Source organism: Cupressus sempervirens, chromosome 2 (assembly GCF_028749045.1).
Source record: "Cupressus sempervirens isolate cs-2001-9-10 chromosome 2, ASM2874904v1, whole genome shotgun sequence".
NCBI classification, from domain to species: domain Eukaryota; kingdom Viridiplantae; phylum Streptophyta; class Pinopsida; order Cupressales; family Cupressaceae; genus Cupressus; species Cupressus sempervirens.
The window spans coordinates 232,139,505-232,211,593 of NC_143119.1; the positions used below are offsets into that span (position 1 = coordinate 232,139,505).

The following is a 72,089-nucleotide window of genomic DNA, read 5'->3' on the forward strand; positions in this document are numbered from 1 at the left end:
ACCTACATTCGAAATGGCACGGGGTCGATGACTTACTAGAGAAATGAGCTTGATCCTTCCTCTCGCGCTCGCGAGTGATTAGCTCGTAGTGAAAAGAAAACCTCTCACGCACTTTTCTCTTTCTTTTTTTATAATCCATTTTGGTCAAAATTTTGACCAAACAAACTCATGTTGGTCGAATTTTCAACCAACTCAAGATCTTAACAAAATACAAAAAAAATCAAATGGAAAATGGCATAAGGTTGAAAATTAAGGTCAAAAATTAACACCAAATCTACTAGTGTTAAGCGTTCTCAAGTTGAATTAGTACTGGGATGGGTAACCTCTTTGGGAAGTTCCACCTCTATGAGGATCACTTTGATCTAATGAGTGCTAATCATTCCATTCATTATCATTATATATGGGTTTGTGTGAATCGTTGCTCATGAAACATGGTTCAATGAGTCTAACTCATAAACTACATAGTTGAATCCTACTAGCAATTTTACAATTTGATATGTTATATAAAATAACTCCCTATATACCATGTAATAATTTACATTAAGATCTAATACCAAGAAAGAATTTCCTAAGGTGAAGAATGAAAATGCCAAAATCTTGAAGCTCAATTGATAGCACAAGAGAGATAGAAAAAAAAGGTTTGATCAATTGATTAAGTCAATACTAATAAAAAGTACAATGAATAAGATGCCTAATCAATATTCAGATAAAAATAATGTGCATGTATTTGAGTATATAGGCAATGCCTAACAACTAGGAGTCATATAAATTATCACCTATCAAGTAGACAAGGTGCAATCATATGTCCACCAAAGGTGAAACATCCTCAGTTGTACAACAAAGATGTACAACATATGCAATAATTAGAGGGTGATAAAGTGACAAGACAAATAGGTGGATCTCACATACACAAAAATATGAGATGACAACTTACTCCAAATCAAGTAGATTTCACCAACACCGTTGCTAAAATAAAATATAAACTCCTATGTGTCTACATGATAACTAATATGAAAATACATTATCCTAAGAAAACTTAAGTAAAGTGTAACTTGTGTTATTTAACTATACCAAGAAATAGGATAATTAGGAAGGATTAGTTCTTGGCCTATTTATCATTATTTATGTTTCGTGTTCTTTGTCTATTTTATTTTATTTCTTTTCTTCTTAATTTCAACTTTTACCATTTTGCTACTTTTAATTGATGTGTCTATTACAAGAAAATCTAGAAACTTTGACCTTTTTGTTGTTATGCTTCACTTTATTTCTCTCTTTATATTTAGCTTTAATTTTAAACACTTCCATTATTCATGTTTTGGGTATTTTTCCTTTTTATTGAACTTACAAAGTTTGTCATCCTAAAATTACTATAAATAAAAATTTAAGATTATTAGCTTTTTATAGACTCAATTTGTCAATACTTTGATGTGTTTGCCTCATTAAATTAAGACCTTGATACTAAGGATGAGACATCACGCCAACCTACATATTAGTTCTATTTTTATGGGGTTTTTCTCGTAACTAAATTTCTTCTTTTCTTCTCATTCATCTCGTTTGTTTCTTATGTTTCCTTTTGCAATTGTTCTTTTGTGGGCTCTAAAAGTTAGCTTTCTTAGTGGTCGATGTGCTTGATAGGAAAATTTGGAGTTTTTACCTCGATATTTTCATCACTTTCATCTTCATCATTAACTAAGGTATCTTCCCTAGTTCATTAATGATAAGTTTAGTTTGTTTAATTATTCTTAATTCTTTTATGTATTTATATATTAGGGTGCATAATTCTCTCTCTCTCTCTCTCTCTCTCTCTCTCTCTCTCTCTCTCTCTCTCTCTCTCTCTCTCTCTAGGTTCTTATTTTTATACAACATGTACGTGTTATGGAGATAATGTTAATGTTTGTTTTATGTTTCTATAATGCATACACGTTATGAGAAAATCTATATAATATACCCCCAATAGCCTAGAAACCAATAGAGAAAGATTTTTAAGGTCCCACTGATGTTTGGCATCAAATTTTGGGATCGTAATAGTCAGGTTTGTAATTTTTTGTCATTTTTTATTTGAATGGTTGATTTGTATTATTTTTAGTTTTTTACTTTATATTATAATAAAATTATGCTCATTTGTTATTTTATTTCTATTTGATTGTGGATTTTCATGATTATGTTAAATGTAGGATAACCAACATTACCAATGGGAAAGAAAAAGAGAGACAATAAAGATGAGTCAAAGGGAACATATGAATAGTTTACATGGAGGCAAGCCATCTAATGTACCTAATGAAAATGATGAACATGAGACAATCCAAATCAACATGATAAAGGTGCCTAATGCACCAAATCAAAATTATCATCACACGGCAATTCAAATGGACATGATGAATACACCTAATGAGTGCAATGAACAAACTCCATTTGAAATCAATGCGATGAATGCTTGTAATAAATTTGAAGAAAATAGACCACTTCAATTTTATGAGATTAATGCACCTAATGAAAACCAAGACCATGCACATATCTTGACACTTCCTAAAATTCATCATAGAAAACCAAAGTTTCTAATTGACATTGAAAAAATTAAAGACACTGGTTAAACAACATGGTGTGGATGGCTTTTTGTGTTGATCATCAAATGTCATAATTTGCAAGCAGAGAGGGTTTAACCATGGAGGATTTACTTTATAGTTAAGTGTTCTCGAGTTGGATTACTACTAGGATGGGTAACCTCTTGGGAAGTCTTGGCGCTTCACCTCTATTAGCATCACTTTGATCTAATGAGTGCTAATCATTCCATTCATTCTCATTATATATGGTTTTATGTGAATCGCTATTCATGAAACATGGTTCAATGATTCTAACTCAAAAACTACACAATTGAATCCTACCAACAATATTGCAATTTGACTTGTATAAAATAACTTCCTATATACTATGTAATAATTTTCCTTAAGATCTGATATGAAGTAAGAATTTTCCTACAGCAATGAATGAAAATGCCAAGATCTTGAAGCTCAATTGATAGCACAAGAGAGATAGTAAAAATGGTTTGATCAATTGATTAAGCCAATACTAATAAAAAGTACAATGAATAAGATACATAATCATTATTCAGATAAATATAGTATGGATGTGTTTGAATATATCTATGGCAATGCTTGATAACTAGGAGTCATGCAAATGATCACCTATCAAGTAGACAAGGTGTAATCATATGTCCACCAAACGTGGAACATCCTCGATTGTACAACAAAGTATGTACGATATATGCAACAATTAGAGGATGATAACAATTAGAGGATGATAAAGTGACAAGATAAATAGGTGGATCTCACATACATAGAGGTATGAGATGACAACTAATTCCAAATCAAGTGGATTTCACTAACACCATTGCTAAAATAAAATATGAACTCCTATGTGTCTACATGACAACTAATATGCAAATACATTATCCTAAGAAAACTTAAATAAAGTGTAACTGGTATTATTTAACTATACCAAGACATAGGATAACTAGGAAGGATTGGTTCTTAGCCTGTTTGTCATTATTTACGTTTCTTGTTCTTTATCTATTTTAGTTTCTTTCTTTTCTTCTTAATTTCAACTTTTACCATATTGTTTTTAGTTTCTTTCTTTTCTTCTTAATTTCTACTTTTACCATTTTGTTTCTTTTAAATGACGTGTCTATTAAAAGAGAATCTAGAAACTTTGAACTTTTTGTTGTTATACTTTATTTTATTTCTCTCTTTATATTTAGTTTCGATTTTAAACACTCTTGTTATTCCTATTTTGGGTATTTTTCCTTTAATTGAACTTACAAAGTTGGTCATCCTAACATTACTATAAATAAAACTTTAAGATTAATACCCTTTTAAATACTCAATTTGTCAATACTTTGATGTGTTTGCCTCATTAAATTGAGACCTTGATACTAAGGATGGGACATTTGTCATTTGTTTCTTATGTTTCCTTTTCCAATTAATCTTTTGTGGGCTCTAAAAGTTAGCTTCTTAGTGGTTGATGTGCTTGATAGAAAAATTTGGAATTTTTATCCCTCTCTAGAAAAGCTATTTGTCAAAATTTGATAATTTTTTTGTTTCTAATGAAATATTTTTTGCAAACCCTTTGGATTTGTGAAGGGACTAATTGCCTCTCATGGATTCTATAAGTTTTTTGGTTATATTGAGCATTGATAGGTTAAATTTTTGGTGCAACAAAAATTACACTTGTGCCAAGTAGTACCAAAGCTTGTTCATAGGTTCAAATCCCCTTGACTAACATTGAGGGGGATATTATTGGAAAAATAGTCAGGGCTCCCCTCGACGTTTGTGATAAGGGACTAGCTAACTCAAGTGGAATCTTTAAGTCTAGTGGTTGTATCAAGCATTAATAGGTTAATTTTTTGGTGCAAGGACAACCACACTTGTAGTGATAATGCCCTCATAAGCCCTGATATTAGGCATCATAATTTCAAGTTTGTTCTTAACCATCATATTTTTGAATAAGTTGTTCTAGAATGTAAAATCTTGATTTGAATATTTAGAATTTTAATTTTTTGGTGCAACGACAACCACACTTGCAGTGATAATGCCCTCATAAGCCCTGATATTAGGCATCATAATTTCAAGCTTGTTCTTAACCATCATATTTTTGGATAAGTTCTTCTAGAACGTAAAATCTTAATTTGATTATTTAGAATTTTATATTCTCAAAATCATGGTTTCAAATATCTTATTTAAGTACATGCCTCTAATGTTTACAACAAAATTTGACTCGTGCACTTAGTTGGACCAATGCTCTTTGAATTCATTATTTCAATTCTTGTTTGATGCAACAATTCTAGGTGTCTCTAAAGTTTGAATATGCTATATTTAGTTATTTTACCTTTTTTAATGTCGAGGCTTTCATCATCATCCTCTTAATGTTCTTATTTATTAGGTATCCCTTAAGTACAATCGCCAACTATTTTATATTATATTATTCATTGGGATTACGAATTTTAAAATGTTCATATTGAACTATTTATTATGAGTTGCTTCTAATCCCAAGAATTTGACTACTACACTTAAAATTATTGTATTTTTCAAAGTTGTAACTATGTGCTTCCTCTTATTTGAGTACTTGTCTATTGATTTCCTCGAAGTCTACTCCTTGATCATTTGCATAAATTTATTTATTGTAATCACTCTTTTAGGAATGAACGGTTTCCCTAAGGTGAGATTATGAATTTGAAAATGTTCATATTGAACTACTTGTTATAAGTTACTTCTAATCCCAAAAATTTGACTACTACACTAGAGATTATTGTATCTTTCAAAGTTGTAACTATGTGCTTCCTCTTATTTGAGTACTTGTTTATTGATTTCCTTGAAGTCTACTCCTTGATCATTTTACATAAATTTATTTATTGTAATCACTCTTTTGGGAATGAATAGTTTCCCTAAGCTCCAACTGTAGATTATTTTACACTGAGTTCTTTAACAACATTACACTTTCAAGAGTGGTATGATTTGAGCTTTCATTTCATAAAAATCTTAAATTTTAATAATCCTTAAATAATTACTTTTATATAATTGATAAAGATTTTAAGTCTAGGAAGACTCTTGTCAAGGTACCTTTGGTAGGAATTTTTCAATCTTTTCCAACTAGTTAATCTTAAACTTTTCTTCTCTTGAGAAATGAAGTTAATTGGTGAGATGGAATGCATTGACTATCACAATATATATATATATATATATATATATATATATATATATATATATATATTGTTTATGTTAAGTGCACCAAGATACTTTACAAGAAAGTGACCACCCACCAATGAAAACCCCAAAATATCAATAAGTTTTAATTCAAACTAGTTGATTAGATTATGGCTTGTAAACTACCAAGCCTAGAATTAAATAACCGGGTCATTTTTTAGTTATAACCAAAACACGATCATTTTTTTAGAAACTCGTAGGAATTTTACTCTTATAACACTTGTGCAAGTTATTCATCCCTATAACAAGTCCTAAAAAGAAAAGAATGGAAAGGAGATAGAAGGGAGAGAGGAGGAAGATGAGGTGGAGAGAAAAAGGTGTTGAAGGTAAAAGAGTATAACTGAGGGAGGAATAGGTTGAGAAAGAGCGAGATCTGTGGAAGGAAGAGATGTGTGTGTGTGTGTGTGTGTGTGTGTGTGTGTGTGTGTGTGCACGCGCGTGCGTGTGCGTGTGGGTGTGAGAGGGAGGCTGAGAGAGAGAGAGAGAGAGAGAGAGAGAGAGAGAGAGAGAGAGAGAGAGGGTAATTGGGGGATATATGTAGAGAGGAAAAGGAACAAGGGAGAATAGAGAGCAAGATTGTGTGTGTGTGTGTGTGTGTGTGTGTGTGTGTGTCTATATATATATATATATATATATATATATATATATATATATGGTGATGTTGAAGGAACAGGGTGTGTGTGTGAGTGAGTTTATGAAGTTTATGAGAGAGAGAGAGAGAGAGAGAGAGAGAGAGAGAGAGAGAGAGATGCAAGAAATATACAAAAACAAATCACTTGATAGTATGATTATGAGTCTATGATACTTCACCCTTTATCAAAATTCAAGATATTTCATAATTCATATGATATATCAATATGTGCTTGTCTAGCATTAGAGTTTAGTCAAGACAATAAATTCAAATAAGTCATGTTTAAGATTCCAACAAAATAGAAACTTAGTTAATGATTGAAGATTCAATCAACTAATATGATTTAGAGTCTAATCATAAGGATTCACAAGAAAATCCACATTCTCATCATCGTCTCCATCTGCTAAAAGATCATTTGAACCAAACATGATTCCAGTTATGCTAGATGCACCACATGTCACGCTATCATCATCACCATCTTCGAATGTAGTAAGATCATGATGTGTTGCATCCACATCCGCACACTCAAGGGCTACATCCCAAAGCTTTGTTGCCCCTTCCTTGTAATGATCATTCTTACGTGACAAAAGACGCAAGTTGGTGTGGACAAAAATCAAATCCTCAACTTTCTTGGAGCTCAACCAGTTGCGCTTCACTAAATGGATAAGAGAGTATGTACTCCAATTCCTTTCAGCAGGAAAAGAACTAGCAATCTAGATAATTGTCACAAAACATACAAATGCAAAGCAAATTAATATTAAAGAATGTGTGAAACCTTAAATTTTGGAATGCAAGTGTAAACATAAAAGTTTAAACGAAACAAAATTAAAAGCTAACTTGTGGTAGGACCTTGATTGCAAGAGGTTGAAGATGCTTGAAAAGTTGACCATACATGTACCACCATGTGATACCTCTCATTCTATTTTGGTCCTTTAGTGCAAATGGAGAATGCTTTAACCCCAAAGCAAACAGCCCAAATTCTTTGCTCGCTTTTTCATGCATTTCTTCCAGTGGGAAGAATCTTGTAAGAGCTTTGTGGCATGCCTAGGCAACCTCCTCATTCACAAATGGTGCAACTCTACCCGGCATACTAAGTACCTCCTCACTATAGTACCTAGGAGATAAGGCATATGCAAGGAGGTGCAATGGGGTAGTTATCTTATTTCAGCAATAGTGGATGATTGCTTCCACTTGATTGCATAAAGTTTTGCTTTGTGTAGGGTCACTCTCATGTGCTTGTATAGACTAGTTTACCTTCTTAACCATGGTGTCCACGCCATCATACACATCCCCCAAGCAAGGTGTATATGTATCAAAAAAGCGGAGAATAGTCATAATGGGCTCACTAAAATCCAATACATATGCCACACAAGCCCACCAACTCACTCAAGACCAGATCCCTGACCCTTTGACATTTTTTTAAATTTGAGGCCTTCTATTTGCCCCATTGAACCAATGACCATTTGGCTCAATACATATTTTACCTTGAGGAGTCGTCTCATAGCAATTGTATGAGATGCAAAATAGGTCTCAACAACCTATGCAAATTAACAATATGCAAACTGACAATAAAATTACAATTTTTAATTTTTAACTAAATTACAAATCCATGAAACTTGGTATTTTTTTCAAATTAATTTAGCTTCAGTAACTCCAATTTGGAGGATGTTCTAAAAATGGATTGTGACGTGGGTTTTCACAAACATTTGTTATCTCCTCCCCCTCTTGGTATATTTTCTTCACCCAATCTATTCCAATGTCAATCTTCTGCGTGATCAAGTTCAGGGAGTGAACAGTGCATGGGATCCAAAAAATAAAGTCATATTGATTCTCAATCAAAGCACCCGCACCCCCACAATTTGTGGCATTGTCTGCAACCACCTATACCAAATTCTAACTACTAGCCATCTCAATGGACTTGATGAGAATTCTAGAAACAAATTCAAAATCTTTCACTTGCCCCTCACAATCAATAGGATTCAAAAACATTGTTCCTTTGGAGAAAACTACAATCACATTAATCAGTGGTTGATTTGTTGTATCCTTCCAACCATCTAACACTGTAGTTAGACTTGAAGCTTTCCTAAGATTTTTTGATTGATTGAAGGTTTTTCTCTATATGTGTCTTCTCTTGTTGCAATAGAGTTGTACACACATTTTCATACCTTGAGCTTGTGGAGTCAACTGGTGATTCTTTGATAGCTGCCAACATTTCCTTCCAATGTGGCAATCTCACCAAGTTGAAAGGAAGCCCATTTGCATAGATGCAACATACAATAGCTTCATCTACATGATCTCTTGCCTCCATTTTAAATGTGGTGTGCAATAGGCTTCTTTTGTGAGTTGAAATTCTCACTTTTTCATCCTCTCCTAGGACAGGGACTTGCAAGAATGGGTGTTGGGAGGATACACTTGGTTCAATGGGTGCATGCATTTTCCTCTTTGAGGATGAACCTTGATAGTAGTTTTTTTTAATCTATTGACCAATGCATCAGCAACTTCTTATTCTCTTACAAATAAAAGTATTTCTACACTAGTCATCCCAATACCATTTTTGCCTTTGTACATTCCAAATCCTTTGCCAACATGGCCCATAAAATGAAGCTTCACTCGAGAATATGAGCTACTAAAAGGTTTTCCTCTGTTGCTTTGACAATAATTGCACTTCCAATAGTATAAGCCACCTCCAGCAACCCGTGATATTCGTGTTGTATGTCTGCACAAAGGAGATCATGTATCAATCTTGAAATCATCAAATCCCTTGCCCTTTTTGGTCCCCTACTTAACTTTGATTGGCACTACCACTGGCATTCATTCTTGCCTAGTTTTTTGCAACCTATTCTATAAGAAGAAAAAAAATTAATTAAATAGGTCCTAACAACTATGAACATCATGCATACAAGTGGAAAGAAGTGAAAAAAAGTGAAAAAAAACTACTAAAATAAATACCAAAACTTGCTTCGAAAAAAAAAAAAACTTTGAAAAATCATCTAAAACTCAAAAAATTTCATCATAATACTCAAGAATGGGATTGATCACTTAACTTGAATGATTTAAACTCCTTTGAGAAAGCTATCTCTCACCATTCGATCGATCCTCTTCGAAAATACTGAACATGGCTTCGCAATGGCAATGTAAACTAGAGACCATGAGAAGTGGTTGTAGGTGCAAACAAAGTTCCAAAATGAATTGTGAATGTTTCAAAATTCACCCTAAGGGTCATTTTAGGGTTTCATAGCATAAAATAACCTTTAAAAAATCAATTTAAGCACATGCATAATGGGGAATTTAAGTTTTTTTTATGTTTTTGGCCGTTGGGCTCGCGGGTGCTCCTGGATACGTGACGAAGCCATGTGGAAGCTGGTCAAAAGCCTGTGGCTGGCTTCTACACGCATCCAAAAGGCTGTGGCTTGCTTCCGGTCAGCTTCCACAAGGCTTCCTAACAAATCACACATCTATCCATTCTGATATGGAAACCAAGACAGAACAGGACAAATCGGTATCTTAGCATATTTGTATATTTGTATGAGTTCTATCATAATTTTAAAAATATAGTTGTTTGTGTTTTTAACATACTTCTTCGTCTCATGGGCTGTGAGTTCTCACGGGTTCACGTTCCATGTGGGGTCCTTAGTGGTCCTCCTGGGTCCGTGCGGATCTGTGGCAGGTCCATGCCATGGACTGTGGGTCCTCATGGATCCGTGAGTATGCCGACCCTGGCTGGCAGGGTCCGAACCCTGCTACCTGGGTAATACCCTCACTACAGAAGGGAGGAACCTTGTCCAGCAATCTGCTTGTGACATTTTAAATGCCTGATTATATAACAGAATTACATCAGCTCTCAGTTGCGCTCAAACTTCAAACTTCTGATGAAGAAAGGAACTGGGTGCTATTTAGAGAAAAAAAAGGGAACAGGGTGTTACTTAGAGCAGGAAAAAACTTCTGTAACTTGTTAAGATTGGCAGATAAAAGGCAAAGATCAAGTCAATCGAGAAATTGCTCATGAGAATATATAGAGTACCTCCATGCATTGACCAAGGCATTTAACTTTCCTGATAAACTCAATTGCGTGTGTTTGAAGATAGCATACACTCAATGTAATTTGCTCTTGCTGTGTAGATGATATCTGTAAACAAAACTGCCATATTACAGTAAACAGATATATGTACAAAGTTACAAACACCACTATAACCAGATAAAGCCCCATAGAACAAAGAAACAGATCCAGCATTGTACATTGACATTGGAAAGACGCCAGAATTCAGTGTGTAACATGACGATTCCAGTGATTTTCAACTAGAATAGCGTATCTGCTAATTATGGCATCCCCTTGAGTAGCAGAGATTTCCAAATGTATAAGGTGCAGAAATCTTGCTTTGCACTCCATAGAGCTTCAAGTGCATGTCAGGTACAGATTCATTGCAATATGTATTTATGTTACTGTTTTTCTCAATTCGCATGCAATTTGTAATAAGATCTCAAACGACTAAAGCCAATAGCATTTTAAATAATTGACTTCTGTAATTTTTTTGGTTAAAAATTTCACATGTTCACAATAATCGAACAAATGTTCGTGTTGATAAATAAATAATGCAAAATTTTGATTGGTTACAAACTAGAGAATAACAACCAGTTATCCATCATGACCGTTATCCTGCTAGTGCTGGTCAGGGAGATAAACAACATAAAGAAAAAGCTGTGTGGTTTCAACTGTCTACAAAACAAAAGTTCTTTACCCACTGTCATCAGCCACATTTCCTGGTTTTGAGCTCTTCACAGCCATACTCACTTTAACACTTTCCAATACTTCTTCCCATGTAAGAGAAGGCTCCTCCTCGTCATTGCCTTTCACATTTGATATATCCTCTTGACTTACCTGAACTAACTCAGCTTCTTGAGTTTTGTCATTTGAATTCACGAACTCAGAGATATTAGTAGCATCATTACTTTCCTCATATGCAAAATCTTTACCATCTCCATTTCTCTCATCTTCATGGCTAAAGAAGTTCTGTTGCACTGGAACCTTTTTAAGTTGCTGGTTAGCAACAATGTTTGCAATAGCCTTAACAGTAGCATCTTCATTTACCTCTTTAGACATAGGTATTTTTTCAGCGATACCACTGACAGGAGAAATTACACCTGAAAGCTCACTAGCTTGGTGATCTTTATTTTCTGGAGGAGGAACAAAGAAAGGAATCCTGCCCCTCTGCCAATCATGAAGAACCATCTTTGCAGCAGTCATCAAATCTGGTTCTCCACCCTGTGAGAAGGAAAAAATAAACGTCATTTTCCCCAGTTGATCAAACACTACATATCACTATTAGATCTAGTTTAAGGCATTAAAGTATTTAAAATTGGAAATATTCAAATCTCAATGACACAACAGAAATGTATTTTCAAGTCGAAAACCTTCAAAAGCTTGCCAGATACTTTGCACAACTGACTGAGGAAATCTTCTTCATCAGTCCTGCAGAACACATACAGAACAGAAACCCCCTTAGGCTGAACACAATGAATAACTCAGATTTGGCCTAAGAGCTACAATTGCATAACTTAAGTAGCCACTTGAAGCTGGACAGGCAGACTAGTATTTTTTGAAAATATTCAAAGTAACATGTAGACAGCCATTATTCTTCGGAACATGCAAGATCATATGCAGAACCATAAATTCAAGAGATTAAATACTCTGGTATCACATCTGCTCAGAATGAAGTTAAGAATATAAGAACACAAGCAGAAAGTTGTTACAGAAGCTCACTACAACAGTCCCTTGATCCATTCCAATCTCATCTCCTATATAAACCATGTTAACTTTTTTTACTTTAACTTTTAAGAATATTTTTCATAGTTACACCGCCCTAGGGAACAGGGGGACGAGGGAACTGGGGGACTAGTTTTCAGGACAGGGGGACAGAGGGGCCATAATTTGGGGATGGCAGGGGGCCGGCAGTGGGGGACCGGGGGGGCTGTATATACTATACATATGATAATTAAAATGCTAGTTATGAAAAGATGTATTACAATATAAGATATAAAGATGTAAAAGAGTAAATACTTGAACACTGCATTGAATTAGAAAATCAAACATTGAACTTAAATAGTCAAAACAGAAAATAGTTAACACCAGGACATCCCCCCATCCTCGGGGGAGGTGGTGGAATCTGGTGGTGCCACTGGGGACAGGGGAACGGAGTCCCCAAATCCCCGGTGCATCCCTGTCCCCTGTGCATGGGGCAAAGGGGGGGGGCGGGGGCGCCGTGTTACTATGCCATTTTTCCAAAATCATATGCAGAATCATTAGTTCAAGTGTTACAAATACTTTCAGAATACATTTGCTTAGGACCAGGCTAACAATATGAGAACAAAGCTGACACAAGCTCATTACATCAGTAATTTTATCCATTCCTTTCTCATCGCCTAAGTAAATCATGTATTGATTTTTCAACTTAAGAGTTAATAATTTAGAGTGACCATGGTACTCAGATTAAGGAATGGTGAGCTCCATACCCATAAACATATCTTGGAGTAATTATGTTCCAATGTAATATAGCAGCATCATTACTCATAGACTCCCATTAGCTATTTCAAAATAATGTCCCAATCCCTATATCCCACATTTTTGGTACCTACTCCTGCTAGTGACCAAGAGAAGCATAAAAATGATAAAACTTCGCATTAGAAATGGCATACACCATGAAAACCCAGATTTACAAGTTGAATGGAAAGGCTACATAAGAAAGCATTATAAAATTTGAAATGGCTTAATATTTTGATTGCAACTACAGCTGCCATCAATAGTTAAGCCTTGCATAAACCATATACAAGCTATGTAGTATTAGAATATTTTACTATTCCTTTAATGGTCATCTTAGTTTTTTGTTTATTAATTAGCTTCAATTTTCGGTCTTAGTTACCGATTGTATCATTTAGAAACATCGTCTTTGTAAATTTAATTAAGGAGATTTTGTCTCCACATAAAAGAAAATTCAAAAACTATGGATGGGACTAAGAACCTGGAAAAAAAACCAAGGAACACCTACCAAAAATAACTTTAAGATGCAGTATTGGACAAGGCTTTGAGCCTGGTAATATAGCAGCATCATTACTCATAGACTCCCATAAGCTAATTCTAAAAAAATGTCCCAATTCCTATACCCCACATTTTTGTTAACTGTTCCTTTTAGTGACCAAGACATACAAGCATAGAAATGATAAAACTTTCCACAGAAATACAAGCATACAAGCATACAAGCAAGCATACAAGCATAGAAATGATACAAGCATACCCAAGACATACAAGACATACAAGCATACAAGCATAGAAATGATACAACTGTTCCTCTTAGTGACCAAGACATACAAGCATACAAGCATAGAAATGATACAACTGATATACACCATGAAAAAACATATCTACAAGTTGAATAGAAAAGCTATATAAGAATTAGAAAGCATTATAAAATTTGAAATGGCATGATATTTTGATTGCAACTACAGCTGCCATCAATACTTAAGACTTGCATAGGCCATATACAGGCTAGGTAGTATTAGAATATTGTAATGTTTCTTTAATGGTCATCTTACTTCAAGTTTTTAGTTTATAAGTTAGCTTTTATTTTTGGTCGTAGTTACCAATTGTATCATTTAGAAACATCGTCTTTGTAAATTTAAATAAGAAGATTTTGTCTCCACATAAAAAAAAATTCAAAATCTATGGACAGGACTAAGAACCTGGAAATAAATAAAGGAACTGTAACAACCCCTTTTCCCGGGTCTTAGCTAACTACTAGCATAACATCGAAATTCAGATAATACTTCACATTCAGGAGAAGGCAATTAAAACAGTTATGTTCATACGAGAGAGATTAACGATTACAATCATATTAACCGAAATATCATAGCTAACAATTGAAGGCATCATCAATAAATCTAGATTGAGGATTTTAAGTTTTCCATACCCTAAATTTCAAAACTGAAATCCGCCTGGGTAGCATCTGCAAAATCTAGGTTAGTCCTCATATAACACTTAGGGCACAAAAGTTATACCATTGTTTCGTAATGACCAATACCATTTAGGGCATCAAATACCACTGTATCATAATGACCAATACCATTTAGGGCACCAAAATACCACTGTATCACTCTTTTTTCTCATTGCTAATTATGGCAATTAAATATGGTTGCAAGATACGTTCATATTTATTATCACATAAATGAAGGACAATTATAACAACCATCAAGTAAGCCTATCTCATGCATACAGATATATTTCATGTTCAATTGGAAAATTAACTGATTTAACTGTTGTCTGAATACATTGAAGAGGAAACTAACTTCTAAGCATGGAAGGGAATAACTGATTAAATGATATTAATCAATCTAACATATCTTCAACTTGTAATTTGAAATTCATGAAAGTAAAATACCTATTACTAGCATATATTTGAATGCATATGTTATCTCAATCCTTTGCATGTCTTGGCATATGGTGGAGAGGAGAAACATTTCCAAGTGTTTAACCTCCCAAATGTCGACCCTTGAATATCCCCAATGCAATCTCAATCGAGAAAAGCCTTACCTACCCTAGAATTAGACCTAGGACACCAATGACCTGTCACTAAGCATCCTAGTGTCAGAGTATCAACCCGCCGCTCGACTTGACAACAAGAATCCAAACAAAGGTTTCCATGAGCTAACTTAGTTACTATTTTATATTCTGTCATTGCAGGATTATTCCCACCCTCTCCCCTCGGATCTCAACCAAATTGGTCCTCTTTACTTGGGGGGTTCATAATATACTTTATGTTGCATAAATACTTATACATTTGGCATTCTCCTTGCTAGTTCCAGCCTATGGCATCATAAGTGGATTTCACTTCCATTCTGATCAATATTTAAAAACATATTGAACAATACCCCATCTCAAGGATATATAAACTATACCCCTATATGGGATCAGCACTCATGTCAAACATATGAAATTTGAATTCAGATTTATCAAAGATATAGCATATCAAAATCAGCATAATGCTTTGAAAATCATTACATCCAACTCTGGATTTTAAATCTACATGACCATATCTGGTAGAAGGTTTAGGGAGTTTCAAATTGCAAAAGGGTAATTGATCCTCAGTGATGTACCTCACACATCAATTTTTAAACAATGATTTTTTTTAACAATACAAACTATCACATGTTCTTCAAAAATAAATAAAAAACTAGAATTAAATTATTACTTTTGAAATTAATTAGTTTGCGCACTAAATTGGCCCCTGGTGAGGCCACAATCAAGGACCCGATCTTCATACTAGTGTTACCAGCCTCGAACTCAGCTCAAACTTGGTCAGGCCCGAATTGGGCCCAAGCTCGGACTCGAACTCGGACTCGGCAACCGATCTCGACAAATTAAAAAACCCATGAAATTTGAAGATTTTTAAAGATTTTAAATTTTTTTCATACATCATTTAGTCAATTAACATCAAATACACAATAATTGAGATAAATAGAAGCTACTTTGCACACATATACAACTTTTCATAGATAATGTATGTATAAATGCGATTTTTTAAAAGAAATTACATAAAGTTAAACTGAATAACATAATAGAAATCTGATATATAGTGTAACTGTCAAATGTCTACAATATCCATCGAACATGCAATCCATGGAATCAAAAGTTCAAAACATATATCAAATGTCTACCTCTTCAAATTTGCTCTAGAAATGGAAATGTAAACCAAGTTTAAAGAAGCCTCCTCCAAATGCTTATTTTAACTCCTATCAATGCTTATATGCAAGCTACAAAGTGGCACAAACAATCAGCAACTGATAGATGAGAGCCAACCGATTTACTAATTTATCTCCCAAAACCCAAATACTCTTCCCTCGACTCTTCTTTCTCTATTCTTTTTGTTTGCAAATGATAGAATGACCTCTTTAAGTATAACTTATGCTTTAGAATGTTTACATACCAAACAAACAAAAAAAAAAAAAATTGTGCTCTTCGCATGCTGACTGTCGGCCGAGTAACTCAGTTAGGACTCAACCGAGTCCGAGGCAAGAGGCCACTGGCGTCATTTTGCATGGCTCACCTCGGGATTTGCTAAGTCTTGTAACGTGGCTTTATACAACACATCACAATTTCCACAGAGTACCAACACAATCAACACAACAAATATCCATCATGGGATTTGACCACAGGATTACTTACGTGGCAACCTACAAGCTTAGTGACAAGTTTCACCAAACTTAATGTATGAAGTTTGAAATCTAGGGAACAGTGAACTATAAAAAATTTGAAAACTCGGCCAGATTTGTCTTGAAGGTTTTTACAAAACAAGGTTCAAGTAATTTTCCATCTTCAAGAATCACAAAATGTCCATTTTCAGTAATTTTGGAGCATTTGATGTTGCTCCAAAATGAGGCCATAACCTTCATTGAATCATAGGCAAAATTAATATGGAAATTACAACCTTCAAAGCTCATAAATGATACAATTCTCTTACTCTATTAGAAAACTCTATAAGCGTAAAATTGTGATCTAAAAATCCAATGCGGGAGGATTCAAGGTGTAACAGCAATATTGCAATCACCCAAACAATTTTCTTTCATACTTTTGCTTGCTATATAGGTTTCTATACAGTCCCAATCTTAATACTCTTATTGCAAATACACTATCCTCACCACAAACATGGTAGCTCCGAAACCAATTTAGAGCATATCAAAATTCATGACTAAGATGTCAATTAGCAACATCACATTTCTTTGCAATTCTTCCAAATTGATGTTAGAGTTTCTAGGATGGTTGGACTCTACATAGATTCAACATGTTTCCTAAAAAGTAGTCATTGACCAAATGCAATGACTAGTCAAATAGGTATAGAACCAAATTGAACTATGGACCACCATTCAAATACATATTCCAACAAGTGTGCATGTATGTGTGTGTTGTAATTTTTAGATTGTTTTTGTACTAACAAACCCAAAACTCCATTTCAAAAATTTGCCATGTAGGTGAATATTGTTCTCAAACTCGAATTGGAATCAAAATCTAAACAGGGAAATTAGGAGAAGAGAAGTGCAAAAGTAGAAGAATTTATAGATCACATGAAGTTGATGCATAAAGAAGGTGAATTCTAAGGAAAAGGTTCATGAGAAGAGAGGACATAAAGAGCTTGTGATGGGATATGAAGTGATCGTATTGTCGACATTTTTAGTCACCCTTTAGCCCATTACAGATAACCGATCAAAGACATATTTCATGGGCTATGTTATGTTATTTTTGGCTAGGGTATGGTGTGTATTTTCAGCATATCCTCTTGCGCTCGAAAACATAGTGTATTTTAGAACATCATAGGAGTTCAACGTTGAATGAGTTTGGCTTATCATAGGAAGAGTTTTTTGGCCCTTCAACATTCACGAGCTGAAATTGCAATGTATTTTTGACTTTTTGCATGGTCACAAGTCAATATGAGGAGATAGAATATCTTGCTGCAATGATGCGAAAGTCAAAACTATTGTGGGTTTTTCGATATTTTTACACGATCGCATGTCTTTTGGAAAGACAGAAATATTTGGTGCGATGGTGTGAAGGCCGAAAATGTTGTGTTTTCATGCTTGTGTTATTTTTTACCCCTTGATTGTGATACGACATTAGAGCTGAATATTTATTTGCCGAACTGCATTTTTTGGGTTTTACACGCAAAGTAGACACTTTTCCCTCCCATGTTGCCACTTGCAGAGGGTATGGACATGATTTTCTTGATTGCAGGGACATTTATTGGCCCATTTCATGTCATTTCATGGATCGGATACACATGGAAATCACATGTTTTTTTGATTTATTCTATTTGTTCCTTCATTTCTGGCTATTTCCTGTCCTCTCACAATCAAATGTACACATAGAATCAGATTTCTTCTGATATTTTCTTGACTGTAAGTATGTAACTTAACTCTAGTGTAGATAGAGTTTGAACATCACTGTTGTAACTGAGTTATGCCTAATCTCTTTAAAAGGCAGCCTTGTACATATTTTTATGGTTCTTCTCTGTTTGCATTTTGCAGCAGCATTATGTTCTGAACTATAATTCCTTTTGCCTTTCATCAATGAAATATGTATTTTACCTGTTCTTCCATTTAGCTACCTTGTGAACTTTTCTGCCTTGTGTTGGACATTCTTGTCTATGTTCTCAGTATGCATGTTGTGTTTAATATGCTGCTGAATGTTATCTTGTGAACTTGTTTCCCAGCAGTACTTCATTAGTTTTAACCTTCGTACAAGTTCTTTGGAGATAGATTGAAGTTTAGAGCCTATGTAGTTTGGTGTTCCATTGATGTTTAGTGCATCTATAAGCAGAGATAGTAACCGTATTTTCAATCTGGTGCATCACCTTTCCCTTTCAGCATTGAATTTTCATGCAATCCTTCTCCCTTTTCCCTCAAGTTATATTTTAGGTACATCCTAATTGTAAGAAAGCTGGCCTTTTCCAGATATTCAGACTCAAAGTGCAAGTCCCACACTTGAAGGTTGTGTCCATGTTACACAAGGTTGCTCGAGGGTCATACCTCAAGCATGTGTGAAAACTTTTGTGTCAAGAGGCATATTCAAGGGAAGTGAGATTTTTACCACAAACATGACAGGCTGTGTTGAAAAAAGTAAGAGTCCTGGAGAATTATCAGGAAATTTGATTTAGGATATGCATATAAAGTTAAATTATTGAAAAGTTGAAGTATACCAGAAGTATTTAACAATCCAGAATTTTTATGAACATCGTAAAGCAATATTGGGAGATGAGTGTGCATAGGTGGATTGGAGAAATCAAATATCAAAACCAGAAGCAGAGAAAATTGTAAATACATTTGACAATAGAGTTGGAATGAGCACCAAATATAAAAATTATGAAGAATATTTGGAAAAATGGAAGGGAATGTTGATCAAAATAATGGATATCTTGGTTTTTGTTTTCCTCTAGTCATCCCAAAATAAGGGACTCACTTTTCCAATTAATCAAGGTGTTTGATTCAAAGTTATCCAAGGTATAAGAACAATTTTGCATCACCAAAAAGATTTTCTCACATTTATATTTGTTTTGCAGGACACTGATAAGATTCTAGTCTTCATACTCACCACAAGGATTTTTCTCACTAGAAAGGCATATTCTAGTTCCAGTCACTCTTTCAACACATCAAAATTCAAACTAATATCCCATTTTGGGACACCACGTATCATCACATTTCATTGCGATCCTTCCAAATTGACATTAAAGCTCCAGGATGATTGATTCTGAAACAGATTCAACATGGGTCCTCAAAACTAGTCATCTGCCAAATGTTAGTGACATGTCAAATGCTTTGAAAAGACCCAGTTGACAATTGCAGTATACAAAAAGGCTTTGTGTCAACATTTCAATACATAAGAAATCTTAATGATCTCAAGGAGGTAAATGATAAGAGCCACATCAGATTTCATTTTGCAATTCTGCGCATAAAATCATTCCAAACAAGCTCTTGTACGTACAGAGCATTATGCCATTTTGATGGTCAGCAAAAACCACCCTATTTGCTTGAACTTTCTATATAGATCTCATCAAACCTCATTGAAGAATTAAATTTTGAGATCATAATTTGAGTTCAAGCTCATTGAGTTAATAGCAGAAAAAAAGCGGTTTATTACATATCAGCTCAAAAGGTTGTAATTCACACATCAATTGTGCTTGAGATTCTTTTAATGGCTGACTCATGAAAGCTCTGGTGGTCGGCACTGCTCCGCCTCGCCCCCGCGGAGGTCTGGTTCAGGGTGGTCCCCAATGGCTCCTCCTGCTCCTCCTACTACCAGTTGGCCCTCTGCACATTCAGACCCCAAGTGGCTGTTCCCTCGGCTGAATTTAGCCATTTCTCCTCCCAAGCCTGAGGGAGAAAAAGAAGATGATGCTGCTGCTGCTGATGGATGGGTTCCCCCTGAGCCATCTGCTCACCCCACCCCTAGGTGGGGATCTGATGATAAGGATCCTCCTCCCTCGGCTGCCACTGCGCTGGCAGCCTGAGGGTTTTTGTTTTCTGAAGTTTTTTTTTTAAGAATAGGTCATATCCGGCCTTAGGCAGTATGAACTCACGGGGTGATCCTGTTTCCCCCGGCCCCTTTTTTTATGAATATGTAACTTTATTGTATTTATTTTAATATAAGGAAGGGACTATTCATCAAAAAAAAAACAACAACATTTTTGTTTATCTATTATATCATTGAGTTTCATTGTGAGTGTTTGTGTTTGGCCACATGGTTGGATAATCCCTAACTTGACCTTCTAATCATGACTGCTTTAGAAATGTTGCGACTTGTCAAATACTTTCAAAAAACCCAGTTGACAATTGCAGTATACAAAAAGGCTTTGTGTCATCATTTCAATACATAAGAAATCTTATTGATCTCGGGGAGGTAGATGATAAGAGCCACATCAGATTTTGTTATGCATATTCTGCGTATAGATTCATTCCAAACAAGCTCTTGTACGTACATAACATTATGCCACTTTGATGATCAGCAAAAACCATCCTATTTGCTTGAACTTTCTATATAGATCTCATCAAACTTCATTGAAGAATTAAATTTTGAGATCATAATTTGAGTTCAAGCTCAATGAGTTAATAACAGAAAAAAAGACGTGTATTACATATCAGCTCAAAAGGCTGTAATTCACACATCAATTGTGCTTGTGATTCTTTTAATGATTGATTCATGTAAGCCCTTGTGGCAAGATTCTAAATGTATATGTGACTATGAATCAATAAAACAACATTTTTGTTTATCTATTATATCATTGAGTTTCATTGTGAGTGTTTGTGTTTGGCCACATGGTTGGATAATCCCTAACTCGACCTTCTAGCCATGACTGCATTAGTAATGGCATATTCCTTAAATACACAACTTAATCCTGTTACTAGGATGGGGCACCTTTTGAGGATATTGTGGCTATACCATCTTCTGCAACACCCACACAGTGGCAATAGACTATTTTGAGCTTAGTAAATATAGACAATATTGATAATTATAGTTTTCATTGATACTGAAACTTGAAGTTGGCATGTACACAGGTGATGAGCTCACCTTTTCATCTATGATATGTTTTAAATGCTAATTTTGGTTTGTATGAAATGAAAATCAATAATATACGTATTTATGAAGAAAAAAAAAATTATTTATTTATTTTCTAAAGTTTCACAAACTTTGCTTACTCTTGAATTTTAATATTTCTAGGCCTGCTAAATAATTGCCGAGTCCATGTTTTATAACAACTGTTTTAATAGCCATCCCCAAAATCAGGAGGAATTTTTACTATCTCCCAACCCATGTTTCTGTATGTCCCCATTCCCAAAACTCTACGAAACACAAGATAAAAGCAAGACGCAAGGCTTGGGAGATTTCTGTTGAAACCCAGCAAAATCAATCAACAAATCTCAAGATATGCTTTCTTACGAAGTGCTTATGGAACCATGCAGAAAAGCTAAAGCTGATAGCTCCCAAATTTGCTAGATATCAAACAGATTCCATTGTGTTAACTTTGACAACCATGGTGAAACCAAATCAAAAGAACTCCTTATTTTGATAACCAAAAAATCAGCATGACGTATACAAAATTAATTTGAGGATTTTATTTGTTGTCATTTCTCCATGCAGTTAGACATTCAAGTGAGACCAAAAATTAAATTAATCTTGACATTGACTAAGAAAAAATGAAAGTATGTTTAATGTTAAATGCCAACAATTTCCTAACATGTGATGTCCATAACTATGCATGTTACTTTTACTGAACTAGAAGAATGTGAAATATGACAGCCATGTAGTGTCCAACAATATATTAAAAACAACTGATAATCTAATCCAAGATGCAGTCTAGGACTCTAAACCCATGTATGTTATAATAAATAAATAAATTTAAATCATGAGATTATTTTGTCAATGGTCAACCAAGATTATAATTTTCAAACAAATTATCCTTAGTGATATCTGCCCAAATGGAATTTTGATCGATAACAAAAAGAGTTTGGACAAAATATTCCAGACATACTAGGCAAGAGAACAGTCAGATATGACAGTTAAAGATTACCAATCCTTTAATTTGTATGCTCTTTTGAGGTAATCCTTCTTCACTCGACGAAGAACCTCGCCAATATGTTCAGTTGCATCTTGTAAATTTGCAACACGAACCTGGTAAAGACAAAGAATATCCAACACATAAGTGAGTCTATTACAGTGGATTGCGAGAATCTCAATGTGATAGATAGAATTTGATTGCAACAAAAGAATTTTCAAGCAGTTAGCTGGCATGGAATGTATAATAGTTGAATACAGGGAAGACAAAAATAAGCAATATTCTTATTTCAAAATATCAAAATTACAACAAACAGAGAAAAGCAATGTATTAGAAACACATCTCAACTAGCTCTTCAGTAGATTCATACAAGAAAAAACAAATCTCCTCCTCTTGAAAATCCTGGTTTTCATTTTTGTTGATCTAGACAAAGTGGACAAAAGCTGATGCTAACTGTCATGGAATTCAAAACTGCATGTGCAAGAGTCCAACAAGTTTTTTATTGGTTTTCACTTGCTAGCATTATCCCCACTTCCAATGACTCCAGGTGTATGTTATAGCAACAATTTGTGTGGTTATGCACACATTAATATATGTGTTAACTGAAAGTCCTGGTATGATTATGTCAAGCCTAAACTGCATAGTTATTTCTTAATTGTCATATGAATGGAGTTCTGTGAATGCAAAGAGAGGAGCTGTTTGGTGAAATAGTCAAATGTATATCATTGTAGGATAATAATATTAGTATTGGAGCTGCGTATATAGTTTGAACTTTGAAGTGAGGTATTTATATGGTTGGCCGTGCCATTTGTCCAAGAACTTTCCTGAAGCTGTGCATTACACTTATGTGACTGAGTTGCTGCACTGACGATGTGCTGGGCGATATCATTTTGAGACAGTTATGATTTGTGTGTGTGTGCCCTTTTTTTTAAAAGGGTGGTGTTGATGCAATGTTGCTTGGAATATGTGTAAGGGATTCTGAAATTTAGAAGTGTTGACATTATAAGAGTGTGATTGTAGGTTATCAGGTTAGTGGCATGGTCTTTATATGGTGACTATTGGATTAGAACAGTCTTTTGAGAGTTGAGCCGTGTAAAGAATTTTAAATTTTTGCACAGAGATGGATATTCTTCCTGAAACTGCATTTATGGTAAAGAAATGTTATTTCAGTTTCAGTGATTTCTGAGTTTTATTCTGGAGTTGGTACTCTACTTGAGGATGGTGCCTTCAGCATCTGGAGTTGGTGCTTCAGTCAATTAGAGTTGGTGCTCACTCTTGTAAGCTGGGTTTGTCCCACTAGTTGTTAATAAAAGTGTTTTAATGCCAAAGTTTTTAACCCTAAAGGGTTTCCCACAAGATATATATCTGGTGTCTTCATTTTGTGTTTCCTATGTGATTGCTCAAGTGTTTTAAAATACCAAAAAAATTAATAAATATCAGCAATACTGATTCACACATGCACACCCCTCTTCAGTATTGCTTTATTGTTCTCCAATACAAAATTTATTGTTATTTGACAAGTTTTTAGGAGATGACTTCATATGCAATCATACTAAGACTTGTTTTATAAGGTTGTGCGTAGAACACTATATCATTCTCAGACCTGCAATCTCAAGTCATAAATAATAATAAGCCACTTCCAAAATAGGTGGCCTGGTAGGGATTCTAGATTACTGTGTTTTTTTAATTACTATGGATTACTATGTATTTAAATTAACATGAAAACATATTTACTTTAACATGAAAGTCATAGTTCTACGGAGTTCCCTGAGAAGAAGATGCACAGACGTGGAGAATAGGTTTCAGAGGAGGGGGAAAGAGCCTAAGTTTCGGGATGGCAAGCTGACCACAGGGACAACAGCAGAGCCGAGGTGTGTGGGGTGGTGCTAATATATAAATTAAGGTGAATTGAAGTCTAAAAGGCAAACTCCACAATATAACATCTCTATGAGAGCCCCATGAAAGGTAATATAGTTTTCAAGAAGTTGAAGATTGCAATTACTATGTAATGGCATTTGCCTTATAGCAAGCAAAAGACCCAACAGGTGGTAGTACTATGAGGGAACATTTCCCCCAAATCCTCAATCTCAGGAACATCCTCCTACTGTGGATGTATCTATATGGAACTCTTGCAATAGTTCAAAGCTCAAACAAAAATATTTTCCCACAATGTAGAAAACTACAGATATTCAGTCATCAATTAAGCACCAAGGCCATGTTAACGAATAACATAATAAAAAGATATGAAAAAGCACTGCAATAATAGGTTTTGTAAGTTTTCAGTTCATGGGAGATATTGATGCAATATACAAAGAGATCAGCACAACCTTGAAACTTGAGTACAAGAATAATAGTAAAGCATAAAAGAATATTTCTGGGATTAGGGTGCATATTATACCACTCCCTTGAGAACAATATCTGTCTCAGAATCATGGTTATTGTAGACAACCCCAGGACAGTCTATTAAGAAAATGCGTTTTGTAAGAGTGATGTACTGCCATACTTTTGTCTCTCCTGGTATAGGTGCTACTTTGCAAACCTGCAAAATTCAGTTCAGATTAACAATAGTATCTTGGAGACTTGGACTAATACTACTGACTATGTAAGACGAGCATAAACATAAGATATCATCCAAAACATTCAACAAGTGAAACCAGGAGATGCATTGTTTGTTCCAAATCAATCATTCGGTCTTCTGACTTGAACAACATATTGTATTAAAAAATGGATAAGTTTTCAAGGAAAAAAAACAGGCCAAAGAAAGCTGCTATCTTATGCTACATTGCATACATCTCTCTCTCTCTCTCTCTCTCTCTCTCTCTCTCTCTCTCTCTCTCTCTCTGTACACATACATATAATTAATGTGTGTGTTTTTGTATAAATATCCCCATCACAGAACTCAGAGTCCCAGGTCCTAGGCAATTTCTGTCCTGCCAGGGTCGTGCTAAGTCTAAGGTTTTGAACTATACCATACCCTGTAAACCTATGCAGCACTTTTGATAACACTAGTCAATAAATAAGATGTATCTCAAAAGCAATGGCATGCTTTACATAAACATTTTCATATTTTGGGAAATGACAAGATCACCTAATTTGTAGTCCTAGCAAAATCATAACAAAGGAAATATCAACAGTACAGTGACCTCTCCTTGTGTGATTGATGCCACAAGATTCTAGAAATGGTGTATGATTCCATGGTATTTTATAAAACATACTTAGAATGAATCAATACTCAATTAAAAATAAAATTGTCTTTATATGAATGGAACCAAAGCCAAACAACTGATTTTTTAGGGGGAGCTCCCATAAATCAATGAACATGGACCCCTAGATAATATTATTTTCAAACAATAATGTAGAAGACTGCACGTAGAAGAGTTTTGCAGGAAATAAAAAGGGATAAAGAAATAAAATATTACATTTTTGGTTCTAAGAGTGTTGATTACAGATGATTTGCCAACATTGGGATACCCAATAAAGCCAACAGATATTGCTTGCTTATCACTCTTCATCCGAGAAAACTGTCGAAGAAGTGAAAGAAGTGAACCCTGTCCATGAATAAAAATGTGAATCATTCAAACATGGTATCAGCTATCAAGATTATGTACAAAGAAATCCAACACAGTGCTCAGAACTGATTAACACAAATTATTGCTATCATCATAATGAGCTTTTATTAAACAGAAAATTCCAGTACATCCAATTTCTCTTTCAGCAAAGAAAATACCTTGCCAAATGAGTTCGTGATGCTTGCATGGAAGGCAAGAGTAGGGTGTTCCTTTGAGAGTACACGTAACCACCCTCTTGTGGCCCACGCAGGGATAAGGTCACACTAAAACAAAGGAATAAAGTGACATAAAAATTGTCCAACAATCCTAGAAAAATACCTTGTAAATAAGCTCTTAAACACTTTTTTAGAACAAAAGTGGCACTTAAGGAATAAAATCTTCTCAATTATACCTTGTTCAACAAAAGAATAAGATGCTTATGCTTGCAATTTTCTTTTAAATGTTTCTCAAGATGATGACACCGAGTGCCATGAGGGTCCCTTGCATCCAAGACCTGTACAAGAAGAAATTCAAGCTAGATCATATTGATGTGCAATATTGCTACACACTGGAGTATATATATTCAAGCTTATAACATGATATGAAATTACAGACAGATATGTTACACATGCTACACCCAATCCACATACAAAAGAAAAGCATCAACAACTAACACAATCTCAAAAAAACAATAATCAAATTAATTATTCTCCCTATTCATCTTTGCTATTGACTGCCATCATTACACAAAAAATTACAGGAACAGATAAGTTGATTAAATGTGAAGCCATCTGATAATACAATCCAGAGAAATAGAAGTCATATTAAAAGTGGAGAATTAGCTCAAGTGAGATAAGTTTCATAGAAAGCTCCTTCTGAAAGTAACCAAACGCACAATTATTTGCGTCCAAAATAAATAATATGTTCCTCTGGGTCATCTTTGAAGAGTCGGAATTGGTAAGTGGTAACAGCAAAATCCAGTGCAAAGGGAAGGAAACTCCTAGGAGCACCCCTAAAATCCTTAGGATGTTTGAGGAAATATAGCATTAAGATAGGTATGAGGTACCAAGGGATGGGAATGCGTCCCTAAATAACATATCTAAATGAAATGATTAAAAAGCAGATGTCCAGATCCCACTTTATGTTATAAGTATTGCATCCTTAAGGCCTTCAATATTGCCAACTGTAAAATATACTGCATCCTTGAGGCTTGCTATATTGCCAACTGTATCTAAAAACTACCAAACAGATGAACACCTTCCAACATCCAAATAAATAACCATATCCTGACTTGGTATCCTACCCAATTTTCCACTTCAACAGCATTTTTACTATAATAGTCAATAATATATTACAAACACAGAAACCTCTAATAGAGCTCATTTTTCATCCTCCAATAATGGTCTTTCCATGACCAATAAAATTGACCGTTGTAAATATATAAATTGTAGAAAGTTGCTCATGAAGCCATAAAACTGGTTGATTCAAACCTCAAAAGCCAAAACTAATCCTATTCATATTCACAATTCTTTCCATCATATTGGTTTTGGCATGTAGACCTTTCTTATTTCCCATCTAAACCTGTGGAACAAGATTTGTAACCCCAAAAGCATTTCTATGAAAAATAGCCAAAGCGTATCCTGAATGCCATCCATACATATTTTCCAACTGATTCGTCAAAAAACCTTAGTTTTCAAAAACATCTTAATCATATACCATTGTATGAAGCAATGTTGGATACTTCCAATAAATGATCAAAAGCTATTGAACTTTCAGTCTTTATAGCATCGGACTCTCCTTTACCCATGTTCTATGATTGATAATCTTCTCCGATCAGTATGGAATCCAAGTCATCGACTCATTGCATCACAGTAGAAAAAGAGCGAAATACAGATCTCCTCATTCACCGGTTTTTATCCTATTGCTTGGAAAGGGGGTGACTCAAGGATAGGAGTACAGGGTCAAGGCATCCCCCTACCATTTTCCTGGGTGGTAACTCCACAGGATTCATCCTCGAGACAGCCCCACAGATGCAAGGATGTTCAAAGGGATGTTCCCCTATGGAGGATTACCCTGGCATCCTCAGGAAGAGGGAAAGGTATGTGCATTTACTCATTCCTATTTTATCTTTCTCATCCACACATCCTTGGGGATTTCAACCTGTTTCCCAGTGCAGAGACATCCTGAGGGTGGAACGAAGGGGACAAAACATCCCCATCATGATCCCCTTTGGGTGGTACTCCTATTGATGTCTGTCCCTAGGGATGTTCCACTCTGGAAGAACATCCGGAGATGGCAAAGTCCAAAATAAAAATAAAAATAAAAACTAAACCTGAACCTAAATAAAAGGGGGGCAACCAAGACATACAGAAGAAATTATAGATTCCTAAGCACATAATCTAGTGAAGCACCAAAAGACATAGAGAAGAAGTGGAAATTGCCTGCAGATTGTTTTAAATGAGCTCATTTAAACATTAAAAAAAAATTGAAGAAACACAAAAAGTTTGTACAAGTGCCATGAAGATCCCTGTGAACTTGGAGGCTTTAATTTAGGCTTGGTAATGCACGAAGGCCAATAACCCTAGATCCCATTAGGGATATTGGTCTTCAAATCCACCAAGGGCTGCCAACCCTATGTCAAAAAAATATTGTAATGTTTAATTTATAATGATCAACTAAGTCATTATGATAGACTTAAGACACATTCTTTATTCCTTCAGTTGTCATCTGCTTTCCTAGTTGTGGATCGGGTTCCTATCCTTAGAGGATAGATCTCTTGTAACTCTTATTTAAGGAGACTTTCACTCCTTTGTTAATATCAAATATCTTGGTACTTATTCTTTATCTTATTACTTTCCACAATACCCTAGATCCTCACTCCAATTTAAGAAAGCAAAAAATCAAAATTGTTTTTGGTTGTGTGGGGTCATATACCAAGTGATTAAATTCCATTTATATTTTTGGCTTACCAAGTTAATCTCTATTCTGAGAATTGCTACCACGGTTCCAGTCAAATGATTTAGAAAGTAATCATCATAAATTTAGTGAATATGCTTGGATATTCATCAAAAATTTAGTGAGTATGCTTGGATATCTGACACACACTGGCTCCGCAACTTCTTTGACTTATTCATTAATCCCTCACTTGGGAATATTCTGGAGCTCCTGACTGATGCTATAAAATGGCCCATTCAAGATTTGGCTGCGATTGACGTATATATTTTAACCATTTGATGCATACTGCTCATCTTTATCAAATGATGAATAGCAACAGGCTTTATCAACTTTGAAAACAGCACCTGCAGAAATAGTATGAGAATCTCCTCAAATAAATTACTACACAAATGACATTGAGACATCAAGTAATGCAGACAATGATCCTAAAAGTATAATAGTGGAGTCTTGATCAACAGTCAAATTTCTACACAAGATAAGGGTGGATAAGTATTACAATTTCATCTCTCGTACAAAATGCCATACAATGATTAAAACTTTATACAGGCTTTTATTACTCAGTTTTGATAAATTTTAGATTATTGGTATTTATTTTCCACAGTCCATGTTAAAATTAAATTGCTTCTAGATTCACTGTATTTTTGTAATTTATTTTTCAAATATCAATCTTTAAATAGTATTTCAATAGCTGTCTCCCTGTCATCCCCCGACCCATCCCTGAGTAGGCACACTAAACAGAATAGCATCATGAACGAATCATTTTGTCAGCCTTGGAATTTTATGGCATATAAGTCTAAAATGAGGAACCATTAGTTTCTTATATTGGCAATTTTTCGGTACAGTTCTTTAGAAGCAAATTTCAAAAATACAGTTTTAACGCCTTACAACAGAATTCTTTCTTTGAGAGAGATGCCCATTTAATCAATTTTCTGATACTGTCAACTATTAAATCTCAAAAGCTCACTGAGATTAATGGTATCTCATCCACATAGGAACAAAAAAAGAGGGGCTTTCATGATCACTGGCACAGTCACAAAAAGTAAAACTCAGAACTTGCTTGGAAACTGGCACATTTTATGTTCTTTTTTTGTTGTTGTCAGTTGAATCTTCTTCAATTGGATACACAGTTCAATCCTTTATTTAGTGTTTAAAGCTGCTATTGTTGACATTTATGTTTGGTGTGAGGATTTCTAAATCTAGTCACATATTTTAATAGTTAGTTTTAATTGGCTTAATTTATGTTTTCTAGTGTTCAATTAGATCTAAGGAGTGCTGGAGTATTGTTAGCTTTCTGCTGGAATAAAAGAGACATGTATGCTTAGTTGCCAGATTTGTAACCTAGAGGCTGTATCCATGTTTATACCCTGTGGATCCAGCCAGATTCGCAGTACAAATCCTGCTCGAATCGGCAACAACCCCACGAGGATTCAAATCTACATGAATCCAGGAGGATCCACCATTAATCCACGAGCCAAAAGTGTTTTAAGTAGGTCCAACTTCATTTTAAATGATTTTTAAATTTTTTTCCCTCCTAACCCTAAACCGACCCTTTTACAAACTCTTATACGAGTGAATCATGTTACAAACTTTAAAGTGTAATGATCTATATTTTGAGTTTTCATAATTTTATTTTGTAATTCAGTAATTCAATGTGAATGTGATGATTTTCTTCATAAACGTGAAAATAGATCAATGCTCAAGTATACTAGATTCATAGATTCATACTATGAAATAATTTAGTTTACCTCTTCCTGCATCCAATTATATGCTTAGTATAATGGTTCTACAAAAAAGTCAAGTATAAATGATTTTTGCTCAAGGACAAGCAAAATTTGAGAGGGGAGGACTATGATATCCCTATCAAAATAAGAATCATTCAATTAAAATATTGTTAGATAATAAATATGTATTAATATTAAGATATGAGAATTAAATATTATTATTAATATATGAAGTAAATATATTATGTAATAGTATTAAAAAATAATATTATTAATATTAATAATAATATACAATAAAAATATAATTTATATTATTATTAATACAATATATATAATTATCTATCAAAAAATTATATAATATATAATTAATATAATTAATTATTTATTTATCAAAGGACACAACTCTAAGAATGAAAAAAAAAAAAATATATATATATATATATATATACAAAAAATTGAGAAATCCTCACTTAGATATGAAGAAATACAAAGATATATAGAATATATCTACAAAAAGCTTAAAGGAGGGAGAAATAAGGAATATATGGAGAATACACAAAATACTTCTCGCAGGATCAGGGGCACCGAGTTTTTGATAAAAACTCACTCATTGATTACTCGGCATGTTTTTAGCAAAATCTCAGCGAGTTGTTGAAAAACACTTGCCCGTGTGGCAAAATCAGAGATTAAACCTCCAAAAACATTTTTTTTTATAGCAGTTTGGATTTGCAGCATTGTTTGAGCAACTAAAAGCCACAAAATTACGTCATTTTTGAAGCTCATTTCTTATTTGCAGGAGTATCTAGTCATATTTTCAGCTCGGGGCAGGGATGATTTAAGTATTTATGCTTGAAGTTATATAATATAAAAGATGGGATCAAGTTGCCTAGAGGTTATATTAGCATTTATGCTTGCACCATTGTGGAGCATTGTTTGATCAAGTTGCCTTGGGGTCATTCCAAGATGGGATTAGGGGCTTAGATCCACAAAAACCGAGGAAGACTGTTGAGTTTGGTGTCAAAGCAACCTACTGCATCTCAACATTCCTTCTAGACCAGAGTTATAATTGGAATAACATGACCTTTTTAATTTAAATATAGTTTATTAATTACCTATAAAGGTAGCATCCGAAGAGAATACAAACGTGTTTCAAGCTAGTCCAACAGATAGGTAATTCCAAGATAGGTAAGGATCAGCATCCCTGTAAGATGCCTTGAGGATTGACCATGGGCTCAAGTGCCTAAACAATATGTTTACATCCTACGTATTCTTCTCGACTAAGAATGATAATAAAAGAAAAACAAAACAAGCATCCTCGTGTGGATGCATAAACAATACCACCAAGGCCAATGGGGCCAAAGCCTCTAAGACTTGGTATGGGACCAGCTTATCATGACTTGCATTTTCCTTAAAACTTATATACACACATGTGCACTAATGATCACTTGTGGTTACAGGGTTCTATTGAAGAAGTAAATTTTGTAAATCATCTTCTTGACTAGTGAATTGTAAGGCATTAATCAAGAAAGCATGAATTATGTGTCTAGTTCGTGTTTTCATGCATTCATGTATCTGCTTTGCGTTTTCATGCATTCATGTGTCTATTTTGTGTATGCTTTGTGTTTTCATGCATTTATGTATCTACTTTGTGTATGCTTTGTGTTTTCACGCATTATGATGTATACTCCCTAAATCCCTTGCATCTTCCTACATCCAATTATATGCTTCGTATAATGGTTCTACAAAAAAGTCAAGTATAAATGATTTTTGCTCGAGGACAAGCAAAATTTGAGACGGGAGGACTATGATATCCCTGTCAAAATAAGAATCATATAATTAAAATATTGTTAGATAATAAATATGTATTACTATTAAGATATGAGAATTAAATATTATTATTAATATATAAGTAAATATATTATGTAATAGTATTAAAAAATAATATTATTAATATTAATAATAATATATAATAAAAAATAATTTATATTATTATTAATACAATATATATAATTATCTATCCAAAAATTATATAATATATAATTAATATAATTAATTATTTGTTTATGAAAGGACACAACTCTAAGAATGAAAATCTATATATATATATATACAAAAAATTGAGAAATTCTCATTTAGATATGAAGAAATACAAAGATATATAGAATATATCTAAAAAAAGCTTAGAGAAGGGAGAAATAAGGAATGTATGGAGGATACACGAAATACTTCTGCTAAAAGTGTGATAATGAAATATTAAATTAAAGTCATGATAGAGAATACATGAAATAATTCTGCTAATAGAAATTTTAATGACATCCATGAGCCCAATGGTCTAAGGGACCAAGAGAAAACCAATTAATTAGTCTACTGCAATTTCTCCAACTTGACCCTTCTATGGTGGATCCGGATCCGCATTAAGAAAGTAGCCATTTTGTACAATATTGCCTCTTCAAAAAGTTAATTCATGTTGTTCACGTGTAAGTTGTCATCATATTATTACGATAATAGATAATTGTCTATTATAAGTTCATGGTAATCTATTTGTAATCTATTGTAAATATTAGAATGTTTCTAATATTTAATTAGTTGTAGCTTTTTTAACTTTCTTTTAGCTAGAATAGAATGTTTCTATTCTTTACAATCGTTTCCTAAGGAAACATTGTTCCATTCTTTTGTACAATATGACCTCTCGATCTCTGTTAATAACAAGCAAATATTTTACAATTACTTCGTAATATGGTATCAAAGCCAATACTCTAAATTTTTCCAAAAATAATTATAATTTCTTGGTTGAAATTATCTGCCTTTTATTTTTGAAATTATTTACATGCATATTTGCTTCCAACTCTCTCTATAATCCGACTAGGGTTTCTGTTCTGAGAGATTTGAATCCACCGACTTTTGGTTCAGTTTTGCAACCCATTTCTATTCAGATCCGTCTATTTTTTCTGCACATTTCTGCCATTTTTGTGGTTTTTTTGCAGCAGTGCCGTTTTTGTTCAAAACCCTAATTTTGAGTTCGGAAAAGCTTTTTTGATTCCAAATTCTTAGTGGATTTTTCAACAACTCAACTGGGTTGTCATCATATTTTTGGGGTGCCTCGATTTTTGTGCCCCAATTTTCGAGCCAGCCTATCCAAAAACTGACGACACATTCTTTTTGGGTTTTTCAAACCCTCTTTTGGGTCACCCTTCAAATTTTCTAGGTCTCTACTTTTTGAGGATTGCATGTATTTGGATGTTTGTTGCACGTACTTGCATGTTGTTCGCATGTGCTACTTTACCATGCAAAGTCTCGTGTTTTGCCTCCCTTAAAAATTCTAGTGGGTTTTCATATTATTTTCCTTAATTGTTTTTTATGGGTTTCTACAAATTTTCCCTTAAAAATTTTTGATTCTGTAATTCGCAAAGTTGTGTGGGATTCCTTTGTGGGTTTGTAATTTTTTCCTCCAAAATCATCTGTTAAGTTTTACCATTTTTCTTTAAAAAAAATGAAGCTTTGTATAGTTGGGTTTTAATTTTTTTTTCACCTCATAAAATCATGTTCAGTTTTGATTGATTTTTCACCTCAAAAATCATGGCTTTTGGTAGTTTGTTTTGGAGCATCATGCTCATCTGCAAAGTTTTGGAGCATTATCCAAAGTACCCATCAGCAGACATCCTTTGCTCCAAATTCAGAAGGCTTCCAGAAGAAATTCATTCAATGCAACTATTGCCACAAGTTTGGGCACATGAAGGTTGAATATTGGAAGCATTTAGCTGCCCTATCTAAGCAATTTGGTTCACAGTCCAAAGCAAACAGTGCAGAGCACGCTGAGCAAATGGAATCTGCCTTTTACACCTTCATGGCTAAAAGACCTGCAAATCATGTCAAGTGGTCTGCCTAGTACATTGATTCAAGTGCCTCTCATCACTTCACTCACCGCAGAGACTGGTTTACTGACTACCAATCTCATTATGTTTTTGTTATTTTTGGTGGTGGAGAAGAGTGCACTATTGTCGGCAAAGGCAACACTCAAATTTAGTTTGCTAGGAGTAATCTCATTTTCCTCAATGTGTACTACGTTCCAGGGATGGAACTAAATCTACTCTTGGTCAGTTACTGCGAAATTCTCCACACTTGGATGTCACCTTCAATTCACATCAATGTACCATCACTGATCGGGCAACTCAATCTACTATTGCATTAGGTCTTGAGGATCATGGTCCTTTCCAACTCATTGATTCTGATGATTCTCATGACGTAGCTATGGCTGCTCAATGGTCTTCTGTTAACACACTTTGGCATCAGCGATATGGGCACTTAAATGTGCATTATCTCTCACAACTTGCTCGGGATGAGCTTGTTCTTGGATCAAGAGATTCAAACTCAACAGCTTGGAGTTTGTGATGCATACCATGCTAGGAAGCAACATCAAACACCTTTCACCAATAGCGATTCATGGTGAGCTTCTCAAGTACTTTAGCTTGTTCATGCCGATATCTTGGGTCCAAGTATTTTCTATTGTTTGTTGATTATCTCTGTGGAAAAATGTGGGTGTATTTCCTACAAAAGAAATTAGATGCATTCCTCTATTTCAAAAGTTTAAACCTTCAGTTGACAAATAGTCTGGGAAATCTATTATTACTCTTTGATCAGACAATGGGGGGAATTTTTTTTAATGATTTCTCTAGCTTCTTGGATACTCATGGCATCAAACCCCAGTTAATAACACCCAACACACCACAACAGAACAGCGTAGTTGAACATCAGAACAAAACAATCACTGAGATGGCTCAATCCATGCTCAGACACAGACATGTTCCGAAGAAGTTCTAGGCAGAAGCAGTCAATACTACAGTTTATCTTTTGAACTAGTCACCCACAATGGCAATCAAACGTAAAACTTTGAAAGAGGCTTGGTTAGGTGACAAGCTCAAAATCAATTACTTGAAGGTTTTTTTATTCCTTACTTTTGTTCGGATTCCTAATGCGTCACACACCAAGTTGGATACCAAGAGTCAGAAACTCGTGCTTGCTGGATACAGTAGTCTTTACAGAGCCTACTGCATAATCGATGTTGAGACATCTCGTCTCATCTACGGTTGTCATGTAGCCTTTGATGAGCAACGAGGACCATTCATGCAAGTTTCTCTCGTTCCTGATCCAGTAGACCAACCTATGAAGGCTCATGATTTGGGAGTTAGGCTTCCATTAGGTCCACCTAATGGGAGGGCTCTAGTAGCTCCAGTTATTACTAGTGATCCCTATACAAACACCTCCAGCTTCTACAGGATCACCTTGATTTGTAGATGCTTCGCCTGAGTTTGATCCAAATTCTTCTAATGAGGAACCTAATCACTGAGCATCTCCTGATACTAATGTTGGTCATTCTTCTCTCCGGCCTAAGTGGTGGGCTAAGAGACTTGTTGATCTTCGTAATGATGAGCTCGTTGATGGGAGAACTGCTCGAAAAAAGAGCAAACCTACAGAGTCTGTTAGCTTTGCTCTCAAGGCCAACATTCACAGTATGTTTTAACCTCAAACATATTCCGAGGCTAAAGGAATTCCAGAATGGGAATAGGCCATTACATCTAAACATCAGAGCCTGTTGAAGAATAACACCTGAATCTTTTTTGATCTTTCACCAGGAAAGAAACCCATTGGCTGCAAATGGGTTTACAAAATCAAATACAAATCGGATGGTACTTTGGATAAGTACAAAGCTCGTTTAATTATGAAGGGTTTTTCTTAGCATCAGGGCATTGATTATGAGGAGACTCTTGCTCCTAATGCAAAGATGAGCACCATCAGATTAGTCCTAGCCATGGCAACACAATTTGGCTAGAAGGTCCATCAGATGGAAGTCGGAAGTGCTTTCCTGAATGGTGATCTCCATGAAGAGGTCTACATGACGCAGCCTTTTAGTTTCAAGGATGCTAGTAAAGACCATCAGGTTCTCAGATTGGTAGAAGCTCTCTATGGCTTGAAGCATGCCCCTCGGACATGGTACATGAAAATTGATAAGTACCTTAGTGATCAAGGCTTCAAAAAGTGTTCTTCAAACTCAAATTTGTACATCAAGACTACTGACACTAACATTATCTTTCTAATTATTTATGTGGATGATTTTGATCATCACTGGGAGTTCAACATCTTTAATTCAGGTAATCAAACGAGAATTTATGCTAGTCTTTTGATATGACTGACCTTGCGCTCATGCATTATTGCCTAGGTGTTGAGGTTTGGCAACAGTCTTCTAGTATATTTATATCTCAGTCCAAATATGCTAGGGCCCTGTTAGACAAATTATGTATGCGGGATTGCAAGCCTAGATCTACACCTATGGAGAAAGGTCTCAAGTTTTCCACAAAGTATGATTCTCCTTTCATTGATGTTACTACATACAAGCAACCAGTAGGCAGCCTCATCTACCTCTCTGCTACTAAGCGTGACATCAGCTTCGCAGTCAGCTACATATCACACTTTATGACAGCTTCCAAGGTTGATCATTCAATAGCAACAAAGCGTGTGCTTCATTATGTGAATAGCACTTCAGAGTAAAGAGTTCTAATCCTAGACTCAGTGGGTTCATAGATTGAGATTGGGCAGGCTCTGTCGACAATTAAAAGTCAACTTTTGAATGTGTTCAATTTGGGATCAGGTGTCGTTACATGGAACAGTAAGCAGTAGGCAGTTTCTCTCTCCTCTACAAAGGCCAAAAACAGAGGGATTGTTAAGGCAAGATGTGAAGTTTTTTGGCTTCATCGGATACTTGGGGATATGCAAATGTGACCAAAAGGACCAACTACTCTGTTTGTTGATAACGAAGGCGTTATCAAGTTAGCCTGAAATCCAGTATTCCATGAACAAACCAAACATGTGGATGTTCACTGTCACTACATACGATACTTGGTTGAAGACAGGACAATAGATTTGCAGTATGTTCCTACCACAAATCGAACTGCAGACATTCTCACCAAGCTTCTTGAACCTGATAAGTTTGTCAATTTCAGAGGATAGCTTGGTGTTGTAGATAGATTAAACATAAAGGGAGGGTATTACGATAATAGATAATCGTCTATTATTAGTTAATGGTAATTTATTCATAATCTATTGTAAATATTAGAACGTTTCTAATATTTAGTTAGCTTTAGTTACTTGTAGCTTTTTTAGCGTTCTTTCAACTAGAATAGAATGTTTCTATTCTTTACGATCGTTTCCTAAGGTAACATTGTTCCATTCTTTTGTATATAATGACCTCTCGGTCTCTATTAATAACAAACAAATATTTTCCAATTACTTTGTAATACATATTGTCTAAGAATGTCCTCATAAGCTCACTCTTTGATAAAATGTCACTCTATAATATCCTACCCAAATATCCCTTTCCAATTTTCCTCAAATAATTTTCAAAATCATAAACAAGAATTTACACAATGATAACCAGCAACATTAACAATAAATAATCACTGAATACTTCAGAATTCATTATTGCATCATAAACCAGCAATACAATAACAATCCAATCATATAAACAATGATGACAGACAAATTGGATTAATCAGAATGGAACCTGAAATGCAATTGTTAACTCCATCGCGAATTCACCATAGCTGATGAATCGGGAGTACATCCAATCCACCAAGAAGAACCTACGGGTTTGTGTCCTTGGATTTTGAAAAGAAGCTAAAGCTTCCCAAATTTCTCCAGGAGAAATCTCAAACCAAATCAATATCCAAGCATGTCCAAATGAATGAAGCCTTCCTTCTCTTATTGTTCAAAGATGTGACCCTTCAACTAGCTTCTCTTACTTCAGAATTCATTATTGCATCATAAACCAGCAATACAATAACAATCCAATCATATAAACAATGATGACAGACAAATTGGATTAATCAGAATGGAACCTGAAATGCAATTGTAAACTCCATCGTGAATTCACCACAGCTGATGTGAATCGGGACTACATCCAATCCACCAAGAAGAACCTACAGGTTTGTGTCCTTGGATTTTGAAAAGAAGCTAAAGCTTCCCAAATTTCTCCAAGAGAAATCTCAAACCAAATCAATATCCAAGCATGTCCAAATGAATGAAGCCTTCCTTCTCTTATTGCTCAAAGATGTGACCCTTCAACTAGCTTCTCTTTGTCTTTTCATCTTATCCCTCCTTTGCCACTTTATTTGCCCACTTTATAATATTAAATTGACCCCTTTTATAAATTTGTATTATGCTGTCATAAGTCAATTTTAATATTAAATGGATATGTCCTTAATTTCCTAATGTCCCCAAAAAGGGCCATAACAGGTCCTCCCTCCTCGAGATTGCTAGCCCTCAAGCAATCATGAGTCCACAATCTAATACCAGCGTCCCATATCAATCTCATGGAAGTTGTTCCACCAAGCCACTATGCTACTATGATACAAACAATATGTCCAGAACTGTGAAGCCACTTAGTAATTCCCCACATCCGCAATGCACCAACCATGTTAATACCAAGATCCTACATCACTACATATGCATAATCTATTGAACCAATTGGCCATGTGCTACGATCATATGTGAGAAAATCCTCACTTGAACTAAGATAACAAGCACTGCTAGAGTCAAATAGAGATGGGAACTCAACATCACGCCAACCAGCTCCTTGAAAAAATACTGACCATGTGGCTGATCATCCTAGGTCCCATAAACAAAAAAGCCATTCACCTTCCCAGTTGTCTCGAATGTCCTGTCGCTCCACGCTAGATAAAAATAGAATGCCCAAAATATCCAAGTGCCACAACACATGTATGTTGAAACTGTAATTGTATTGAAGAAGCAAGTTGGATATGGCTTCTTCCTTCATGAAGGGAAGTAAAACAACCCAAGTGGTATCATCATGCTCAACATTTGTAACAATAGAGTAACCGGAGGCACCACATAAATGAGAAGAATTAATCAATATATGCCCATCATCATTGTCCTCTCTCCCTATATACTACTTGGCCAAACTGTTAACCAGGTTACTATACAAGGCTGATTTGTAATCACCATCATGCCCCTCTGTCAAATGTAATAAATTGGTCACAAACTGGCTGCAATTATCAATCTATGACTTTTGATCAATATCAAAAGCTCCATCATCAAACTCGAATAGTTGATTCTCCAATATCCAATCAGCATCCATCTCAAAAAGTAAATTATTATGCTTCACCCAATCAATATTATGCTGGCTGAAAGTATTATCATCATCAGAATAAATATCCTCATACCTACACTCTGCTGCAGATATACAAATAACTGATCCAAAAGATGCTTCATCAATCCTATAGTCATCAACCAAAGGACATGATGTCATAATGCATGGAGACACCTTTGAATTCCCAAGTAGCTTATTCACAATACCATCAACTTTGTCCCTGCTAACCTGCCCATATGACTGAGTTTTACCTTTTTCATCCTTCTCTATAGGCTGAAACAAATCTTCTTCCCTTCCTTCTACAATCTTACCCCTTGCTAAGAATGATTTCAATTTTTGTTCACATTGTTTGATGATACTATTAACTAAACTACAGGCATCAAGAGAAGTGGCATTTGTTTGTTTTAAATCAGCCAATATGATAGATAAGAAGTTTTGTGAATTATCATCACTCTCTTCAATGATCGACGACATAATGGACTCCATGAAAGCTAAAACATTTTGCTTGTGGTTCCTTTTATGGCAATCAAAAACTGATGGAACATATCAAGAATTGAGTCCTGACAACCAAGATCTATCATAATCATACAAGCTCTAAGTTCTTCAACTGTTTCCAAAATTTTAACAGTCTTACCAAAGGTTGAGTTATTGATATTACACAATCCGTAAAAACTTTCATAACCTCCTTGTCGTAAGGGACATGTGCTGTTTTTATCCTCATAACTTGAACAATACATTTCATGACTGCAAGTCTTTCCCTTTTATCGTGATGTCTCAACAGCACTTGCTTAACCAAGGAAATCACAGCAAGAAGGATGTTCACTTGCTGAGTTATTGACATTACACAATCCCTAAAAACTTTCATAACCTCCTTGTCGTAAGGGACATCTGGTGCTGTTATCCTCATAACTTGAACAATGCATTGCATAACTGCAAGTCTTACCCTTTTATCATGATGTCTCAACAGCACTGGCTTAACCAAGGAAATCACAGCAAGAAGGATGTTCACTTGCTTACATTTACAATCTAGCTGTTCTATCGTAGCTAAACAGTTCTCGATCTTCTCCAAATCACAAATTAATCTATGCTTTGATTGAGGCAAGCCTACAAGTTTTTGTCCTATGTGGCAGAGCTTTTCTTCAAAAATTTGTTTCTTGTCCTTGGCAATGAATTTTGCTAACTGTCTAAACATGTTTGTGTAATTCAGATGCGCACTCAAGCCCACTAATGCCTCTCAAATGGACACCCTTGTTCTGATGGTTCTGAACTTCTGATATTTACCTTCTCCCACACCCTGGACTGCCTAATGAGTTCCAAACAATAATAGGACTCAAATTGGTTCAGCTCACAGGAATTCAACAACAGTTTGTATGCAATTTACAGGAATACTTGAATGCACAACCTCCTGATTTGTTTATGTCACTAAATGTTTGATAACTTCCCAGGGCCTTACAAATAAGTTCTAAACAATGTTGAAGTAAGCTTAGATTCTGGAATCCTCATAAATGAAATGAATAGTAGCAGAACTGTAAAAATCTCTGTTGTAATTCCGTCAAACAACCAGGGTTGTTTCTTGAGAGCCCCTGTTTCCTGTTCTTAGTGTCTGATTGGCAGCTTTCAAAATGAAGGTAAGGATGCTAACATAGCATATTCTTGTTTAAACTGCTGGATGCATGACAGCCATAGTATTTCCAGCTTACAAATATATAAGATTGCAAGTTAAAATAGTATAGTTATCATACCACATAATCACCATGCCCAAATGCTTGCAAACCCTGTGATATTCCCTGGTTGTTCAGACCCAGATTTTTTTTTGCTTGAGAACTTTTTGACAATTTTGGCTAATAGATTGTATGCAAGGTCAGGTATGAGACCCACTTATTCGACTGATAGCCATTGTTTGATACTTCTCCAGGTACAAAAAATTGAATTGTTTTGAGCAGAAAATTTGACCAATTTGTCTAACAGGATCTTCTTTCTTTAGTATTCAGGTTTCTAAATGCAAAATGTCTTCCATATATCTTTGTATTGCTTGCACCCGAAACTCTCAACGTTCATGTTTAATTCCTTATCTGCACGTCATGAGTAACAGTGTTGATAAGTACCCTCAAAAACTGCAACAATACTTCAGATATCCTCTGCCAATACTCATGCTAAGTAAATATTCTCTCAACACCTTTGTAACTTGCAAGTTGCTGCAAACTCAGCTCCAACGTCTGCCAGCAATATCCCTTCTCAGGCACTGTCTATCCACTTATGATTTTTCATACAGAAATCTTTACCTTAGCCGCTTAACAAATTTGATGCCACTTGTATAAGAAGCGAAGGAAGATATGAAGCGTTTTTAACTTTTATGTCTTGTTTGTTACAGCTGAATCCTTTGATTTGCAGATACAGTCGATAAAGATTCGTAGCACTACTTCAAGTCGTTTCAATCTTTTTTTGTGTAGAACTATGTCTGACCACGAGCTTCCATAGGCTTCATTCTACCGAACAACTCTGAATATCCCAACCACAATAACTCTGGTTTCTAACTAGCACTCATATATCCTTTATCTCAGGTGTTGTGTATAATCGTGGTCACTGCTAATATTCCCCTTCAACATCCAGCACACTACTATTCCTGTGATCAATCTGTGCACATGACTTGTATTCCCACATCCATCAGTTTTGTGAATTTGTAATGCTCATTATTCCTTGACCGTCAAACGTTACACTTTTTACTGTCAATAATATGACCCAATTGAATAGTATAAAAATTTTACTGCAACCACTATTTCATCTGCATGCCCACCTGGACTCTGCAAATGTTATAAGACCCAATAAATTTGTCTTATATTTGTGCCCAATGAAGTATATTTGCCACTTGAATTTCATCCTCAACGGAATCACTTTCATCCATTTGCAAGGCCCAAAGTTTTTCAAATATAGCGTTTCAATACTACTATGGTCTTTCCAACGGAACTGTAGCTTTCTGGAAATTTTCTTAATGTCTCCAATTCTCTATCCACACCCAATTACGACTTCATCGACGTTTGTGATCTTCTCTCAATCATTATTCCCATCGAGAACCATTACAAATCTGAGATGAAAATGGCAATACTCGGGAGTCTCTTCAATTTCTACCTATTGGAAAATCTTTCCCGTTACTTGCAAGTTCTGCATAAATGTCTAGGCACGGCACTCTACCATTACAGTAAATAACTTTTGGACTTCCCAAATGGGACGTCTTCCAAATAATGAAGTCCTGGGCTCAGCTTCAACCGCTAGACACCCAACAATGACAATCTCGTACCAATTGAGTCTCTGGCTCACAACGATAATAGTATTTCTCAAAGTAACGAGAATCGGACTCAGATCGAAATCAGCAAGGCCGAATCAAATCATGAATCAGCCATGAATCGGAATCGAATCAGCCACAAATCAGCAAATTTAAAAAACCCTTAAAATTTTGTGAGTAACTTATTTCATAAACCCTTTATCACTGATTCAATTTACCAATTCACAAAAAATCATTTGGCTTGAATTGAATTGCCGCATCGCGTGAATCGCCACGATTCTTGGAACTATGGACTATTTCCCTTTCCTCTGATTATTCTCGGGACATTAGAACTGTCTCCATCTTTGAGTAGTATAACAGTTTCGAGGACAACATATAATTAGAGCCAATCACATAAGGTCGATAGGATAGATGAAACGACACTGTCTTCCCTTTTCGCATTTAAACCACAACTCTAAAGTTATATTTCCACTACAGAATCAGCAGGGATATGTGTTTTTAAATCCATGACACACGTTACTACTGTGTTTTTAATAACACGAACACATGCAATATCCAAGCTTTGTATCAGCAATCGCAGAGAAAATAACAGCTCCAGTTACCTCCCCAACATCCAATGCCACGATGATTAGCTTCTAGTTAACGTTGGAATAGTTAGAACTCCTCCCACAAAAACTAGGAATTTATTTATCTCAAATAAATGTCAACCGTTACATAAACTCCCTCCGAAGGTTTCATGCCTACTAATCATAGAGATACCCAAAAATTACAGAGAACATTGATTCTGGATGGTTTTGTGCACTCATTGTATCATTATTAATATCATGTCAGCTATTAATCCAACCCCACTGATAATATATTTGAAGGAAATTTATATCCTCGAGACCTCTTCGAACGCACCCCAATATAAAAGATTCAATCTTTATGCTGATAGATATGCCACCTAAAAAACAAGCATTTGCCAATTCTGACAACTCTCCAGCTTTAGGAAAGATATATTATTCCTTCTGCATAATAATTTTTTCTCCCTTTTTGCTATGCACAAGAAAACACACGATGCTACTGAACATTTGTATCTCCTTGATGCTATGGTATTCTGCACAAGAGAATCTCTTCCATGGCAAACACAATATCTCCAGAAAATTAAAATCCTCTCTATTCAGTGAACACGAAGATGGCTTGGCAGTCAAGGTTTGATATAAATTTCTTCTGCTGAAACCTACTTCAATTTTTCAATATCTTTAAAACTTTGATATACACGAATCATTATCATTATCTTCTTAGTTACAATTAACTGCAAATTTTCTCAGATATCCCTCACAAGTTGGCAGGAAGACCAACTCTGATACCACTGTAGTATCCTACTTGGATATCCTTTTCAAATTTTCCTCAAATTATTTTCGCAATCATAAACAAGAATTTACACAATGATAACCAGCAACATTAACAACAAATAATCCGCAAATACTCCAGAATTCATTATTGCATTATAAACAAGCAATACAATAACAATCCAATGAAACAAACAATGATGACAGTCGGATTGGATTAATCAGAAAGGAACCTGAAATGCAATTGTGAACTTTATTGCAAATTCACCACAGTTGATGAATCAGGGCTAAATCCCTTCTCCTGTCTTTCCATCTTATTCCTCCTTTGTCACTTTATTTGCCCACTTTATAATATTAAATTGAACCCTTTTATAAATTTGTATTATGCTCTCATAAATCAATTTTAATATTAAATGGATATGTCCTTAATTTCCTAATGTCCCCAAAAAGGGGCATCACATATCCTATGTATCACAATGTTCTATGAAGAGACAAGGACAGGATAGTCATCAGGTTTTTATTTATGAAATCATCATTCAGAGTTTATCGAGACTACAGTATGTAGAGCTCATAACGATTGTCTTGTCAAGTAAACTTAAGTAAAATGATCTACAAGAAGATACTTATCTAATATGCACAATAATGATATCTTTGATAACATATATGATATATCATCAATTATCAATGATGGCTGATTGTTTAACACTTGCGAGTACTATTTTTTACTTTAAAGTTTGATATGTATTGTGACATTTGATTTTAAGTTTTAACTAATATTTGACTATAGGTGTTATTTCTACAATCCATTAAAGTTCGAGTATCTTCTGATTTGATTGTGTATGTACTTCTAGCAACAACGTTTCGGATCACATGCTGTGATCCATCGTCAAGATATAAGAGAGTGCAAAAAATGCAAAACTGCAAGATGAGGGATAATCAAAGCCAGAAAGTATGAATGAATGAAGGAATATTTAATGACATCCATGAGACCAATGGTCTAAGAGACCAAGAGAAAACCAATTAATCAGTCTGCTGCAATCTCCATATTGACCCTTCTATGGTGGATCCACATTAAGAAAGTAGCCATTTTGTACAATCTTGCCTCTTCAAAATGTTTGTTCATGCTGTTCATGTGTAAGTTCTCATCGTATTGTCTGTGAATGTCTTCATAAGCTCACACTCTTTGATAAATGTCACTCTATTTCAACCACCCCTTTGTTGCAAAAGTTACATGTTCTCTCCTCCCACCCCTCTTTGAGAATTTTCCATCTACCCATTCCACATCTCAAATGGTGAGAGCTGGTCCTCAATTGTGCAATTAGCATTATGGCTTTTCCATTTATCGCAGGTCTGAAATAATCTTTATCATCGTGATTCCAAGTTGAGTTAAAACTCGTTGACATAATAAGTTCTTTTTCTGCCTCTCTGATTTGTCCACATGACAGCCCTAACTCTCTCTAACACCCACTTTTTTAATCTCAATGTTAAGTGTTTGGGGACTCCTCGATATTTATGTTCCATTTGTTCGACAACTTGCTATTTTGTCTCTTTCACAATTTTTCTGCAATCCAACACTTCACCAACCACCATCTTAGGCCAGCAATGCTTATCCATATTTCCCATGTTTTTTAATTAGCTTAGCAAGCAAAAACCACAGAGGCCTCAATCGGAAACATACCCGCTTCTACCAGGTGCATCTCATAAGGGCCCATAGGTTTGACCTTGAGCTACTAGTATTAATATTTGACTATTAATATAGTGGTGCATTTTGAACTTAATACTGCTGCTAATATGTGTATATTTCTGATTTTAAATACAACTGTATTGACAAACCCAACCCTCAAAAATTATTTTGACTGAACCATTGAACAAGTAACTTAGAAGTAAATAAACAAAGAAAGTTCTCTTATCATTGCAATTAAAAGCAAGAAAAAGTAACTAATTCTGAAGATTCTAGCTGCAAAAAAGGCACGCATTGCAATTATTACATGTCATGAACATCACATTTAGGACATTTCACAGAGTCAAGAAATGAATGTTATCCAATAAGCTACAAGATAAAAGAGACGTGTAATAGGATGCAATTATGTTATAGAAATGTTCACCTGTACAACCACATCTGAGGAGTCCACAACTTTGTAAAGTTCACCCCAAATACGTTTACTCTGTCCTTTTTCAAACATAGTATGTCTAACTAAATCTCTAAAACCATCTTCACCATTTGCTTCCACCTTAGTCGGACCACTTGCCTGGTTTTCAAAGTCATCTGCCCATTAAGAAATTCGTATAGATAAGAAATTTAATTATTGACAAGCTTCCAACATAAATAATTTCTGCACTTTCAATCATCTTCTATATAGTGTGATATTTTAAGTGGGCAAACTTGTCTGTATGTAGTTCAGTGATCTTGAAAATATCAGAAAACCCTATATCTATTCAAAGGGTTCCAACTTTGTCACAATTAAATCAAGCTGAAAATCAAGATCTTGAAACAATGCACTTCTACTATGCTTGTTCAAGTGAATTAGATTCACAAAGCTTGAAAATCCCAAACATGAAATTTCAAACTCGCAAGATTTCATATGGGCACCCAACTGAAAGTCAAACATGAGGCATCATGATCATTATGGTGAAGTAGAGAAGTTATTAATTTATTGGTATTCAAATAAAAATCAGTATCTTAGCATCATCATGCAATATAATATTTATCAAAAACACAAGCAGCTATATGTTACTCCTGAAACTGAAATATTTTCCGTCTTGCACTTATTTCACATAAGCTTTACAAGATACCTGGAGAAAACTGAATTATTTTTCATCTTGCATTTATTTCATGTAAGCTTTACAAGATACCTGGATATTCTCCTTGGATTTAAAACTTTTAACTCACCTTGTGATCCAGAAGCTCTTTGAGCCAGAGCTTCATAGTCATCAACCAAAAGTTTTGGGCGTTTCCTTTTCTGCTTTGGCCCAAATGTATCCTGGAAACCCTCTGTGTCCAGGAGATGTACCCTCGTTTGCTGCAAAATGAAACAATGTTAGTACTGCACTTGAAAATAATAACAAATCTCTGTATACGACTTAATCCCCATCTCCTATGTATGGAGCTCTCCAGCAAATAGGGAAAATTCCCCTGAATATCATAGTAAAACAATGTACAGAAAGAAGGTATACAAGATAACCAAGATGGATGAAGGGAAAATTCGCCTGCATATCATAGTAAAACAATGTACAGAAAGAAGGTATACAAGATAACCAAGATGGATGACAATTATCATAGTGACTAACTTAATTCATTTCACTATTTAAAAAATCAAAAACAAAAGTAAACCCATTTCTTACATTGATAAAATTCCAAAAAAGAAATGACAGACAACTTTCAAAAAAGGAAGCTAACAGTCCTATAAAGACTGCTCGTAAAATCCATTCCAATTCTCTGATGGCAAGCAAAGCTACATTAAAAGAGAAATGAAAAAACCATGGCAGGTATTATAAGACAGCAAGTTAGAGTTACACATTGTTGCATTGTGAAGCCATGAAAATAAGAGTAGAGAAAACAATAAAAAATTGCAGGTTGAGTAAAAGGTGGACAGTCCAATACACTGATAGTGATAAATATAAGAAAGTAGTGTGGCAGTGTACATGTATTATTATGGCTCTCAATTTGAAAGGCAGAACATTGTAGTAGATAAACTGATATAAATGTTATTGTTCAAGTCATGGGAAAGCGAAAAAACAGTTTGACATATATATAGTCCACTACACCCTTCTATAAGTGCTGCAGGTATCTGGCTCTCTGCTATGGCAGGGACACTTCGGACAGCATTAACTGGTCCTAGGCCCCTGTTTGTTGATTAAGGAGCAATCCACCTCAAGGGATGCCTCTGCGGAAACCTCTCCCAGGATTTTGTCTCCGCAAAAGCACCAAACTATGTTCTCTTTGCGATCCTCTTCTCCTCATTTTGAGCATGTGACTTCTCTGGTATTTATCTCTTTGTTAGAGAGATTTGGTGAGATAGAAAAAAAATATTTGTCTTGTTTCAAACCCTCAGAATTGAAGGCCACAAATAAATTGTTGTTTGTGAAGATTCCTCGAACTTGTCTGCTTGGAATTTTATCAAAATACTGTTTTAGTTGCACTGTAATACACTTTTATAACAGACATTATATGCTACAAAACTTTTAGCAAAAATAGAAATAACAGTGACAAGGAGTCATTTTCACAAAGTGTTTGGTAGCATCATCATGCGAGTCGACCAACAAAAGGAGATCCATTATTACCAAATAAATAGAGACATTAGTCAACTAGTTTACGACGGAACACCTATGAGAAATATAAACAAAATATGGAAAATTCGAGGTTGTGTAGAAAACATGCAAATTTTTAAGTACACCATAATCCACTGATGCATGTAGCTTAATTGATAATAAAGAGACTAGTGAGGAAAAGATGGAGTGGACTTGCAAACTTACCAACAGATGAACAGATAACAAGAAGCAGTAAAGTAGATGTACATTATATAGCAAGTACTCATCCCAGACTGCTCATGGAACCTGAATGGGGCAGAACATACATTGCAATTTGTTTTTCTACTTACTAACAACAGTAATTCCAATGCACAAGGTATTAACAAAAAATTCACACTGCCAATAATTCTATATGAGTATGAGGTGTCACAATGAGTTACAGCTGATTCTGAAAAACAAATTCAACCTTTTACGTGGTAAAGAAAATGGACAGTTACCTATAAATATAGGTAATCGGCTAGAATGGATGCATGTTTTTAAAAAAGAAATTGCACATTTGCTTGGAATGCCATCAATGAAGCAAACTTATACTAGTGTCCAAGAATGATGCTGCATCAAGCATCAAAAGGAATTCATAACTCCCTTATGAAAGACCAATTCTTTAGGGAAGGTCCATTCTCTACATAATTGACTATGATTCTCCTGTACAACATGAGTTCACAGTATTAAAATACCAGTGTATTACCAATGGAACATTTGTGGTTTTTAAAAAACTACTATGTGCTTACAATTTGGCTCTCATCCCTATGCAAATAACAGAATAATTGATTATGGACAGTAACTTGCCAATACTAAATGCATACAATGTCTGGCGAATGCAATTATTAATCTCAAATATGTGGTTATCTTATTACTGCCAGATCATAATGTATATATAGGAGAACAAAAATTGAAATCTTTTAGTGAGTCTCTGAATGTACTACAATTTCTCTATTTAAGTTACAGGACATCCATAAAGCATTCTAATATACTGTACGTCTCCCATTTATTTATCCAAATAATGAGGCTAACTCCATTACCTTTGCTTGAAATTGCGATGCAATGATTGCAAAAGTATCTCATGTAAAACTATTAAACATATTGATTTGTCAATAGTTTAAAACAAAGCTCAAACATCTTTTCAACCTTACCAAGCAAAAAAAGATGGACCTTCTTTTACCAAGATTCTAATTCAAAGTTCAAATATAAATAAAATTAGATTTGGATCCAGACTGATGAATTAAGGAATATAAGGGGATGTAAACAATATATTCCAATGTGCAAATTTTTAGCATTGAAAAATAAAAATGAATTAAAAATTCTCTTCATGGCCAACGAAAATAAATACCTTTTGGTGATCAGTTAACAATGACAATGGAAGCCTTCTCTCCTTCAAAATCACATTGTAAGAATTGGATAGACGACTTTGTAACTCTTCTCGAAAAATTTCAAGCTCCTTCTGATTGACAACCCTTGTATTCCCTGAAATCATAATATGGTAGAATAGAATACCAGTAATCAATAACATGTGATGAAATATAAAATGTGGAAAAAAAAACACTTTCCCAAGACGAAAAATAATTTATATTCTCCTCCATTGGTTTGCCACAATGTGACAGCAATGTTGTAAATAAAATTACTGCTACCTTGGAATATGGATTCTCTTAAAGCTAGAAAGACATTTAACATAGGACAATACTAACCCTATTGCAATCAGCATTAAAAGAGTTGTCCGTACTTCACAAACACTCCTGCGTACTAACCTAGAAATAACAAATTAATACCCATTTTTTCAAGATAATATAATCTAGAAATTTGAAATACATTTATTGCACCCTTCATTTCTAAATTATTATTCATTATTGGAATTTGGAATTTTAGCAACTCTAAGGAATCTAGCATATTGTGTTAATTCAAAAAAAGAGAAAAGAGTTCTCCCCTATTAGTGGCTACTTTTAGATGACACCGAAAATCAATAGCCCTAATTTCATAAATTGCTTGGGTTTGCTGAATTCAATTTTATCTCATGTTCATTACTCCACAATGTCACTTTCCCATAGCTAGTGCTCTACATCTTGTTGGGATTGAGATTATTGGGGGAGACTGCTAGTGTTGAGCTATTGTTAGGGAATGGGATAGTTATTGGTTATGTTTGGCATTAATTTTTGTCATTGATGTCAACATATATGTTCATCAGACAGAGTAACGATTATTGTTTAGTTTGGTGATTGGTTCGATGGTGACACGTTTTGGTTCACATGAGCTTGCAATCATTATGAATTGATACTCAGAAAGTCTAAATTCTATGTTTGTCATCGTACATGGTGGTGAGCAGTTTTGGTTGAGTTGCAAAGGTTTCAATCAAGACTATTTTCTGTTAGTATTTACTGGCGAATTGTCTTTGACAGTGGTCCAGTTTTTTTCAGGATTTCAATGGTACATATTTGTGATCTGTGATTCAGAATACTTCAAGGAGACATATGTTCTTATGTTTCTGCAGATTTTCTTGAGGATTATTTGCATCGAAGATAGTTTGATCGTTGGACAATAAAAGGGAATTTATTTCCTGGCCAACACAATCAGCAAAAGGGTTGTTTTGATTATTGACTTATCTATTGGAGTGTTAGCGTATTGATTATTATTGTAAGGGATTCTATATGTGTTGTGTGCCGAGGGGGCATGTCGCCTAGCCTGGAACCCCTGTTCTCGTCCCCATATAATACTAGTGACATGGGAACTGCTTTTCAACGTCTTGAATCAGCGCCAATTCTGTCCCTAACAAGGTAACATTTCCTTTTGCCAAAAATGCAAAGTTACCAAAACTCAGGGACAGATTTGGGTACCAGGGACAGTCAGAGGACATCCTAACCATCCTCAGTACTAAGATGAGTCCCCTAATTCCCAAAAATTTAGAAATGTCTGCTAACTTGCAAAAGTTCTTTTTTTTTGTTATGGACGGTCCCCACGTGGTCTCTATTATTGTTATGGAATCTGATCAGTCTCCAAGTGGGAGATTGATGTGATGTGGAGGTTTATTCAACGCAATTTCCCCCCAGATTATTTCTATGGGGGTTCGGGGGCAGCGCCCCAAATGCACTCCTTGTTGCAGTACAAGGTGGGGTTGAGGGGCAATAACCCCGTGGGGGTGGGGGTTTTGGGGCAGCACCCCCGAAGCTAAAAATGACTCACTAAAGTAAAAGGCATCGGCTGTTATTTCTCTATTGGATGACTTATTCAAGCCCTAATTTTGTAAGCAGCAAAAGCTTGTATAAAATAGCTTAGGGTTAGGGATTTCATAATGTATGATGAAATTGTAGCTTCTTGCGGCGGTATTGAGCTGTAAGGGATTGCGGATTGTAATCACTAGATAATAATAATATTAGACTTGTTGTTGGTAAACATAACCTAGAGATTGGGTGAACCACGTTAAATCCTTGTGTCTTGTGTTCTCTTTTGTGCGATTTATTGTTTTCTAATATTGGTTATATTTGCATGTAACTGTTATTTCTGTCCATGGTTAATCCTAGCAGTCTCAAATATAAAATGGAAAATTGTGAACCCTATTTTGGATGCTAAAAAGACTAAATCTCTTTCCTTTCTTCATTTCATTCATTTTTGGCAAGAAGAAGAAGAAAGAGTAGCCGCAAAAAAGCTACCCCTAATAGTGAGGTAGACCCTGGCTCTAATGATGATCTTGATTTAGATTCCTACAGGACAGCCATTTTTTTGGCATATATCATTTGCAGATACATTATTGATTTTGACTGTTATGGAGATATGATAATGGAGTTGAACTTCAATGTTATTGTTTAGTTTTACAGTTTTACTGTTATTTCAGTTGGACTTCTCTTTATATCATTTTGATCTCACGAAGAAACTTGGAGCCTTTAAGCAATTTTGTTATATATACGCCATATTTTTTCAATGGAAGTGTTTAAATCTTGTTAATTTGCTATGTATTCATTGTATTGAGCATCTAAAATGTCTACGGTGAATGGTTTATCAATGTTATGATATGCGTATTTGAACTCTCTCTCTCTCTCTCTCTCTCTCTCTCTCTCTCTCTCTCTCTCTATATATATATATAATTAATTAAAATTTCCCTATTTTTTAATAGTTGTCCCCTATCATCTCCAAAAATTTGGCTTTATATCATACTTGTACTGGAAACACGTCCCCGTCCCCTAAAACGTCCCCATCCCGAAACTCCATGGAACATGGCATATGTGTTCTAGGCGACACTTGGGATTGCACTGGTTTACGTAATTCATCTATGTATTAGATCTTATATTGAGCCGACCTATTGTGTGCTTGAGACTTGTATATGTATATGAATGCATTTAGAATTTGTTGTGAGTGGGTGTTACTAGAGAGATCGTGATGTTGTGAAACTGTTGATATGAATATTGGATCAGAGCTGAGATAAGATTGGTTTGAGAGGTATGAGTTGAATCTCACATTGTGCTTCAAAGGCACTGTATTGGCATAGTTGATGCTTTCGATCAGTTCATCTCAGTGGATTGTTGTCCACAGTGAATTATTCTTCACCTTTTGGGTTGTTGCCCTTATTGTATTTGGATTGTTATCCAAGCAAGGTTGGTGCCTTGCTGTAATACAGCTGTGAGATCCAGGCAAATGCCTGAATGCGTATGCATTCCCCATTATACCCTTAACAGGGTTTCATATGTGCTAATAGATCATCTTGTGGGTTTGATCCCCACCGGATTTTTTTTCCCTTTTTTGAATTTTCCTCGAGAATAAAATATTGCTATTATGTGTTATGGTGCTATTTACTTCACATTGTCATGTATGTTTAGATCTATTTGGTAGTGAATGGTCTAATACTTTATTCTGCTCGCAAGATTAACCCTTCCCTGCCCCCGGCCTCTCCCAAGCTCTGCAAGTTATTGCAATGCACAGATTTAATATATATATACAAAAAATTATCAATTCATAATTATTATGAGAGTCGGACCAACGTAGAGGATCTCTGTAAAATCAAGTTGATTTTGAGGCATTTATGCCCCTGTCCGAGTAGCAGGAGGAGGGAGAGCAAGCCAAGAACGTCAATTGATACGGCAATTATAATGTCAACTAATAAATCGATCGCAATAGCTTCATGGAAGATTAATAAAATCAAGATAAACAGAAAAAACGATAGAGAGTTATCATAGTTACCGTTACTATTAAATCGACAACTTAAAAACGAAATAATTGTTGAGACTTACCAAACCAACGACGGTCGGGCTGAATCCTTGTAGAAGGCAAGTCTTTGGACTGCAGTTCGTGATGCAGAATATGCCCTTTACTGTTACGCTTAGGACGTGTGTTGTACATGTTAAGACGCCTAACAGTAGCTGAGCTTCGCATATTTGCGTCTCCATTTCGTCTGTTATCATCCAGACTGTGCTTCGGTTTGCCCTTACCTTTGACCTTCAACTGTGGTTGTGGTTTACTCTGTGATTTACTCTTCTGTTTTGCCATTTTTGCTGTAAACCCTAAACCCTGAATTCTACACTGTACGCCCTTCTGCTGGTGTTAATGTTTTATTACGCCGAACAAACGGGTTGACACGTCCACGGTCTCTTAACAAGGAGAAATCTTTCGACTCGTCCTCTCTTTGGACGGCAAGGAATGAAAAGCGGAACAAATGATCAAGAAGACAATGGGGTGGGTTCTTCATAAAGTAACCCTAATCTTCGCGACTGTGTTTTGTAATTCATTTAAAACTATTTGTCTATATTTATATATATAGCTTATATATATTTATTCAGATAATATCTATATTAAACACGTCGATCGATATCTTTTTGAGGTGCTTATAGTAGTTGAAGGGTTAAAATGGATAATTAGAGTTGTCAGCCACAAGTATTTAATTTCAAACTGCAGTTTTCAGCCTAATTAATATATCTCTAACTGTAGTTGTTAGCAAGTATTTATTTCCGAAGAAAGATCATTGGAAACTGTCAAACATTAGTTGGTACTTATCGGAGAACAAGATCAATGGAAAAATAAAATTGTAGTTGGTATTTATCGCTAAAGAAAGTCATTAGAAACTGTCAAACTGTAGTTGGTATTTATTACAAAATCAATGCAAAAGTCAAACTACAGTTGTCATCAACAAATATTTATTATTGAATAACCATTGTATTTATCGCACAAAGATGAATTGAAAAGTCAAATTGCGTCAAAATGCAGTTATCACCAGCAAGTATTTATGACTGAATAAACATGGACACGGATTTTTTCATGACCATTCTTCCATTATAAGACGTCTATCAGCATAATTATATATTAAATTTTATAATAGAAGTATTATATGTTTATTGGTTTCTTTACTACTTTTCAAATAGTTTGTTGAATCATAACATTTTATTTTCGACCAACTTTTCCTAAGTATATGGTTTGAATTTCTATTAATTTTTTATAATCTATAAGGAATTATTTATTTAGAATGTAGTTTATCTACTATTCAAATATTTGTCCAATCGTAACATTTTATTTTCTAGCAACGTTTTGTAAGTATATGAATTTCTATTAATTTTTTATAATCTTTATCTTGATGTTATTGATTGATGTCTACTATATTAAGTGTGTGAGACTTTTGTTGATATTTTTATTATTATTTTTAAAATTTTCTTCATTTTACTATTCCTAAAATGACAACTGATACAAAAATAAAAAATGTATCAATCGGTTAGTTTTTTAAATTTTTTATATATTAAATTGACATTGATAAAGAGCTATCAGCTAGTCTTATTTGCTTTTAGCATTCAATTGTCATTAATAGCAAGCTAATTCTTTTATTGATCATTCTTGGTGTTTTCTTTTATCAAACTTAGTGCACAGTCAATCTTCCTTTCAAGTTAAATGTAATTTTATTTGTGTGATCTTTATTATAATAATTATTGAGATTTTTTGTGACTTTATTATTCCCTATTTTCACAGGTTTTGTTGTGATTTTTTATTTTATTTTATTTGTATATGATATTTGAAAATCTTAACTTTGATTCTTTACAAAAGGATTTTCTTATAATTCTATTTTATATTTTTGACATTCATTTATTTTTATTTTCAATTCGTTAATGTAGATTTTGTTCTAGGCAAGAGCCTACAACACAACGGTAACTTGCGAGCCTCTCATGTGGGAGGTCTTGGGTTCAAATTCGCTTAAAACATAAAAATAATTAATTGCAACAAATAATAATAATTAATCTAGGATTCAATCGTTTACCCATCCCAAAAAAAAAATGTAGATTTTGTTCTTATAGTTTTTTCACATAAAAAATTTAACGACTTAATTTACATATGTGTTCATAGAATATATGGTTATTTTATTGACATTGAGAAGATTTATTAAAACATCTTGTTCATTTGTTATAAAATAGGCCAATCTTTTCATGACTAGTATTTTAAATTTTTTAAAATAAACACATTATGAAACATTCGTAGATTTGTTCAAAGTTTAGAACCCTCTTCCAAGCAAATGAAAAATTAAAACTTCTCAAAATTTAGCATTCCAGACCTCACATAATTATTCCATATATTGACTTCTTACTACCAAGTCAAATACCATAGCTCTGTAATGGCAGGAACTAGACACTATGTGTCCTTGTTAATGTATATTTTCATGTGCATGTTTAAATATGTGCCATAAAATTATATTGAGTATTTAATAAGGTTTGACATATATAAATTATTATATTAGCAATTGCACCAAAATAAAGTGCAATAGTTACGTCGATAAGAAGATATACTTTCACAAAATATATGGGAATGAGAGGAAAATTGAGAGATTACATGCATCGATATAGCTAATATCTTTTTAAATTAATGGTATTTGTTGGCGCTCAAAATTGTAGCTCGAATTTTGAACACTGTTGAAAAAATTGAGCCCTATAAATGCTTTTAGTGCCTATGTACCTGACTGTCATTTTGAGGCCTAAGAGGTGTTTAATGCTCCTAGCATCTTTCATTTAGTGCGTCTACCTATTCCATAGTGATAAGTTGACATTTCGAGCCATTTCGTGAAGTCCCGTTTCAAGCATATTTCAAATCTGCATTTTCACCAAGTGTCAGACGGCAATAGGAGGCCTTGTTTCTAAGTGAATATCTCGCACCCAAAAATGTTTTATGACTTTCCACTTTGGGAGTGTCTAGTGTCCATACCCGAGAACCTATGTTTCAGATTTTGAGTCTTTTCGAGTTCATTTGATTAGGTTTTGAATCCCTCAAAGTTGGTTAGTTACTGATTTCATGCTTTTGCAATTAATTCTGAATTTTGGGAAGCCCTGTTTGACGTGCTATAACTTTTGACCAGTTGACCCAAATGCTAAATTCCTTTTGCATTGCATTGTAGATGTCAGAGACTTGTTATGTTTCAAGTTTTAGCTTATGACGAATCCATTTGATCAGTTTTCAAATGCAATCCCAAATGCAATTTCTATCTTTTACTGGTGTCAGCATTTGCAAATTTGTCAAGACTCATGTTCGAGATGTTATAACTTGAGATCTGTGATTGTCTAGATCAAATGGATTGTACCACTGTGTTGTCTTATGAAAATACTCCAAGTGTGTCAATTTTTAAGTCTTGACAAATCCATATGCACACTTTTTCAGGTCCATTCCATTTGCAAAAATCGCTTTCTGTCATTGTTCCCAGTTTGCAAAATCCAAGTAGCCCACTTTGACTGATTGCCATTTGCGTCCTGTTATTCGTCATAAGCCCAAATCGCATATTCATACTCACCTCATGACAGAGATTTAAAGCCCCAATTTTTGTTTCCCCATGTGCCAGTTTACCCAATTTTCCAGGCCAAATCCAAACCCAGTTTATGGTTCTGACATGTTTTTGTGTAGGTAATTCTAAAGGGGCGACTTTGATGGTCAATATATTTTGACCCCGAATTCGTCATGAGATGAGATTCCACAGGATGCAAGTGTGTAGAATAGAGATTTAGTGTGCCAGCTTTCAGAGCTTCATTAGAGGTCCGGGTCAGTTTTTAAAGGCAGTCAATAGACCTCCTGGCATGAAATTCATAGTTTAACAAGAAGTGGTAAAATGAGTTTCGAATTGATTGTTCAGCAATCGAATTTGATGTGAATCAGTATCAGGTCACCAGTGGACTAGTTTGATGGTTTAGTTGTTTGAAAACAAAAAAAAATTAGCCGGACCCACTTTGGGGCCCAGCTGATTCCATCAGAGTAACATTGATAGCATAGATGTGACCCTTGCAAGTTCTTCAAGATACTTGGTTGGTGGAAGTGTTTTATTTTGTCCACGACTTGCATCTTTTAGATGCGTATCAATTTTTGTGGAGGTAGCTTGTGAAGAGATGGAGTGGCTACCATTCTATCCAGAAAGGTCAGTAATGGAAAGGGAAGCTTTGCAAATACAGGGAAGCGACTTCCCCTCAAGATTGGTGCCAAAATTGAGGATATAAATCTTTTGATAAGGAGTTGCGGAATGTTGATGAGGTCCTGAACAAATTAGAAGGATTATTTAAAGGAATCCATCTTTGTTTCTATAATTCTGATAAAGAGCACTTAGAAGTTGCTTGCACAGATCTATAAAGCCATTTCAAATGAAGAAAAGAAGCATCCAATTTACGAACAAAAGGAAATCAGTGTGCATATAAAACCATCCACGAAAAATATCAAGGGGACTAAGTTTTACGCAAGCAGCAGTTAAGAAAAGAACAAAGTGCCAGTTGGAAGGAGAATCCAGCGCAATCCAGTACAATAAGGACAGATTTTAAAAGAACATGAGTAGTTAACGTGAGTTAGAAGGTAAGCCATATTAAATGGCAGCAATCAAGTTGTTAGCAGTAGAACTCCATGCAATTTAAAAGCTCCCATGTAGTCAACGCATGCTAAAGGAGAAACACGCAGCCATATGCACAAGGAAGCATTCATAAGCCACACCCAAGCATGGAGATGACAGTGTTTAAAACGCAGACCATGGAGGAAATCTGCATCAATAGCAAGAAGCCATGTCCAAGGCAGAACAACAATTCAAAGAGGGAGCCTCATGTAAAGAAAGAAGTCGATGAAGCCAAGAATCTCACAAGTGGAAGGGCACAACCCACGTGAGAAGAAACAAGAGAAGGCGCAACATGTTTTATGAAAAAGGGCACAGGGGATTTTAGAGGAAGTCGTAGGCAAAAAGTTAGAGCCCACGTTTTGAGCAAAAGCTACAGACTGAAGGAGGCCATCACAGCATGGAGATGGAGCACCTTTAGTGGCATCATGAAAGAACAAGACAATCAGAAGAGGAGTCGCAGATTTACCAAGCAGAGGCTATTTTAAAACCATATATCCCACATGTAGCGGGTCAGAAAACTATTAGTGTTTAAATACACTCTTACACAATGTGCTTAGTATCTAATGAGAAAGGCTTTTGAAAAGCCACGTCCTTGTGTATGGGGCTCGTAGGTCAAAGCCCAAACATTTTGACTTGCCACACATAAGAGCGTGAACCCAAGCTCGCATGTGAGCGTAAGATGATTTGAAAACATCTACAGGGTTACGCTCAAGCGTATGAGCGAGAAGAGTTTTAAAAAGTCTTACATTTCTCTGGTTGCCTGTATGATCGAGATGTAGATGATAGATGTATTACACCCATACCAGATGAGGCCCACCATATGGGCGTGAATCAAATTTTCAAGCTCTTTGGTGCTACGTTCGGGCTGTGACAGCGTAATAGGAAAGCTTTGAGCGTATGGTCGGGAAGCAATATTTGAGGGACTTCTGGTGCTACGGGATGAAATATTAATTTAAAGAAATATAGCCCCTGTAAGAACGTAAAGCAATCTTCAGACATCTCTGGTGGTACGTGCTCATAAAGGCGTGAAGGGATTTAAAAGCATGAGAACGTAAGGTTAATTTTAAAAGCCTTCGCTCTTACGAAAATTGAAAGCATAGAGGCAGAAATGGAGGAGTAAAGGGGTCTCGGGGTTACAGGATGCTAAAATATTAATAAAATATTCATTCCCCATATGAACGTAATGAGAGATGGAGATGAGGATTAAGAAAATTAATTAATATTAATTAATTAAAATGTCTCAAATGTTGTGAGCTTATCAGGTCTTGACATGTGGCGTCACAAGATTGAAGGGGAAAATCAAATTCAAAATAAAAATTCAGATGCTCCAAACGCACAAATGAAAAATTCAAGTATTTTGAATTGCTATATAGTTTAGACTATATGATTTTTTAAATTTTTGAATTTTAATGCCAGGCCACAGTCCAGACCTGATTTTTCAAATGGCCATAACAGGGGCTTTTTTGTCCAAAATATGCCTTATCATATACCATCGGAACCGAGAGAAACTGAATTTTTCATATTTGAAGTTAGATTGTGCACAGGTTTTTACTGGTTCAGTCTATAGGTAGATTTGCAATTTCTAAGGCATTCTCAGTGCAATGGGATTAATTCATCATGAAGCATCAGAGTTTGTTACAGAGCAGTTTTGAAGGTTTAGTAAAGTCTAGATGTGAAGAAAATCAGTTCTAGAGTGTTTCCTTGGCTTTTAGAAGTCATTTTTTAAACTGATTTTCATTTTACTGTGAGTAAAAATCAGGAATCAAATCAGTTCTTTATTCAATCATACATTTTAGATATTTGATGCTTTTGGAACCATAACTGATTGAAGATTTGATTCAGCAGTTGAGGGGAAAGATTAAGAGAGTTGTTTTTAACCTGTTGAGAAGGTTTTCCAGTTGGACAAATGTCATGTTTTGGTCAAATTTGGGATTTCTTCTCCTGTATCTTTCTTTCTCTCATCTTTTGTAAGGGTTCTAGTTTTTTCACTGTGAGACCATTGTTGGTAGGAAATTTTCAGTCATTCTGTGAGACCATTTTCTTTGGATCTAGAACTGTGATTCCACCTTCATTCTTCAGCAAAATTTCTCTTGTATGAACATCACTAAGAAGGATAATATAGAGAGTTTAGATGTGTTAGGTGTTTTCATGCTTTCATTTCATGCATATGGTTGTATTGTTTCAAGGAAATTAATACAAAGAATAACATAATTTCATAAGTTTCATCTTGAATCTTGTATCATTTATCAGTGAGCTTCAATGTTTTATGGTCTTTGAACAAAGAGCCTAGATCGTAGTTGCAATCCCTTAAGGTTGTATGTTATTTCATTGTTGCTTATAACTCAAGTAGTTATGTAAATGCTTTAGGGAAATCAACAGGGTTGTAAGTTTACTGATGGGGATATCATGTAAGAATGAGCTTCAGATTGAGCATTGATGTCTATTTACAAGTTGAATCGATAGATCGTATATCTGAATATATAAATAAATATCAGATATCCATATGTATGCATTTGATTTGTGGATTAGCCCAATGGATTAGGCACTGGTCAGTTACAGGAACATTAGGTCTTATTACTACATATCTAAGGATTTGTTGAAAATCAACATTATTAATCAAAAGTGTTTTCACCTTTCATGTTGAAGGACCTAAATGTTTAACCCTCACTCAGCTTATGAGATTCATAGCTTTGCATTTAGCTATTGTAGGTCTATGTCATTTCATAACTCTTTAGGAGAAAAAAGGGTAAAATCTACTTAATAGATTTAGGGATATGTTTTTGCACTGGTACGGTATCAATTGAATCTAAGGTCTACCCGCCTAGGTTTAGTAGAGCCTAAACTAGAAGAAGGGTCATGCCTTATAGTTGGCCCAGTGTCTAAAATAGCATGTTGAAAATGGGAGTTAGCTACCCCTAGATGTGTTATATTCTCATTGGGATAATTGAAAACCTTCCAGCGTTTTCAAACACCAACAATATTTACCTTAAGGATAGAAAGCATAAGAGAAAAATATTTTTATATTGTCATCTAAGGCACAAGAGAGTTCATGCTCCAACATGTGTGTTGGATTTTCAAAAATTGGTGCATTGTAGAGCAAAATAAGACCATATAAATAAGTACCTCTATGTTGTCATTCATATCTATACTAATAGTATCTTGGGTTGAGGAATTTTTAAATAAATTCCTCATGAAAGATTGTGAATCATTCATTTACACATAATAATGTGATATGTGGAGTGTCAATGATTGTCTCCAAGCATAATGTGAATGGATTCTTCTAGTGTCTAGTGAGAAGAGAGAAGCCAAAAAACTATATGAGAGCAATAGATATGGTAATCTTGCCTACCAACAGAAATCTCACCACAATCTCTTTCAAAAATATATCAATCACCCAAAATCTATTATAATTGGATATGAGTAAAAATGGTGTTTTCGACCAAGCTTTGAGCCTTATCAAATAAATGCCCTATTCAGATGCGGTCTCCTAAAGGGTATGCACAAAATGGGTTCTTTGAGAAGGTTGTGTAGGCATTTAAGCTTGGTTTAAAGCTAGACGTCGTGACATTTGGCTACATCCTCCCAGCCTATGTTGAAAGGAGATCTTTGAAACAATGTATGAATATCCATCATAGTATAACATGGAGTGGACATATATAGATACAACTTACATGGGTCAATTATCAGATGATAAATGAACAAAATATGGAAGATAGACAAATTGTGTTAGGAGATCGTTAGAATGGGAAACACAATAGTCACTTCTATTTGACTTGAGTCTTCATATTTTTTATATTGTTGATGTTTATGATTATAAATGACATACTATATTTGCTTACATTGTATTTTAAACAACAAATATTAATAATATATTGCCTTGCTTGAAAGCAGACATTACTTTTTTGATGAACCATACTATGTTGCCTCTTTTTTGAATCTTTATTTTGTGTTTCTTAATTTCATTGATTTGGTGTCAATTTATTGTATCTGAATCCAAGCGTATGATATGGGATGTCCCTTGGTGTAGACAAATCATCTAGAAAAGATTATAACATTCAAAAAATAATATTATAGACTCAAACTTTCCAAAACAATTCCAATTATCATGCCAAACTAAGAGCTTTAAAATCTTTGTAAGCCTTCTTTGGAATATTTGAGATATATTTCTTACAAATTGCATCATGTGGTTGTTATATTCATTTTAATCGAGAAAGAATATACTTTGGATCTCAAAGTTGATTTCCTTTTGTTTGTACTTGAATTTGTATTACTGCTCATAGTCTTCTTTCATGTTGGTGAAGGTCTATATCATGTGTGAGATAAATACCAAGGCATTTAATGCCTGAATAGCTCCATATGTTGTTATTCACTTAGTTTTTATTCAAACAACTTAAACATCACACATTAAGGCTTGATTTCTGGACTAAAAGTATGGTCATTTTTATTGTCCACTTCAGTTGTACGAAATTTTTCCCTTATTTTTATTTCTAACTTCTCTTATATATTTTTCATTTTAGTTTTCTATTTTATACTATCCCTTTAAACTATAAGAAATTCTATATGGACAATCTTGTGATTTTTCTTTTGCTTTTTCTATACTGATCAAAGTCGAATTACATAAAAAGATGGTAGTCCAAGAAAGAAGGTTGTAAATGTAAAAACAAAATTAGTAGGAATAATTTAATGGAAGCACAAGGTTTACAAGTTGATCTATTTAGACGTAAAAAAATGTAATCATAGACAAACTCAAATTCATCACTAAAAATATTATTTAAATCTCAAAATGCATCTACGATGCCTTAAGTTTTATTTCATTTTTAACCCTAACCCTAACCATTATTGATCTCCTTAATTAATGATTGATGTGAGAAAGAGGAAAATGTTAAAATGTGTGATGTTATGCTTTGCACACCCATCTACATCATTGGAGGAATCTCCCTTTTCAACTTTTTCATTGACATAGTCTAGGGAAAACAAGCTAGTTGTCACCCATGTATGCAATATTACCACATCCAACCTCCCAATTACCACTACCTTTCCCCTCAATTACCACTCATAAAAAACCCAAAAAATGATCACATGTGTACTAATAATCGATCACACATGTACTAATAGTTGATCATTTTTTAATTTTCTTGGTTGTTGATTGGTCTATTTGTGCAAAAAGCACCTTGTTTTGGCTGAGTGACTATTGGGGGGTTTTAGTGGCAACTTTTGGGCAAACATTTTAAAATGGCACTTTTAGACCACCTCGCACTCGATGAGTTTTACAAAGAGCTCTGTAAATGTGGGAAACATGAAAGGTTAGCCTTAAGCTCTTCACTCACCTGCGGAGGTTCACCAAAAAAATAGGCAAATTTTGACATACGCATTAGGAACTATAGGTGCACGAAGTTAGCTTGGGCGACTATTGGGTCATTCCCCTACTGGATATACATTGAGAGAGATAATCTTTTAGACCACCTCACACTCGACGAGTTCTACAGAGAGCTCCATAAATGTGGGAAACATGAAAGGTTAGCCTTAAGCTCTTCACTCACCTACAGAGGTTCACCAAAAAAAAGGCAAATTTTGACATATGCATTAGGAACTGTAGGTGCACGAAGTTAGCCTGGGCGACTATTGGGTCATTCCCCTACTAGATATACATTGAGAGAGATAATCTTAGCTCCACTAATCGCCTCCCTTCATGACAGATCTTTGAAAGGGTTTGAAACCTCTGAAACCTCTACAAACACAAATAAGATTTAAATAAAATTAAATTAAATGAATAGCTAAATGAAATGCAATGCAAGCAAGGTAGTTTAAAATGATTGTGATAGCTATTAACTTCAAATATGACTTCTTCTCAATCTACACTATTTACCTATACCATTAGTGCTTGCTAAAGATTTATGTTTATGTAATTCATTGGCAAGATTCAAAGACTTCAAATGAGAAGCATCGTGTCATAAATCCAACTCAGTCTTTTACTTAAGAAGTAATTAAAAGGCTAGGACACAAAACTATTTCTCTGTTTTGGGTTTCTATTTTTTGATCTTTTGTAAAGTATTTCTATATGGCATGGAAAATGTAAGACTAAACTCTTATTTCGTTTGTTTTATCGAATGATTGATGTTTGGACATCTTGACTTTAAAAAACTCTAATTTTTTCTAGATTTCTTTCATATTTTTTTTTTGGGCTCAACGACCATAATTTGTCATCTGCATATTTAAGTTTAGCTTATTCCATTGCATGTAATGGCTCTGAATACTCTTGTTTAGGTGTGAGTGCAAGGAAGTGGAGGTTAAAGGCATTTGTTAGTCCCTGCCTTTAAAGGTAGAGACTAATGCTTTTATCTCACCGATAGACAATTAGTTTGGCCTTGGGATTCGTGTTGATAAAAATGTAAACAATGTATTCTATAATTTGTAGTCTCTCAAATTTTTAACTTTCATTTTCATTATTTTTCCTGATTTTTCCATTAGCAAAGTCTAATTTTGGTTAGGGTTTAATATTTTCCTGTCAATAAATTATTAGAAAAGTTTGTTGCCAATGGGAGAACGACATTAAAAATATTAAAACATTTTGTAATGTATAGAAAGGACATTACCAAAAATAGGGTTAGGTGTTGTTATTATTATTAAAATTGCATAGGACATGACATGCACACACTACTTATTATTCACTTTAAATGTTTCTCAATGCTAGTTGGCAAATGCATTCCAGTTGGCATTGGTTTGTGTTTGTGTGCACAAATGAAGTGTTATTTAATAAGGAGATCGCATGTTTTGTTTTTCATGGGCAGTATTCACATAACATAGTTCAGCTAGGTCACATGTTTTGTTTTTTTTAGCTTTAGTATTCACATAACATAATTCAACTTTGCAGATTGGTCAAGCAAAAGGCTTAGCTTTGTGACTTACCAGATCAAATTGTCATGCTAAGGAGAAATTATAAGTATATTGCCAAACATTATTATTTTTCTATTGTTTCTTCTTTTTGTTATCTTTAATCTTGTTCAAATTAGGTTTGTTGCAAATACCAAACAATTGTTTGAAGGTTTCCTGACATATGAAGCAATTGTTTCAAATTCTTATTTTTGTAGACGTCTTGGCATTTCTTATGCCTCCATATTTCTTATTTTTCCAAAAGACTCGAGCACAGTCTTTTAACCTTTCATATTTGAGTTTTGCTTTGGAATGGTTTGTGCTTAGTTAAACACACACACCCATTTAGTCATCTTCATACATTCATTTAGTATATCCTCTAACCCTAACCCATATGTCATATATTTATTTAGTATATCCCCTCACCCTAAGCCACACCTATTTTTCTACATATAGTAATGTCATATTGATTCCTGAATTAGTTTCATTTGATTGCTTGAGCTTTGTTGTGACTATGTTGGTGAGAACAACTTTCCCAATTGAAAGTAGGAACCCTACTTTCATGACGTTTTCTTCCAATTTTGTTACATATATATTGAATGCGGTAAATTCATTCTTTATATCTTTTGGCAACAAATTTGTAGGGTTTTTTCAATCTAAGAGTTTTAAGTTTGACTTTTGTTAGGCACCCTTTCCCTATCTCTATTCGTTCACCACATTTTTTATCAATTTTAATTACAGTATAAAATTTTTGACAATCCACAATGTGATAAGTAGGAGATGATTTCCATAGCTAGTCAAATTGTGATGTGAATATCAGGATTTAACTGTGTGATTTTGAGTCAAACTCGATGACCCATGTTTCATGAGTAGTGATTCAACATGAATCCATCTCTCATGAGAATAAATGGAACACTTAGCACTCATTGGATCTAGGTGATGCTCACAGGGGTGAAGCATCGGGACTTCCCGAGAGGTCACCCATCCTAGTACTACTCCAACCTGAGCGCGCTTAACTACGGAGTTTCCTCCATAGTTAAACCCAAAGGTTGCAATCCCATTTGCAAAACATCACAGTTAAATCCTGATATTCACATCACAATCCACAATGTGTAGACTCACATAATTTCAAGTAAATTATCTAGGACATGATATTAATAATGTACGAACATGTATACTTTTTCAAGAAGTTGGAAAACTTAGGTGACTATGTTTTCATTTTCTTCATGCCAAGTTTTCACTTTAGATTTGTATCTTCTTTTCGAAATATTATAATTGTTTCTATGTTTGCCAATAAATTTGACTCGAACGTATGGATCACAAACTTGGTATTTTATGCTTATCTCATTAAAGGTTTAAAAGAATCTCAAATAAATAACTGCATTTAAATTCTATACTTTTTGAATTGTACTCTCTCAATATAGATAATTTTTCTTTTGAAACATTTTTGAGTATTTATACATGACAATTTAAAAAAACATTATTGCACAATTAGTGTCAGAATGGAATTAAGAAATTCTTGACTGGTTTAATTTAAGTAATTCTTTGTACAGTGTAGGAGATGACTTTTGAAGAATTTAAATATGAAGCTTTGCTTTCATCCTTTCCATTAAACTTGAAACTTATCTTTTTGGGTGTACATATTGGTTTGTTCCCCTAAATTCTCTTTGAAGCGCATATAGCCAAACATGTTGAGGAGAAGGCAATTATGGTTTCCAAACCAATATTTCAATCTAGAAATAGAACTGTATGGGCTCTTCAAGCTGATTTTCTCAACAATTTGTTGGGATTAAAGATAGAGTAACTGAGAGGGGGGGGGGGGGCTGAATCAGTTACTAACAAAAACCATAGATCCCTTAGATGTCTTAAAGATCTAGTTACTGCTGATACTCGGTAAACAAATGATGTAACTTGGTAAATTAAACTATTACTTATTTTTCAAGCATTCATGCATGTAAGTAAAAATAAAATGAACACAAGAGACACCAGATTTAACGTGGAAACCCAATATGGGAAAAACCACCAAGTAACTAGTCATCAATTTTTCACTCTTCTAAAGTGAGCCCTATTAGGAGACAACCCTGTTAAAGGTTACAATACACACTGTTAGGTGTGACCCTATTAGAGGATTTAATCACCCTGTTAGGAGTGGCGTTGCTAGAGGTCTTTAAAACAATTCAACTGAATTGTCATCTTGTTAGAGGATTTACAAGATGGTTGTTAAACCAACTCTGTTAAGAGATTTGAAATCACTGCTATAATGGTTAGAAAGCAACAATGAATTGACCTGAACAAGATGCAACTAAATTTGTTGGCTACAGGTCTCTGTTCAGCATCATTAGATCCTCCTTGATCATATATGACTCTGCTACTCCTCAATGATCTTTGGTTATCCTTCAAATTCGCTTCCACAATAATCAGTCTTCATATCACATTAATTCCACACACTTCCACACACTTAGAATTTACAACTTGACCTCTTACTTATACCATTCAGATTGTCAAGTCGGCCAATTTACATATTACATTTACTAATAAACCATACATCAGTCGGCTACATATATTACCCTAAACAAATAAACATTATTTCATAAAACAATGAAATCCTTTACTGGTTGACCCTGTTCGGTAAATACTGCTTCCAAAAATTTGCTGAGTTAACCTTCTTGACTTGTTTAATATTGCAATATCTGTAAAATCCTTTGGCTGCCGAGTTTACTCAGTAAGAACTGAATTCCTTCATGAGAGCTCAGTAAGAATTGCTTCTGCCACATTCCCTTTGATGACCGAGTGAGCTTGGTAAGAATTGTTTCTGCCACATTTCCTTTGATGACCGAGTGAGCTCGATAAGAACTGTCTATTGCCTTGTTGACCTTTTAAGCTCGGTAGACACTATCATTTGCCTTGCTAACCTTATGAGCTCGGTAGACACTATTGTCCTTTGCCTTGCTGACCTTCTGAGCTCAGTAGACACTGTCCTTTGCCTTGCTGACCTTTTGAGCTCGGTAGAAACTGTTCTTTGCCTTGCTGACCTTCTGAGCTTGGTAGACACTGTCCTTTGCCTTGCTGACCTTCTAAGCTTGGTAGACACTGTCCGATGACTAATATGACATTTGTGTGACATCAAAGGCAACACACAATTTGAACAATTGTATCCAACAATCTCCCTCTTTGTCATTGATGGCAACACAACATGTCATAGCATGATGAAATTTGAAAACAAGTCTTTTAATGACATAATACTTCACTTTCTTTTTCAAATACAGCAAACTCCCTCTTTCATAATAATCTCTCCTTTTTACAAAACTCTTATTATTTTGCAAGCAAATTTCAGAAAGGTATGACAATATACTCTCCCTCTTTGACAACACATGCCAAAGACAACTCAAAACAACTGAATAGCATTGTACCTGATGTACTAATTCATATGCAATGTCTTCATTAGTTTGTTGCATCAATTGATAGATCTTCAATTCTGTTCATGTTGATGCATCACTAAAACTATATTTTAGTGAGCTTCAGATAGGGGAATGACCCCTAACTTACCTCTTAGATACAAGAATGCATCCTTAGGTAAAGGCTTTGTGAATATGTCAGCAATTTGTTCCTTTGTATGGACATATTCCAATCTTATTTCCTTATCTTGCACCAATTCTCTAATAAAGTGATACTTTATGGCAATATGCTTGGTTTTTGAATGCATCACTGGATTCTTGGAGATGTTAATTGCACTTGTGTTATCACAAAACATAACAACAGGTTCTTTGATTTCTTGCTTCATACCTTCCAATAATTGTTTAAACCACACAATGTTTGAGCAATTTACTGCTGCTGCAACATATTTAGCCTCTGCTATGGATTGAGATGTACAATTCTGCTTTTTGCTTATCCAAGAAACCAACCTTTTTCCAAGAAAGAAAGCTCCTCCACTTGTACTCTTTCTGTCATCAATATTTCCTACCCAATCTGCATTAGTGAACACCTTTAAATCCATATTTCTTCCAAGTTTATACCATAATCCATAATCTTTAGTTCCTTTTAAGTATCTCATAATCCTTTTGATTGCCATCATGTGATTTTCTTTTAGTTTTGTTGAGAATCTTGCTACAATTTCTACTGCAAGGGCAATGTCTAGTCTTGTGTGCACTACATATTGCAACTTTCCAATCATAGATCTATACAATGTCTGATCCACTTCCTCTTATTCATCATCCTTGGTAAGTTTTAATCCAGTACACATAGGAGTCCCAACTGGTTTGCAGTCTTCCATACCAAACTTTTTTAGTATCTTCTTGATGTATTTAGATTGAGTGATGTAGATGCCATTCTTATTCTGTTGAATTTGAAGACCAACAAAGAATTTTATTTCACCAAAAATTGACATTTCAAATTCCTTGTTCATTTGTTCTGAAAATTCTTTGCAAAGATCATCATTTCCTGTGAACAAAGTATCATCTACAAATATTTCTGCCAAAAAAATCTTATTATCTGGTCCTTCCTTTATGTACAAAGTGTTGTTGTCATTAGTTCTTTGAAAACCAGTCTGAATAAGATAGTTATGCAATCTTTCATACCATGCTCTAGGGGCTTGTTTCAAACCATATAATGCTTTATGCAATTTGCAAACCATGTCCTTCTTGTCTGGATCAACAAAACCTTCAGGCTGTTCAATGTAAACCTCTTCATTCAATATTCCATTGAGAAATGTTGACTTGACATCCATTTGATAAACTTTGAATCATTTGAATGTAGCATATGCAAGTAAGGTTTTGACACCTTCCAATCTTGCAACAGGAGCAAAAGTTTCTCCATAGTTTACATCTTCTTCTTGAGAGTATCCTTTGCATACTAGTCTAGCTTTATTCCTTGATACCTTACCATCTTCATTTAGTTTGTTTCTCAATACCCACTTTGTTCCAATCACATTTTTGTCTTTGGGTCTTGGTACAAGAGTCCATGTTTTGTTTTTCTCTATCTGTTCTATCTCTTCATTCATAGCTTCAATCCAACTTTCATTGTCTAGTGCATCTTTGACATTTCTAGGTTTAAAATCAGCAAGTAAACAAGTGCCTTTCAACTTACTTCTTGTCATTGTTGCTTCTGATTTATCTCCAATGATCTGATTTGGTGCATGATGCTTTCTGACATACTTGGCTAACACGAGCTCCTTGCCTTGTGAATGACTTGCACTGTTATCCTTCTGTGTTTCAACTTTTGGTTTTGATTCTAGTTGCTTAGGCTCGGTAGATGCTAACTCAATAGCTTATGTTTGCAACTCGGATTCTTGCAGCTCGGTAGGTACTGACTCGATTTGAACTTCTTGTGACTCGATTAATGAAGACTCTGGAGTTAAAAATTCCTGATTAATAGGTATACTTGGCATTGTATCAGGTTCAATTTAAACAAATCTTTTGTAGTCTTCAGGTTCCTTTCTACTTTCTTCTTCTGTTCTTTCTGCAAACTCATCAACTTTCACATGTGCACTTTCTATGACTTTGTGAGTAGATAAGTTCAAACATCTATATGCATTGCTTTTGCAAGAGTATCCCAAAAATATTCCTTCATCACTTTTTACATCAAATTTACCTTTTCTAGATTCTTTCAAAATATAACATTTGCTTCCAAATACTTTTAGATAAATTACATTGGGTTTGTAGCCATACCACAACTCATAGGGTATTTTGAAAGAGTCCTTTTTCAGTTGTACTCGGTTCAAGGTATGAATTGTAGTGCGGATAGCTTCCTTCTAGTATTTGATAGCAATGCCTTTCTTAATCATTAAAGTTCTTGCACAATCCATGATAGATCTATTCCTTCTTTCTGCTATTCCATTTTGTTCTGGAGTTCCAGGTGCTAAAACCTGTCTTTTGATTCCCCTTTCAATGCAAAAGTTATTGAACTCATGTGAAATGAATTCACCACCTCTGTTAGATCTTAAGTATTTCAGTCTTTTATCTATTTCCTTTTCTACTCTAGCCAAATACCATTTGAACTTTTCAAATGCTTCTGATTTCTCTCTTAGGTACATGACAATCATCATTCTTGAATAATCATCAACAAACAGAATGAAGAATTTTTCACCCGTATAACTTTCAATGCCAATAGGTCCACACAAATCAGTATGCACAATTTCTAGAACTTCTTCAGTATGATAGTTCTTGCTTTTAAAATTATTCTTTCCCATTTTACCAAATTGACAATTCTTGCATAGACCAACCTTAGGTTTCTTTATGTTAGGAATACCTCTTACTTTCCTGAATTTACTGATTTTTATTAAGTTGTCAAAGTTTACATGACACAACCTCCTATGCCATAACCAACTTTCTTCAATTTGAGCAATGAAACATGAACACTCACCAAGTTCAAGATAAAATAAGTTACCTTTTGTTTGAGTGCCTGATCTAATCAACTTTCCTTTGCCATCCAACAATCTTGCTTTTCCATGCATAAATTCTACTTTGAATCCATTATTGAGTAGCTATGCCACACTCAACAGATTATGCTTTAGTCCTTCTACCCAGTATGCATCATTACATACAAGTTCCTTGGTTAGTGAGATTCTTCATTTTCCTCTTATACAACAAGGTTCATTGTTACCAAATCTTACACTGCCACCATCATAGTCTTCAAAGTATTCAAACT

At 34.8% G+C, this 72,089-nt stretch overlaps 1 protein-coding gene across 1 annotated transcript; it reads right to left on the reverse strand.

The window, feature by feature from the left end:
* Positions 1 to 10,888: 10,888 nt before the first annotated feature.
* ATNUG2 (GTP-binding family protein) lies at positions 10,889 to 54,409 on the reverse strand. The gene is made up of 11 exons (XM_089813299.1): positions 53,983 to 54,409; positions 50,103 to 50,236; positions 47,358 to 47,487; positions 46,573 to 46,733; positions 26,433 to 26,534; positions 26,200 to 26,304; positions 25,892 to 26,020; positions 24,871 to 25,011; positions 22,488 to 22,588; positions 11,797 to 11,854; positions 10,889 to 11,647 (listed from the first exon to the last, which is right to left on the reverse strand). Exons 1-11 carry the CDS (start codon positions 54,236 to 54,238, stop codon positions 11,120 to 11,122), a joined length of 1,845 nt encoding a protein of 614 aa, XP_089669425.1. The 5' UTR covers positions 54,239 to 54,409; the 3' UTR covers positions 10,889 to 11,119.
* Between the last annotated feature and the right edge of the window lie 17,680 nt (positions 54,410 to 72,089).

Bases quoted from the DNA above. Each gene is read 5' to 3' on its own strand.
- ATNUG2 (XM_089813299.1), bottom strand. From the start codon at position 54,238: ATGGCAAAACAGAAGAGTAAATCACAGAGTAAACCACAACCACAGTTG. The intron at 11,855-22,487 runs GTAATCTTTAAC...TGTGTTCTGCAG, and splicing joins GCATACAAATTAAAGGATTG to GACTGATGAAGAAGATTTCC. The intron at 11,648-11,796 runs GTTTTCGACTTG...TCCTTCTCACAG, and splicing joins TATCTGGCAAGCTTTTGAAG to GGTGGAGAACCAGATTTGAT.